The sequence below is a fragment of the Haliotis asinina genome, chromosome 2 (genome assembly GCF_037392515.1).
Source record: "Haliotis asinina isolate JCU_RB_2024 chromosome 2, JCU_Hal_asi_v2, whole genome shotgun sequence".
Lineage (NCBI taxonomy): Eukaryota > Metazoa > Mollusca > Gastropoda > Lepetellida > Haliotidae > Haliotis > Haliotis asinina.
Genome location: NC_090281.1, coordinates 45,672,841 through 45,744,929, shown reverse-complemented (window position 1 = coordinate 45,744,929; position 72,089 = coordinate 45,672,841). Strand labels below are relative to the sequence as shown.

The 72,089-nt window shown below is 39.7% G+C and overlaps 2 protein-coding genes and 1 pseudogene across 2 annotated transcripts in view; 1 reads left to right on the top strand and 2 right to left on the bottom strand.

Annotated features, from left to right (window-relative positions):
- Positions 1-4,651, top strand: part of LOC137272573 (LIM/homeobox protein Awh-like) — an 8,129-nt gene extending 3,478 nt beyond the window's left edge. The window contains exons 2-5 of the mRNA XM_067804962.1: positions 699-880; positions 2,669-2,880; positions 3,791-4,075; positions 4,464-4,651. Of these exons, the coding sequence (XP_067661063.1) occupies positions 699-880; positions 2,669-2,880; positions 3,791-4,075; positions 4,464-4,525 (741 nt within the window). The 3' untranslated portion in view covers positions 4,526-4,651. The remainder of the gene's footprint in view (positions 1-698; positions 881-2,668; positions 2,881-3,790; positions 4,076-4,463) is intronic.
- A 37,380-nt stretch (positions 4,652-42,031) lies between these two features.
- Positions 42,032-55,070, bottom strand: LOC137273076 (mediator of DNA damage checkpoint protein 1-like; annotated as a pseudogene).
- Positions 55,071-57,211: 2,141 nt separating this feature from the next.
- LOC137273798 (neutrophil cytosol factor 2-like) lies at positions 57,212-71,867 on the bottom strand. The gene is made up of 7 exons (XM_067806656.1): positions 71,571-71,867; positions 68,271-68,353; positions 65,991-66,099; positions 65,370-65,507; positions 63,977-64,084; positions 62,103-62,159; positions 57,212-60,843 (listed from the first exon to the last, which is right to left on the bottom strand). Exons 1-7 carry the CDS (start codon positions 71,748-71,750, stop codon positions 60,244-60,246), a joined length of 1,275 nt encoding a protein of 424 aa, XP_067662757.1. The 5' UTR covers positions 71,751-71,867; the 3' UTR covers positions 57,212-60,243.
- Between the last annotated feature and the right edge of the window lie 222 nt (positions 71,868-72,089).

Below are 72,089 nucleotides of genomic sequence, written 5' to 3'. Positions count from 1 at the left end.
AGGCTTGCGGGACGGTACTGGAAATCTCCCACCCTCTACCCCACCCAGGGGTTCTCATAACATGAGCTTTCGCGGCGGATTCCCTATTGTGAAAACGAGAAAGGTATTCTGCTTGATGTAAACACAGGATTGAGATAGTCAGTTTAAACATTTTCATCGTCAGGTAAAAATGGCATACATTTCTTCATTTTCTGTATGAATTTCGAAAACATGTTTTCTTTTTAAATTGAATTATGGATCAACTATGAAAAATATATGACTGCGTTATATTTGCTTAATTTTATTTTTCAGCATGGCGTTTCTATTTCAAATGGTCAAATTAAATTCTTTTGAAAGAAAGACTTCGTTTTGTTTCCAATTTTGAACACCAGTATATAAGAAACATTTTTAGAGGACTATGTATATTTCAATGACACGTTCTTCAATTTTTAATTTCATTTTAATACGCTCTTGAATCTAGAATTATAGTCTAACCTGACAACCATATTTCATAATAATATCACATGCATTTCATATTTAGCTAGCGTTTCCAGAGAAATGCACTTTGAAGCGACATTTATCTAACAACCTTACACGTGCATCAGCAAAGTGTAAGTTAGATATACATGCTTTCTCTGATGTTAAAGGTAAAATACAATATGATTTATTGACTGTGAAAAACGTATTTTTAATTCTTAATTCTTCATTTTTTCTTGCAGACGGAAGGGGATATCTGCTTTGGCTGTGGTGACGTAATAGCTGATAGGTATCTGTTGCGCGTGAGCGGGAGGTCATGGCACGTGCAGTGTCTCAGGTGTTGTGTGTGTCAGACACAGCTGGAAAGACAATCGACATGTTTTATCAAAGAGGATAACATCTACTGTCGAGTTGATTACACAAGGTAAATATATCTTATCTTATACCCTATACTTCCTTAAAGTTACTCTAACGTGTGACAAATAATGGTAAAATAGGGAAACACAGCTTGCATCTTGTCACTGACATATTCGTAATGTATGTATGTGTTCTGCACATAACGGAATGCAAAGACTACCGAATTAATTCGTACGTGTGTAGAATATTCATGTATACCGTGAATATATGGTTGTTTAGGTTTCGGTAATTCTTCACCTAGTGGATTTTCCCATGTTAAAATAACTTTTTTACAGGAAGTGTTTTTAAACATTTTATTTCTTGTTATTTTCTTTCCTTCATGAAATAAAACTGACAATTAAAAAAAGAAGATTTGTTAAAGCATGATAAAATGTGAAGTTTAGCATTACGTTTTTAAAATCTCTCAGAGATTGTCACGCTGCGTTGTAATAATCTGTTGGGATGTAAATATATATTTTTAAAAAATACGTTGTAAGATTTTATTATCTAGGGATTTGTCCCGAAATTCTATTTCGACGAGGAAGTGTTTTGGAGATACACGATGTATTTTAGGGTGGCGGGAGCATTGACTGAATGTGATGTAGGTTTACGAAATTCTTTACGACTATCCAGAAATGCACGTGCATGTGAGAAGCGACCCCTAGTGGCAGGTCAAGCATTATCTAATCGTACAGAAAATCGTGCAGTCAGCACAGATTGTAGTTATGAATTTCATTTATTCCTCAAATTAGACGCAATTGACTTTGTTAGCATGTCGATCGCCCGAAGCGGGTTCTATGAATACCGAAACCGGACGATCGATCGAGAACTAATTGCGCGGGAAAATTAGCAAGGTTACAGACGACATTTTTGATCGGGGAAGATCTTGAAGAAAATTGGAGGAACGTTCTTTGATATTTCGTCTTCCTTTTCAATTAGGGGTTCAAATATCGCATCACGTGGTAGGAATAGGATTACGCTCTTTTATTGCCCCTTAAAAGGTGAACGAGGGTGTGAGCGTACCCTCAAAAGAACTCCTCACTGAGACCAAAGTCCTCAACGGCTTGTTCCACTATTGTTGCATTTTTTGCATTAATTCGCCTGGAGTTTTGAGGGCTTTTGGGTAATGTTACAAATTTGTCTGTCAAAGGTGTTGTCAAATTGTCATTTTCTTTCATTCGTTACTAATAGTCTATAAATAAATGGGTTAGCTAGATCCCAACGAGGAGCCTCCATGAAATTCGAAGTGACGTTCCTTCAGACCTCTGACAGGGAGGTCAAGTCTTCACTAAATTGTTATGTAGTCGCAATACAAAGACGACGATTCAATAAAGAACACACAACAGTGTTATTCTAGCACTGAGGGACACTAATTTGGCCGTAATTCCACGTGAATAACAAACGCTCTCGCTGCCTGCAAATGCTAATAGTTAATGTCGAGGGTGAAGTTTTATTGACTTGTCCGATCATTTGGCCGAGTAACGTCATTGTAGGTTTGTGGCAGCAAATTGTGATGAATCCCATTTATAGTCCACGTGGACGTGAAGCATATGAAGTTTTTTCCAGCATTTATAAAAAAACACGTCCAAGTAAAAACAATAAATGATAATGGTGATTTTAAAATATTTCAATCACCATGTCTTGTATACTTCATTTAGATATTAGAATGAAATTAATATTATAATCAAATAATCCTGTCCTGTATATTAAAATACTTGAATCTGCCTGTCTGATTATTTATAAAATATTAAGGACAAAATAAGTTAAAAATTGACATCTACGTACAAAACCATTGCAAAATCGTTTTGTTTTTCAGAGAGTTCGGCGCCAAGTGTGCTAAATGTCTGCGACATATACAACCCAATGACTGGGTGCGGAGAGCTCGTTCCCATGTGTATCACCTGGCGTGTTTTGCCTGTGACAGCTGTAAACGTCAATTGTCTACTGGGGAGGAGTTCGCTCTTCAGGACAGCCGAGTCCTCTGTAAGACTCACTATGTGGAGATGCTTGAAGGAGGTCCGTCTAAAGGTGAGACAAATTATTACAATAGCACAGGTTTGATTGTTTCATGTCACAGCCAGCAATGTTCCAGTTATATGACATAAGTCGATTATATAAATACTCGGGTCTGGACCAGACAATCTAGTGATCAACCGCTTAAGCGATACGATGGCATGTGTCAACCAAGTCAGCGAGCCTGTCCACCCGATCCCGTTAGTCGCTTCTTGGCATGGGTTACTGTAAAGTAATTTCAACCCGGATCTTCAGGGACAACTGAATACTGCCACAGTTGACGATCTGAAGAAAAGTCAGTGCTGGAGAACGGGCGAATTACTCGCCCAAACCATATGCCAGGATTCTTGATGGTTGATTCGAATCATACAGTCGTCCTGTACACGAGTGTCACGAAAATGATAACTAATTCAGCGACCAAATAATTGTCTATTTTGAGTATGCGAATCATCTGGTGGGACACGCCACACGCTACTGATACCGCCGTAGTTTGAAGTGGCGTTAAATTCTAAATTCAAGTCATTTTTGTGGTATGAGCCTTCTTCAAACGGATGCAATGTGTGAAACCGTGTTCCGGTATCCCACATGATATTGCTGGAATATTGCAACGAGCAGCGTAAAACCTGACTCAATCAATTCCTTCTAAAATTGTTATTAGACGTTTTGGTTCGAACAGGCGGTTTCAATTTGTAGAAGATTTTTTTAAACAAAACATCCTGACAGCAACCGTAGCAGCCAGAAAGGCTTTAAAAGACGCCTTCAGCTGGGCGTACTTGGTACATTTTCACAAAAATGAGCACGTGGTTGAAAAAAATGGTGACTACGCGTTAAATTTCAACTCTTTCGTATTTTAATGCATAATTTTGCAGATTTTATATTTTCGCTATATTTTCTCAGATTTTACATTTTCGCCATATCTTCACAGATTCAGACAGCAGTCAGAAAACAAAGACGAAGCGAGTGCGGACCACATTTACTGAAGAACAGGTCCAAGTCCTTCAGGCCAATTTCCAACTGGACAGCAACCCAGATGGTCAAGATCTCGAAAGAATCGCACAAATCACTGGACTAAGTAAGCGTGTGACGCAAGTGTGGTTTCAAAATTCCAGAGCGAGGCAGAAGAAGTATCAACAGCAACAACAGAAGGGAGACAACTCTTCCGGAAGTATCAGCCCACGTGACACGCTGACGATCATAACGGGCCAGCATAGTAAGTATTTTTGACATTAGGATGTGTTTTTCACTAACTTTCTAGTTATTGATTATAATGTCTAACATAGGAAAGTAGATACCAATACGCCATTGTCTTTCAAAGTGGTTAGATGGTTGCAGATCATAAATGGAAACAAACCTGTGACGCTCAAGGCCACGACTTTGAAATCTCGAAAATATATCTCTCGACCAAACTCCCCCACCTTCCTTCCCTTTTGTTCTTCATGAAGACTTCGAAACTTCCGAGCTTCGACACAACCTCAAACTGACTTAAGAATAGTGAGAGAAGATACCACTTCGAGACTCTTTCGACACATTGGTGTTTGATTTTACCTGTCTTCAAATCATCTATACATCGACTAAATGTTTTTCTTCGCTTCGTACAGGTCCACAGTGGTCTAGCGGCGAAGAGTGTGGATCCAGCAGCGGTCTGTCCTTCATGGAGTGATGTCAACCTGACCTAAAATGACTTATGGGTATACGTGCAATATGTAGATCTACCTACACAAAGTGCTGCCATGGCAACGGGAGGGATGTGCTGAGTTCTAAGTGCTCTGTGATCAGAAAGAGACATGGACCTGGTTCTAGGTTAAACAGAAGTTGAAATTTGGACAACAAATGTATGCACGTGCTTTGCCCTCGAGGTCACCATGACCTTTCCTGACCTGCTGAAGGACGACCAACAGGACCTTTTCCTGCCATGTTAAACAAATTGAAACATCGCATGGAAATATTCAAAATAGGAGTTTCATGGAATTTTGAACATGTCTGTTATTTCTGGTGCTTGTTAATTATCTCATTGCTGTATTTGTTGATGTTAGTTATTGTGTCCAATGTACATTTGTACATAACTGCCATTTGTATATAAGATAGATATTTATTACTACTCCTGCAAGACCGTAGCTCGTCGTGATCGATTGCGTTACAATACCGTCGCTCTGGTTCGATTATAAATCGATCAGTTGAGATGTCGGGTTCGTATTTACTGAGTTCTGTTTGCCAAGTCGCTTTGTGAACATGAGACTTAAAGTTACAAGAATTACACGTCATTCATTATCAAATATAACTGTTTGTGTGGTGTTTTCTGTTATCTCGGAAGGTATCATTGGGTAGCTTAGTGGGTAAAGGTTTCTCTCGCAAAACTGGAGGCCATATTTCGGTTTGCCACGGGAAGCTTATTATTTGTTTACAAAACCATGATGGGGAATTGCTGGGGTATTGATAAAGCGGAGTAAATTAACACTCACTTACTTAATGTTTTTTCAAATAATATCATACAATAATATAAATGAATGATTTCGCAAAATCTCAGTTAAAGATAGATTGAATGATAGAAGCAGGTGCTGCTTTTACTAATATTCCCTGAATATCACGTCTGATTGTAAATGGTCAGATCTGGTTTAGACAAATCAGTGGGTGATATTCTGAGTACCGTCGTGTAATGTCGAGGTCCAATGACAGGCAATCAGTCACCGAGCCGTACCATCTGGTCTACGGGTCGCCTCTTCTGACAAGCTTCCCTTGGACACATTATACTGACCCAGAACCTTAACGGTGTTGATACAATTTTCAGTATGGATTTACGCCGCTTTTAGCACTATTCTACCAATATCGCGGAGGAGGAAATGGGCTACACCAGCTTTAGAGGTAACAGAACCCGAGGGAACGCTTTAACCATTAGTCCATCTCAGCGCCAGTGTTACATGTGTGAATGCACGAGTATATAGAGCACACCAATAGATACAACAGTTCTAGTGTATTATGAAGCAAAAGGTTTATTCTTTTAGTAAAATTAGAATAACAACTGCCCAGTACATTGTTAACATGCCTCCTAGACCAACAGGATATATCTAGGGAGGAGTCCAAACGGTCTAGAAAGACAAGAGAAATTTGGGTTTCCTTATTTCTGAAAAAGAGAATTGTTGTGGTCTCTGTTTGGATTTTATTTATTTGTTTTTAATTATACATTTTGCTACAGAATCCCTGTGTTTCTGAAGCTAAATGACACTACAACTTCAGGATTTACAAGCTGAACTCACTAAGATCGATATATCAAACTTTTAGCATCACGTCCCCTAAGAGCATCTCATTCTACTCCATGCCATTCTGTACTCCTAACGAGGGACGTAGCAATAACATATTCATATAGTTGGAAAAAATACATCATCTCTGATATTCTAAAAATGAATATTCCGTCAAATTGTTTTAGGAATATGAAGCACTGACATATAAAGAAGCAGTATGAATGGGTTTTGCACATATTGAAAGTGTGCACATCGTTATGAATCTAGTCACAAATTACAAGAGGCTTCAGAGAATGTGAAGGACAATAACGCAAAGTAGGATTTGGGATTTAAAAGGAAAATACCCTGCAGTTGCTGAAAACGCACTATTTTAGTAATGATACACAAGAAATTGACACTGTGATACGTTTAAACATGATGTTATAGTTCGCCCTAAAACATGGCATCTTGAACAGCCAGACGTATTTTGTTTCCTAAGGGTTAAACAATTGTCAAAAGTGAAGATAATTATTTCTCCATTTTTATAAGTTTCGTAATGGAACAATGCTGATTTCCGTCACGTTTACATGGCATTTTGTCTTCTTACCCAAAACATTCAAAACTGTTGAATCGGTTTGGTCGATAAAAACGGCTACAAGGAAGTGAATGGAATTAGGAAAATAATACAAAGAAAAGGTAAACATGCAAGTACAAAAAATTACTGGTAGTCCGAATCTCGTTTTTTTCCGAAAAAACTCTGTTTTCCGCACGAGCACGTCAACGTGATTTTTAATATCTATCAGCTTGTGATCAAACAAGGAAACGACTGTTATGAATTATTTACCTGATTATATAATCATATGCTGACATTCATGTAACAAAAACAACAAATGATAATATGGTTATCCTCCGACTGTATCCATAGAAACGCTTTCTCAAATGATCCATATATACTTGTTCAGGAGCAATTGTCCAATGATATCGGTATATGGTTATTGCTATTGGTACACGCTGAGTAACGCTGGGAACATTCACTTGCATGTTATCAACAACAAATATGGGATACGACCTGATATTGTTGAGATGTTCATGATATCGATCACATGTTCACAGTTTCATGTACATGGACACTCGATAAGACCCGTTGTTAACTATAATTGATGAAGACTGGGGATGCGAACCCCACCGCCCAATAATGAGACACATGAGAGAGAGAGAGAGAGAGAGAGAGAGAGAGAGAGAGAGAGAGAGAGAGAGAGAGAGAGAGAGAGAGAGAGAGAGAGAGAGAGAGAGAGAGAGAGAGAGAGAGAGAGAGAGAGAGAGAGAGAGAGAGATATTAGGCTCTACTTTCTTATAATTATCTCTGGAAATAAGAGACTGACTAGGAGTTCCTTTATTTGATTTCTTGCGGCTCAATGAAACATTTTTAACTTTAATGGCAAGTTTGTGTCTGCTCCTGTTAACACGTATACAGGCAACCGCTCATATTGTAAGTTTCTTGCTCTTTTTCACCAATATACTAACAAATTACAAATAATTACAAACAATTTCGATCCACTGTTAAAGAATTTCAAATGAATAATGATCAAGAAATGATTAGCATTCAAATGTGGCGGGGTGAAGTTGGATTTCACGTCGTGGTCAGGATTATTCCTGTTTAAATAGCGCATGGCTGAATGTCTGGCTGCTTGCCGTCCGAAATGTCTGTTTTGTATATAAGTCGAACTGACCAACCGTTGTTTTATCTCCTTAATGTTGAGCTAGTTTTGGTGCTTGTTATTCTGTCTATCTTAAACAACGTCGGGTGGAGTTGAGTTTAAATTTCAAAACGTGTTCGAAAATCCCGTCAGTGGGACAAAGTGATTTTTGGTTCTGAGGTGAGGAAATATGTCGGCAAGCTGTGAACAGAAGCATCTTCAGTCCTGCCTCCGAAGCCGCGAGATCGATCGATATCTTGTGCAGGTTGGGTTGACATCAGAAACCTAAGAGGCTTGAAGCATGAATATATATCTCTGAAAAATATGTGGTAATTCAACATGTGTTTAAACAGACTGACCGACAAGTTTTTAACATGCCATAATATTGCTTGTTGAAAGTGTTTGGGCAAAATTTTAATTTTTATCAAATCTATGACAAAGCAAAGATTAGAGAATCACTTTCTTTCCAATACATATGTCTGATCCTTTATGATGTATGTGGAATAAATATCTTTGCCTCGAACAAAGTAAACTTAAACTGCGTTCATTCTAAAAAAAAATAATGATTTTTTTAATACGCATTTCTCCCGTGAAGATCCGGGTTAGAATTGACCTTCAGCAACCCATGCTTGTAAAATGGGATCGGATGGCCAGGTTCGCTGACGTGGTTGACACATGTCATCGTATAACAAGATCAATGTTCGTGCTGTTGATCACTGGATTGTCTGGTCCAGACCCGATTATTTACAGACCTCCGCCATATAACTTGAATGTTGCTGCACTTGACATGAGACAAACAAACAAACAAATTTTTCTCACCTTTAAATGAACCTCATTTAAGCATCTCCACATGGGTCTTATACACTCACTCAGTACATATTCACGGAGATAGCTTGAGTGACAGTGTACCTGTGTATTTTAAATAATGACGCGCTGTCTAGACCATTGCTCCTAGACCTAGACATGTCACTTTTGTGAAACTGTGAATAACACAGAAACAAGTCTATTGCTTTCTGTAGGACAGGGTCCTACTGCACATGGAAATAGGGCAAACTGATTTCCTCACTGATGTTTGTTACGCCGTTCTCGTGTATAGTTAAATAAACAACTGACCTGCCTGAGCGGTGTTTGTACATCGGAGAAATGGACATCGACATTTATCGTACCTCACACACAAATGTCGTTTTCTGATAGGCTGAGCGCTCCTCCATAATTTTCGATGTACCCCGCTTACATGCGAGTAAAATTTCTATGTACCCTGCTGGGCATGTCGAACTCATTTGGTACTTCATGGAAGTAATTCTATATCTCGAATAACACTGAATTACGTATGACGTATAGAAATTATCGATGTTTCGCGGATGCAAATTGATGGAAGGGAGATAACTCTAAATCATTTTTTTCCTGTCAGCTGCAAAATCCAGCGATGGCTAAACAAGTTCAATACACGTGCTTCAAACAATTCAAAATTAACATAGAGGTGTTCGGTAAGCTGAGTACGTTGTTCACTGGTCCCTCGGGGTCCATGGGTTGATTCACTTACTCACACAATCAGTGAAATGTAATTTGGTAAACACACACAGAGAGACATACACAGACACACACAGAGAGACATACACAGACACACACGCACACACACAGACACACAGAGACACAGACAGACAGACAGACAGACAGACAGACACACACACACACACACACACACACACACACACACACCTCTTTCATCAACTTGGAGATATCAACTACAGCAAATGACTTGCCATGGGCCGGTCGTGCACGGATCACGTGTACAAAAAACAATCATGTTCGGTTAGTGCACCTAATGAATCTATACCAGACTAACAAAGTAAAAGCCAGGGCGATTCCTAGGTCGAGACCAATTGGTAACAGAAGCGGATACGCGACCTGTGGGGTAGCTCAGTAACTGACGTCTACACACCCATCTTTGCTTCTCAACTCTTGCAGGAACACCTTGCCTTGTGGGGACCGGAGCTGAGGTTCTGGAGACAATACGGTGTAATATACTGTTCGCTGGTTTCAACTGGACAGCAAAATCCTGCGGGCGTCCACCAAACCGCTGCGCTGATCACGTCGTCCGTTTGGTATGGAAGTCTAATGGTGTGGGGGTGGTATGACAGCTGACGAGATAACAGAACACATCAATGGCACGGCGACATCGTTGGAGATAATCTTTTTCCCCTTTGTTTCTTGAGTGCACACGTCATGCTGCACTTCACAGCTTAACCACCCGGACACTCCTCGCCCTGTCTGGTCTTTGCATTGCAGTCTGTTGTAGACGTCTCATCAGTTTCAATCTAAGTTTATGCTCCAATATATAGAATCAGGACAATTCATCCTAATAGTGTCAACTGGAGTTCCCCTTCAACAGTTTTCAACTGAAGTTCACCCCAATAGTATTAAATGAAGTTCATCTTCCCATAATTATCAACTAAGGTTCCCGCCAACAATTTTCAACTAAAGCTCACCCTAAAAGTATCAATAGTTTTCAACTCAGGTTTCCCTCCAATACATTTCAACTAATGCTGACCGATCTGTAATTAGATTTAAGGTCACCCTCCAAAATTTTTCAACAAAAGTTCAACGTTATGACTATGTAAAAAGCCTGCGAGGGGAGAGAGTTGTTTGGGTTTGTTGTTGTTGTTGTTGTTTTTGTTTTGTTTTGTTTTTTTGCTCGTTGAAATATTCAGCTTCAACTTCAACGATGTTACTATTATTCGAAGTTGTATTTGAAAAATATTTTCATTCCGAAGTTACTGAAATTGAAACGGCGTGACAAGTTGGACTAACAACCTTATGATACCCCGTTGTCCTATCCTTCAGACCCAAGTTACTCCTGATCAGCATTCCTAAACGCTGACAGCAATACTGTGTGGAAAGCGGTTACAGTTTTAGAAATACACGTTCACGGGACTCTTGAGTTGTGGCCCTTTTAAATGGCGCATTCAAGCACGGTGATGGATATAAGGGATTTTAGAGGCGCATTTTTCAGATTGCAATTAAACTTGCATCCCAGGAAGTGATCAAGCGATAAAAATTACAGTCTTCGCATCAGTTTCTATTATGGGGTTCGATCACGGTTTTTAAAGTGCTATTGATTTTAGAGAATATAATCAAAATTTGTATTTATCTCCATCCAGTTTTTACATGTACATCTTCTACAAGTGTAAACGAATTGCAGAATGTGTTGAACAGGGCGTATGCAATCGCGACAATTAATATTTTGCACATGAAAATGGCATAATCGTTGACTTTCTGACTTGTTTAGACCATAACATCGTCTGTATTATTTACACGCTTTCTTACTTCGGAGGTGTGGTTACCTAGTAGTTAAAGCGTTCGTTCATCACGCTGAATGGGTTCGATTCCCTAACTGGGTGCAATGTGTGAAACCTATTTCTGGTGGCTCCCGGACATCTCTGGAATATTGTTAAAAAAGCGGCGTAAAATCTAACCTATGTTTTTCTGATGGAAGGGAAAACAGTTCTCAAATGTGTACTGTGACAGAATGTATTATCGTGGGACTTCAGGTGCCTTCACCTTGTATCAAATGCTGTAAATATGGATAGTTTCTTGTTGGAGACAATTAGAAATAGGATGTACTATTTGTTCAGTTAGAATTTTATTTGTTTGAGTGGCATTTTAGAAGTTGAGGTGTGCAAATAGGACAAATTGTATGGATAACAACTTCTTCGGTGCAGATTCTTGTACCCTCTTGTTTCAAGTGGGGCGTTCCCAGTTATATATATACCAATATATGTTTTGTTTCATGTCATTCATTCACCTGATGAAAGATTAAGATATACACCGAAACGTTGTGTTCCTCATAACAGAGAACATGACATTTATATAATTCTGTTGTTTTTTATGTACATCACTTCTAAATGCCACTCAAAGACCTTTTAGTAACACGGTGTGTTGTAAATAAATAAAATTCTAATAGGACAAATTGTATGGATAACAACTTCTTTATTGCGTGATAGCGACGTTTCGGTGCAGATTCTTGTACCGTTGTCAAGCATGAAAGAGGGAGACAGGTTGTCTGATAAATATCGAGAAGTTCATTTTCCCCGTGCGTTTCACGCATGAACTGTTATAGCACACTCCATTTCGGAACAGGTACAATCCCAACGAATTGAATCAACACAATATACTGATCAAATATGTTTAGGACCACCGGTCCATTTCACGAAGCAAATGACATTTTCCAGGTTTTTTTTAACAAAATTGTTGAATATCTAAAATGATTGTCAATGCCCCAATCATCTATTTGTCTTCGTCTTAACTAAAGGTTAGCGTGGAATATCAGTATCTTACGCCTGAAATTCCAGTCTTATCATTCGAAGGAATATGCGGTGTTGATTTCATGTCACGGTTAGCATGTATTGCACGTGCATAATCGTCAAGCTACCTGTAGCTGTACTCGCCCAACTCGTTGTACCGCCTCTCTTGTCACAAATGCGTTTAATGCGCAGAATCATCTAATATGTGTCTAGCAGTGTGTCGAAACGTCGCCTATACACAATAAAGAACCAGTATATCCGTTAAAATAAAGAAAAGAACAGCCCTCTTCCTTGATCTATCCAACTTCTAGAATCCCATTCAAAGAAAAGAAGTTCTTATGTTCACAAAAAAATAAAAACATAAATAAATAAAATGAAAAACATTACAAGCGTGTCTCGGTTGTTTCAAAGTTTTATAATGACATAAAACAAGGACCTTGAGTTCTCTTTGCATTTAAATATGATATAATCCAGCACTGCTATGTTCGTATCATGGAACTGCATCTGTATTGCCAAATGATATAAAAAATATACATGTTACAGTTACAAGTCCCTGGCAGAAATAATAAAGTGTGAAGTTGATATCAGAAATGATATACACCTAGATTTATTTAACTATCTCTTGCTACGCTGCTCTTCAGATGCATCTTCCAAGACGTATGAGCAAGTGTATGCAACGAGTAGGCGAACGATTGCTCACAGTATGAGAAAACGATGTTCACCAGTGTTAAATTAAATCCGAGATGGGTTTTGTTTACATTTTAAACGAGTAGTCCTTTCACACCTGACTAATTTACTAGATTTCACAGAGGTTCTTGGTTTATCAATTGTCATTTTATTTTTTACTGATGAGGAATACAAGGATTCGTGTAAAGAAGATGGTTTTGAATTATAACGGACATACGTGTTACGTGATTTTTATGTAAACACAGTGAGTGGAAGTTCACTTTGACGTTCGTGTAGTTTCCTAAACATTCTCAGCGATTGCCTGTTCATAGATATAGAAAACGAATTTCAAACAGAATATATGGTTTCGACATCAAAGTGAAGTTGAAGAGGGACTCGCATCGTACGATTTATGTGCAGTGTATCAAACGTAGAATGCCTTCTCATTCAGCGACGACAAGCTAGATGAAGTGTGTAGATACGTTTGAGTTCGGGTGAAAGTCGGTACCAGTGGTCGGCAAGAAGACCGACTCAAGTTGAAATTCATGATTGGTTTAGTTACGTTCTCTTTTTTGTACAATGTAACATTGTGGAACCAACCACAGAGCCAGCTGACGCCCAGGCAACATGTGGATTAAAACAGTAGTCTGAGCATCCAGACACAAGAGCCACACCTATACCTGCACCACGTGAATGGGTCTAATAAGGTGTAACGTTTATCATTTGGGCACCAGTGACGTCATTTTCAAGGGACGTAAGCCATGATACGATCATTGTGGACTATTAGAACTTGTAGAAACTTTGAATCGATAAAACGCTAAAAATAAATAAATAAATAAATTAGTTACCTCTGATACTTGTTTTGTTTTGGCCATAAAACTACTTGATAAGCATTTCTTACGATGAAAAAGTCGAAGACGAAACGGTCAATTTTCGTGCAAACGTGTCCTTTAGAAAGGGATGGGTGATGTATCAGTGGTAGGTGTTTTGAAGTGATTGACTTTCAAAAATAAACTATAGTGTTTGGATTGTCAGTTTGTTTGTTTCAGTCTTAGTTTTTTATTTGCATACGAGGCTTTGGTTACAGTAGTTAACATGTGTGAGCCGGGGACTGTATTCTCACTGTCAGAATTTGGTCAACAGGCTAGATCAATATAAGACAGGAGAATTATAGCTTTTATAACTGAGCAAGTTTCAGTTCATTTCCTTCAAGAGTTTCACAAGTCAACAATGCCAAAATTACCTTTTCAGAGAAACTAAGGGTGTTGTGAGAGGGTTTAGGTCTGAAGACAAATATTCTTTATATCGGAAAAACATGCAATAGACCTCACTTCCAACCAAACACTTCAATACACTTTCAACGAATGACTGTTAAGTCATGGTCATTGTTCTTGTTTTTTTCAGCACTGTAGATATGTTGGACAAACTTGAATTGACGATGGGCTGGGGTTCTGTGGGTATATTTATGAAATCAATCTTTATATGCATTGCTGGTGTAAGGGTGATGTGGAGGATGTCAAAGGCAAACAGAAGTCAGACAGAGCCTAAAAGTACAAGTTAACGTGACCATCACATGAGCTGAAAACATAAATGAAAGCTGATGTCAAGATTAAATCAAACAAGACACCAAACAAGAAAAATAGCACACAAAAAATTTATTGCGCAGTTAATATTATATAACGATAACAATAATAAAAGCAAACTGTGTGTCTGTACAAGCATGTACAGGTTACGGACTGCTTACAGTGACTGGCAGATAAGGTTTGACTAGACAATTCTGTGATCAAAAGCGGGAGTATCAATCTACACATCTGGGATACAATGACATGTGTCAACCAAGTCAGCAAACCTGACCACCGATCCAGTTAATATTTGAAAAAAAAATAACATTCATCAAAATCCATTGCCATAAAGTGTACGAAAGTAAAGCATCATCAGGTGGTTTGCTTCCAAGGTTGTAATTTTTTCAAGCTTTCACTTCAGCACTTCTAACAGACCCAAACATGATTAAATATATGTGTATTATCTAAATTGGCTACATGTTGCATGCACAGTATCCTGAAGTTCAAAACTGAAAGAACTGAATTTGAAACTGTAATGGTTAGCAATGTCTGATACCTTCTGATGCTATTCATAAATTATATGTGATTAATGTATCATAACAAAAGCAAAACAGATCAACTAATGGGGGATAGAAATATTGTATTCACATACTTGAACATTAAAGTTTGATATGTGACACACATACAGAAACTATTTCGTACATTATATAGAATTTATACATGAAACAAAATATATCAAAGGCAAAAGAAGACTTGCCTTCCCCATCACCTTCAAAGCCATCATCATCTGTAGCAGCAGTAACCCCACTATCAACATCTTCAATTCCACAGCATTATCATCAGCCAGCAGTTGGGATAATTGTCATCGGTAAGAAAGGTACTTTAAAAAATAATAATTTCGGGCAGTGCTTTATTCTTAAGAAACAAACAAAAAGAACAAAAACCAACTCACATTTAGGAATTCAGATACAAAATGAATTTTAAAAATTTACAGCAAAAAAATGTCTATCTGTATCCACACACACCATCTGGCTATGTAATTTTTTCTGTATAATTATTCACCATTTCACCATTGCTAGATGTAATATATTAAGTTGTAAAATAGGGAGATGCAAATTTGGCTACTTGAATCACCCACACCTATCGAACTGTAAAGTACATGTATTGCATTCTAGTCAATGATACTGGGCTATTTTATTTCAAATGGCACACATTTCATTTTCAATGCACTGGAGTCACACTATGAATCCCCCCTTTTTTGACAAAACAATAAATGAATTATCCCCACATCCTAACAATGTCTTGATAGTGGTTTTGAGTAGTAAAACTTGGAACTATGTCCTCACAAAAAACTGCAATGAGTAGTATATACAATGACAGTTCTGGACCACTTTCAAGAAAGTCATTTCTTGAAAGTGGTCCAGAACTGTCATTGTATATACTACTAAATGCATTAAAAATGGTTAAAGCTCTCCCGAAGTAGTTTTATGTTTGTTGGTTGTTTAACCCTCATTCAGCAATATTGAAGCTATAAGACAATCTGTAAATAATTGAGAAATTCGCCAGACAATCCAGTAGTTGACATAACAAGCATTGATCTAAAGAACTGGGAATTTTTTGGGATGACAAACATACCGAGTCAGCGAAGGAGGCCAACCCATCCCTTAAGTTGCCTCTTACATCAAACATGGGTTGTTAAAGACTAGGGATGGTGAGGCAGCCTAGTGGTTAAGGTGTTTGCTCCTCACACGAAGACCAGGTACGAAACCCCACTTGGGCACACTGTGTTAAGATGTGATATTGCTGGAATACTCCGAAAAGTAACATAAAACTAAACTTACTAACTTGCAGTTGTAGATAGCATCTTCGTGGGTGTACAAAGTGGCTTTTGTCTGGAGATTTATAAATATGCTACATAATGTATGAGCAATAATTATACACAATGTAATGCCAAGAAAAGCAGCCAGGATACGTTATACTGACCTTTGTGATTGGTCCATTATTTCCAGCAGGAATTGATTATGATCACTTAATAAGTGAGAGACATGTTGCCAACTCCAGATCTCAGTGTCTGCTTTAAACACCCTAGATGTCCAAAAGGAAGTCTAAAGTAGAAAAGAAGCAGGAAAGAGAGGGCTGATCTCCGTCATGGGATATCGTAGATGGAATTAGTGGTCACTTTTGTGTTTACTGGCAAAGGTTTAATTCACGATAGTTATAAAGACGAATTTAATAATGTTCCAAAACATCAAACCAGTCATTATATAATCAAACAGAAATCCAGATGTTCCTTTTCCCTGATTGGTAAGTTCTGGATGTTCCAAGCAAGGTAGTTGGTTACTACAACTGCCACAATTTGAATGCACACAGTTGGTGAGTAGTATTTTAGCCTGTGGCCTGATTTCAGAATTTGTTTATTTGACATGTGTAGTTATGGCTGTAAGGAGAATGGTGTATGATGATTTGTATGAGTAGAGTCAAGATGAGAACAAATTCAATTGATGGAATGGTTGGAAGCGTTTGGTTTGATTGGAGATTTCAGTGGAGAGTGTGAGAAGTGTCACAGTATTGTGGCAGCATACGAAAACGAAAGGATTCGAGTTGGAGCGAGTGTTATGCATGGACTTGTTCTAATATGCAGCGCAATTGTAAATTTGTTGCAAAGTGTGATTCTTGATTTTGTAAGTTAGAAAGCTGAAATTATGAACTTGACATTTTATTGGGTTATCAAGTGAGAGAAAATTCTGTGAAAGTGCATTTGCGTCTGGTCTCAGATCATACTTCAGTTAACTGGTACAATTATTCCAGAGATGTGTATTTGTTTGTGATAGAAGAGGAGAATGAGACGATAGGTGGGCCAGGAATTGAGGTGGAGATTGGTGAGAATAAGTTTGGTAAGCGCAAGCTTCACGGAGGAGGGCGAGTGGATGGTTTATGGGCGTTTAAGGTATCGAGAAGGAAGGTAGCAGAATGTTTTTGGAAGTTGACGTGAATACCCTTTGAGTGTGTTGAGGAAGTGTGTGTGACCGGAATCAGTCTTTCATTCTGATTGTTGGGACTGAATGTGACAGTGAATCATTGTAAGGAATTTGTGAATATGAAAATGTTGTGCGTACTAATAATATTGAGAGTACACAAAAAGTGGTGGAAGCGTCCTTGCCCCAGGTATGGAACTACGAAAGGATTGTATGGCAGTTACTTTGTACAGTGCATTGTGAGGAAGCAATGTTGTCAGGGTGATCCTCTTGTAACATTTCTTTTTTTTATCCACCGTGTCTTTTACCCCATAAAAAAACCTGCATGATTATATTAAAACCATTCTTGCAAATAATGAAATCAGGTAAACTTTCCTTTTTGTTTATATTATAAATGAAAATGGAAAAAGATTGATACATCGATGCATCTAAGGCCTAAAATATATCATTGTTGAATTATTAAATACTAATAATCATAGAATTTCAAGGGCTAAAACAAAACAGTACATTACTGGTTTATTTTTGTCAGTGACTTCTTAAAGAATCAAAACTGCAATTGACAACTCCCCAAAATAATACGAATTCTAAAAACAGTGTTGAAGGGGAACAAAGGGCTAGAAAAGATTATCGATTAGTATCCAAGTTCTATTGAATGGGCCAACACAGAGATATCTTGCCAATCCCTTGCGTAAACTAATAAAAGTGCAGTCAACCCTATAGCTTACTGAACTTCAAAGCAAGCAAAAGTATCAACTACCAAAAGGAACAGTCAAAACCTTTGAGGGTTTCAACTGGCAAAGAAAAGATTGGACACAAATCTCACAACATTGCTTACAAAACTTCAAGACTACACCAAGAAAATGAGTCACTTGATCCATTTTTCAGCCTAGAAAGGCAAAAATGCTTACTGCTAAGAAAATGAGTCACATCATCATCAAATTATTCAGCTTACCCAACATCAAGACAATCAGCACGTCTTTGTGCCAAGAAAATGAGTCACAACATCATCAAAAACTAGAGCTTATCCAACTTCAACAAAATCAGTAGTTTCCTGCAAAGAAAATGAATCACTTATCCAACTATAAGAAAATGAGCAGTTTCACTGCCATAATGAGTGACATCATCATCAAATTGCCCACCTTACCCAGCTTCAACAAAATCAGCAGTTTTACTGCCAAGAAAATAGTCACATCATCATCAAAAACTAGAGCTTATCCAACTTCAACAAAATCAGTAGTTTCCTGCAAAGAAAATGAATCACTTATCCAACTATAAGAAAATGAGCAGTTTCACTGCCATAATGAGTGACATCATCATCAAATTGCCCACCTTACCCAGCTTCAACAAAATCAGCAGTTTTACTGCCAAGAAAATAGTCACATCATCATCATCAAAAACTAGAGCTTATCCAACTTCAACAAAATCAGCAGTTTCCTGCAAAGAAAATGAATCACTTATCCAACTATAAGAAAATGAGCAGTTTCACTGCCATAAGGATTGACATCATCATCAAATTATTCAGCTTACCCAACATCAAGAAAATCAGTAGTTTCACTGCTAAGAAAATGAGTCACATCATCATCAAATTATTCAGCTTACCCAACGTCAAGACAATCAGCACATCTTTGTGCCAAGAAAATGAGTCACAACATCATCAAATTGCTCACCTTACCCAGCGTCAAGAAAATCAGAAATTTTACTGACAAGAAAATGAGTCACATCATCATCAAATACTATAGCCTATCCAACTTCAACAAAATCAGTAGTTTCCTGCAAAGAAAATGAATCACTTATCCAACTATAAGAAAATGAGCAGTTTCACTGCCATAATGAGTGACATCATCATCAAATTGCTCACCTTACCCAGCTTCAACAAAATCAGCAGTTTTACTGCCAAGAAAATAGTCACATCATCATCAAAAACCAGAGCTTATCCAACTTCAACAAAATCAGTAGTTTCCTGCAAAGAAAATGAGTCACTTATCCAACTATAAGAAAATGAGCAGTTTCACTGCCATAATGAGTGACATCATCATCAAATTATTCAGCTTATCCAACATCAAGAAAATCAGTAGTTTCACTGCTAAGAAAATGAGTCACATCATCATCAAATTATTCAGCTTACCCAACATCAAGACAATCAGCACGTCTTTGTGCCAAGAAAAAAAAAGACGTGCCAAGAAAATGAGTCACAACATCATCAAATTGCTCACCTTACCCAGTGTCAAGAAAATCAGAAATTTTACTGTCAAGAAAATGAGTCACATCATCATCAAAAACTAGAGCTTATCCAACTTCAACAAAATCAGTAGTTTCCTGCAAAGAAAATGAGTCACTTATCCAACTATAAGAAAATGAGCAGTTTCACTGCCATAAGGAGTGACATCATCATCAAATTGCCCACCTTACCCAGCTTCAACAAAATCAGCAGTTTTACTGCCAAGAAAATAGTCACATTATCATCATCAAAAACTAGAGCTTATCCAACTTCAACAAAATCAGTAGTTTCCTGCAAAGAAAATGAGTCACTTATCCAACTATAAGAAAATGAGCAGTTTCACTGCCATCAGTGACATCATCGTCAAATTATTCAGCTTACCCAACATCAAGAAAATCAGTAGTTTCACTACTAATTAAGAAAATGAGTCACAACATCATCAAATTGCTCACCTTACCCAGTGTCAAGAAAATCAGAAATTTTACTGCCAAGAAAATGAGTCACATCATCATAAAAAACTAGAGCTTATCCAACTTCAACAAAATGAGTCACTTATCCAACTATAAGAAAATGAGCAGTTTCACTGCCATCAGTGACATCATCATCAAATTATTCAGCTTACCCAACATCAAGAAAATCAGTAGTTTCACTGCTAAGAAAATGAGTCACATCATCATCAAATTATTCAGCTTACCCAACATCAAGACAATCAGCACGTCTTTGTGCCAAGAAAATGAGTCACAACATCACCAAATTGCTCACCTTACCCAGTGTCAAGAAAATCAGAAATTTTACTGACAAGAAAATGAGTCACATCATCATCAAAAACCAGAGCTTATCCAACTTCAACAAAATCAGTAGTTTCCTGCAAAGAAAATGAATCACTTATCCAACTATAAGAAAATGAGCAGTTTCACTGCCATAAGGAGTGACATCATCATCAAATTATTCAGCTTACCCAACATCAAGAAAATCAGTAGTTTCACTACTAATTAAGAAAATGAGTCACATCATCATCAAATTATTCAGCTTACCCAACATCAAGACAATCAGCACGTCTTTGTGCCAAGAAAAAAAAGACGTGCCAAGAAAATGAGTCACAACATTATCAAATTGCTCACCTTACCCAGTGTCAAGAAAATCAGAAATTTTACTGTCAAGAAAATGAGTCACATCATCATCAAAAACTAGAGCTTATCCAACTTCAACAAAATCAGTAGTTTCCTGCAAAGAAAATGAGTCACTTATCCAACTATAAGAAAATGAGCAGTTTCACTGCCATAAGGAGTGACATCATCATCAAATTATTCAGCTTACCCAACATCAAGAAAATCAGTAGTTTCACTACTAATTAAGAAAATGAGTCACATCATCATCAAATTATACAGCTTACCCAACATAAAGAAATTCAGCACGTCTTTGTGCCAAGGAAATGAGTCACAACATCATCAAATTGCTCACCTTACCCAGCGTCAAGAAAATCAGATATTTTACTGCCAAGAAAATGAGTCACATCATCATCAAAAACTAGAGCTTATCCAACTTCAACAAAATCAGTAGTTTCCTGCAAAGAAAATGAATCACTTATCCAACTATAAGAAAATGAGCAGTTTCACTGCCATAAGGAGTGACATCATCATCAAATTATTCAGCTTACCCAACATCAAGAAAATCAGTAGTTTCACTACTAATTAAGAAAATGAGTCACATCATCATCAAATTATACAGCTTACCCAACATAAAGAAATTCAGCACGTCTTTGTGCCAAGAAAATGAGTCACAACATCATCAAATTGCTCACCTTACCCAGCGTCAAGAAAATCAGATATTTTACTGCCAAGAAAATGAGTCACATCATCATCAAAAACTAGAGCTTATCCAACTTCAACAAAATCAGTAGTTTCCTGCAAAGAAAATGAATCACTTATCCAACTATAAGAAAATGAGCAGTTTCACTGCCATAAGGAGTGACATCATCATCAAATTGCCCACCTTACCCAGCTTCAACAAAATCAGCAGTTTTACTGCCAAGAAAATAGTCACATCATCATCAAAAACTAGAGCTTATCCAACTTCAACAAAATCAGTAGTTTCCTGCAAAGAAAATGAATCACTTATCCAACTATAAGAAAATGAGCAGTTTCACTGCCATAAGGAGTGACATCACCATCAAATTATTCAGCTTACCCAACATCAAGACAATCAGCACGTCTTTGTGCCAAGAAAATGAGTCACAACATCATCAAATTGCTCACCTTACCCAGTGTCAAGAAAATCAGAAATTTTACTGTCAAGAAAATGAGTCACATCATCATCAAAAACTAGAGCTTATCCAACTTCAACACTTCAACACTAGCACACCAGATTGAGGAAACACAAGCCATCATAACACACTCATCTGTTGAACAGAAGGTGGAATCAATCACCAAGTGTATTGTTGATGTGGCAGAAGAAACTTATCCTTCAACCAAACTTCACAAGAGACCACCTGCACCTTGGTGGAATGAAAGTATAAGCAAGGACAGAAAGGCTAGAAGAAGAGCCAGAAGAACTTGGAAACGCACCCGCAACTTGAGGGACAAAATAGCATACAAATGTCTAGAAGCCAAAGTAAAGAGGGATATCAAGATCGCCAAAACCACTAGTTGGAGAAATTTCATCTCAACTCTTACAAGAGACACTCCTTCCCATACTATCTGGAGGAAAATAAAAGCAATCAACGGCAACACCAACTCAAGTCAACCAGCCCTATTCCATGATGGTGTAATGATCACTGACACGAAAGAAAAGGCGCAGTTATTTGGAAATCACTATGCCAACAAGTGTTCCTCCATTGACACGGATTTCAACAAAAGTACCTTTTCTGATAGTGAACAACATATTGCTGACAACCTAGATTTGCTGTATTCTTCTGAGGCTGAGGAGGACCAACCTTTCACGAGACATGAAATGGACCTTGCCATAAAAGAACTGACACTAAAAGCTGCTGGTCCTGATAAAATTCACAACCAGATGCTGATGGACCTACCACCAAATGCAAAAGACATCATACTCAATCTGTTTAATGAGATTTGGGACTCTGGCACTTATCCATCAGCATGGAAGACTAGCCAAGTAATTCCTCTTCTAAAACCAAACAAAGATAAACTAGCCATTAAATCATACCGTCCTATTGCCCTCACCTCCTGCCTAGGTAAACTCATGGAAAAGATGATCACCAGACGATTAACATGGAAATTGGAGACAGAAAAGATCTTTCACAAATCTCAGTGTGGCTTCCGCCCAAAATCAGGTACCATAGATGCACTCATGCAGCTAACTGAACAATGTCATCAAGGATTAAGCAGGAATGAATACACGGTTATAATCCTGATCGATCTAGAAGGTGCATTTGATAAGGTGTGGTGGGATGGAGTCACCTTAAAGGCAGCTGAACTGGGAATAAGTGGCAGACTTCTTAAATTCATCAGAAGCTTCCTCAGCGAAAGACACATCCAAACCAAAGTAGGTAATGAGTATTCAGACTTAATCAGCATCAACACTGGAACACCCCAGGGTTCAATAATCAGCCCAATCCTTTTTAACATCATGATGCAGGATCTACCATCTGTAGTTTCAAAGCCACTGGGACAAGTCACATATGCTGATGATGGCTCCATATATATCACTCACAAAGATCTCAACCACATTGTGACGCATGCCAATGAATGTATGGAAGCAATAAACAATTGGGCAACCAAGTGGAAATTAAAGATATCCCAAGATAAGACAGAATACACAGTCATCACCAGAAAACGAAAACATGTATTGCCACTTGACAAACTTGGTATACAAATCTCTGGTCGGTCAATAGGCTACAACAAAAATCCGAAAATACTAGGGCTAACACTCGACCCTAAACTCACATGGAATGCCCATATTGACCGGTTACATCATGACTGTCTAAAGAGGCTGAACCTCATGAAGGTCATTTCATCAAAAGCTTGGGGGGCCGATTTTACCACCCTAAGAACATTCTATCTGACATATATCAGGAGTAAGATGTCATATGCCATGGAAATCTGGTCATCATGCTGCCCAACGAGAATGAAAAGACTTTCAACCTTACAAAATTGTGCTCTCCGTCTCATAGTTGGTGCTCTGAAAACCACGCCAGTTGGGTCACTTGAGATAGAAGCAAACATCCCTCCACTTCAGATCCATTCGGAATCAGTTATCCTGAACAGAAGGATTAAAAATCACTTCCTTCCAAAAGATTCTCCAGGGCATCTCAAGAAAAACAAAGCAAAGAACTCCTTCTATGCAAGATCCAGCAGGCTACTCAAGGAAAGAAACATCTATCTCCCTTCTAGGTCAGACCCCAACTTCTCTCCAACAGCAATCATGAATGATATACCACCATGGCAATGGAAACCTCCAACCATAGTAACATCAATTCCAGAACAAGCCAATAAGTCAGAAAACCCAGTCAAGTTGAAGATGCTAGCCTTGGAGTTAATCCAGACTAAATATTCAGAATACAGAAAGATCTACACTGACGGCTCCCTGGATCCAAACAATGGAAAAGCTGGGGCAGGCATATATCTCCAAGACGATGAGAGTAGTGTCATCATTCCACTCACCCCCTGCTCAATCCTCAGTGCAGAACTTACAGCAATAGAAAGAGCCTTGCTGGAAATTAAAGATCTTTCCAACTCCGGTCCTTACACCATCCTGACGGACTCTTTATCATCCCTGCACACTCTGTTGTCATACAAACCTACTGAGTACTACCATCAAACCAAAGCCATCAACAGTCTGCTACAAACCCTGAAAACTGTCATCTGCCTACAATGGATCCCAAGCCATGTAGGGATTATTGGGAACGAAAAGGCTGACGAACTTGCCAAGCAAGCATCTGAGTGTGGCCCTCTGCTAAAACCTATGTCATCTCTACCTAGTTTGAAATGCAGAGTGAAGGAAACCTCTAGTGATAAATGGTCAAATATCTGGCTCAATAACAGCAAAGGTCGAAAGTACTTTGAACTGCAGGAAAAACCCAACAGAATTTTCTACAAAAATATCAAAAGAACGGATCAAGTTACCATCTCTAGAATCCGACTGAACCACTTTCCCTGTCAGAGCTATCTAGCCAAATATCATCTGGCAACTGACCCCATTTGCACATTTTGTAATCAAGAAGAGGAAGATCTTGAGCACATCTTATTCAGATGCCCCGAATATGATGAAATCAGGTCAACAGCCAACAACAATCTTAAAGAAGCCCTTGAAAACAGAAATAATGAATGGGCTCAATTCATCAATATAATCAAGAGGAGAAACGAGAGGGTACATGCAAGGGCCACGACGCCAGAGGCATGCTCCACTACCTAACCTAACCTAACTTCAACAAAATCAGTAGTTTCCTGTTCTTAATGAATCACCTATACAACTATAAGAAAATGAGCAGTTTCACTGCCATCAGTGACATCATCATCAAATTATTCAGCTTACCCAACATCAAGAAAATCAGTAGTTTCACTGCTAAGAAAATAAGTCACATCATCATCAAATTGTTCAGCTTATCCAACTTCAAGAAAATCAGCAGTTTCACTGCCAAGGAAATGAGTCACATCATCATAAAAAACTACAGCTTATCTAACTTCAACAAAATCAGTGGTTTTACTTGAAAGAGAACGAGTCACTTCATCATCAAATTCCACAGCTTATCCAACTCTGAGAAAACCAGCAGTTTCACTGCCATAATGAGTGACATCATCATCAAATTATTCAGCTTACCCAACTTCAACATAATCAGCAGTTTTACTGCAAAGAAAATGAGTCACATCATCTTGAAAATCCACAGCTTGTCCACCCATAAGAAAATCAGCAGTTCTTACTGCCAAGAAATGAGTCACATCACCATCAAATTGTTCGGTTTAACCATCTTCAAGACAATCAAGGGATGTAACAGTCAAGAAGAAATGGCAAATCATCATCCCACTATTCAGCTTATGCAACTGCTAGACAACCAAGTGATGAAACAGCCAATAAAATCTGTCCCATCATCATCCAGCTATTTGCATTGAACATCAGGACAACCAAGTGATGCAACAGTCAAAAAGAAATGTCATATTATCATCCCACTGTTCAGCTTACATAAACTGACTTAGCATATTAGTATACTCTGAGAGACAAACCCGTTGCTCACCATTTTAATCTCCCAAATCACCGCAAGAGTGACTTACGATAGATACACTATCATCACTCAACTCAAGGCACACCCTGAGCGGGAGACCACCACTGACCTCCGATGCTCCACAGAACTTAAGTGGATTTTCGAGCTCCACACATTCAGTCTGCAAGCTCTCAACGATAAAATTGTTGGTTGAAATTCACCCCGTTTTTCATACCTATCTTTGTCTCTTTCTGAGAATTATAACCACAATTTCGTGGACTAATCTGGGGCGACCTTACACTCATTTTAGTTAAATGTCAGCTTCCATACCAAGCCAGGTATCCACATTGTGACGTCACGCCACGCCACCCTGACACCGGCCACACTGGCCTTTGTGACGTCATACTTATCACTCCCCTACACTAGACACAACGGTCAGGCAAAACAATCCACCCCGCAATATGGCCAACAAACGCCACTAAGTTTAAGCGTAAAGATGCCTTACTTAGACACCAGAGAACTAACCATGGTGACACTGCCTTCCTATGTATGATCTGCAACAGATCATACCTAACCGTCAGGAAGACTGCCGGAAGCACATCTATACTAAACACCTGTCTGTTCAACCCAAAGCATTCATTAAATGTACTACGTGGCAAAAACGGAACAACCCGCCCATTTCCACTGTAGAAGACTTCTTCTTAGTGGCGGACAGCCTAATTGACTTTGCCACAGTTACCATTCCCCTTGAATGTGATGCCAATGACCCACCATTGGACCCACGCATCATTAAAGTGAACATGGAAAACATCCTCCTACCGACTGGACCCCACCTCCCAACACTCTACCCTACCAGATAACTACCTACATTTATGGACACAAACCTTGCCCATTTATGTTATATCGAGGAAATGTGCCAAGCCCACCGTTATCAAACTGGTCAACTGCTACTCATCCATCGTTTCTAATCACAGAACCCTGGCAAGTTCTCCAATCTATCCCACAGGATGCCGTCTCCCATTGAACCAAACACAGTTCACCGGAATCCCGATACCAACCTGGCTATCAGGAAAAACTTGGGACGAAATCCTTCAAGAATACAGATGCCTAGTTAACCCGAATGCACAGCACCAGGACCTGCTATCTACGTCTATGTTTTTAACTCTCACCACCCCAGCAAACCAAACTGACATTACTCTTAATGAGTAAATGCGCATTTATTCAGCCTGCAAAGCTGCAGATTGTAATCTGAATTCACTCTCATTTGGGTTATCATTTATATTCTATCTGAATATAAGTCTATATACTCTCAAATTCACTGTATGTTGTTATGCCCGGCCCCACATTCAAATCAGAATGTTGGGGCCCCAGGTCCCTCACTAGCCAGTGAGGGACATCGAAATACAAATTCTATATCCTTTTTTATAAATTTGTATACACACTTGGTCTTGTTACAAGACCTTATACTTCCAATGTTTATTCTAACATTTGTGCCTATAACTCCATACATTCAGCTGCCACATTGTCAACCACAATGTTTAGCTTGAGGTTACCGCTATAGCGTCACCGTTTTCCCCCTTTTTAATGCCCACTTTAGGTCCTGCCGGCATGCCACCGGCTACCACCGGCACTCTACTGATAGCCACCGCCAAACACCAGGCACACCACCGGTAACACTGGTCTCCACCGGAATCACTGTTGAACCACAGACTGCCACCCACACTTCACCAGCAGTAAGGGATGTTTACACTGTTCCCTGACAAAAACAACAGACCCACCTCGAAACTAGTCACCTTAGTGCTAGCATCACAGCCCCTCCTCGCCCACTCCGGTCTCTTTCTCTTCTCCTGTTGACTTAGCATATGTTCATGTTGGTTGCAACTGGTGGGGCACGATACATTTGCCTTTTTACTACCACCTTGAATCATCATAATTTCAGAGTGATTTATAAACACATCACCTGTCATCACATCGCATGGTGACAATGAGTGGATTAACTGATCCAGACTTGACGCAGCCCCACTATGACGTGATAACCTATGATGTCATCTGCCAAGTCTAACGATTCCATTGACAGTTGGAACAAATCTTCAAGATGTCAAAACTTACATGTCCAATGTGCTCTGTTAAGTTCACAAGAAAAGATACCCTCACTCGGCATATCAGCACAATGCATGGCAATAGCCAGCATGAGTGCTGAGTTTGCACCAAAACACACAAACACCATGACGATTGGCTGAAACACTTTTGGCACAATCACTAAAAAGATACCACGGACAATCCTAATAACTTTGTGGACTGCATTCAGGTTACGGACATGGTGAAGTCCTCACAAGTCACCCATAACAATTGACCCACCAGTTCCACAGCGGACAAGGTAATTCACTTTGCACCAAATAATCAGTGGCAACACGGATCGCCAGTGGCACCAGTGCAACTCCGCCAGCAGTTGAACCACTGCCAATATGCACAAATGGTTAATGACATCATAAACATCGACTGCCATCACCTGCTTACTGTGATGTCATTATTTATTGGTAACCACTGCCCACCGGTGCATACAGAATATATAAAGCGCTGCACAGCCACTGCAGAACGGTCTGATGAGTGCATATCAAACGAAACCGGCCACCCCCACTGCTACTCATATACAGTGCCTATCCAACTCCGATGGGGCCGTCTGTTTTACTTTCTTCCCCATCGGACTGAAACGTCACCCCCCACCTGGACCAAGTCGCCGACAGGGAAACATTATCATAAACCTTTGGCAACAGGAATAACCTAAAACAAGCCATCTCCCTGCTCACCCGCAGTCTGAATCACAGTAACAGCTCAATCTGTGATACAATCAGCACCCTGAATATAAACAATAATTCAGATGCAAACAATACCTCAGAAACTTACCAACAGAGTTAATCTTCCTGATTATCAATTAACTAAGCTGGAATTAAGCCTCTTATCTAAAGGCTTAACATTTAGCCTTAGTCTCACATGCTCCAACAAAAGCCATTCACTGACCTTACAGCATTTTAGAAAATTGAAACTCACTCACTACTTCAGTGATGTAGAAGAGACCACCACCATCTTACCCCTAGATAAAATGTTTGGACAAAAAAGCAACTGTAACCTGCCATATAGTAATGATCAGAGTCTGGAATCATTCTTCAAAGCGGTCACCAGTGATTTCTTCAGACTGAAGGACACATCACAAACATCACAACCTCACCCATGATGATATGACTGCACTCTCTGCCTTCAAAAATAATAATGAAATCATTATTAAAAAAGCAGAAAAGGATTCAGCAGTAGTAATTCAGTCACTGAAAAAATTAGCAGTTTCATTGACGAACATATCAAAGAGTTCGTTCCCCAATATCTTAGCTACATTAGAGACACGACTCACTTTATTCAAAAGTTGGAGTCCTACACATGCGACAATAATAAAGACACTCAATTAATTACGGATGTCACCTCCTTTTACACCAACATCCCCAATGGGGAAGGTATGAGAGCAGTTGCCAAAGCGATTAGGAGACACAAACTTAACCAGTTAATTAAGCCAACCAGTCTCCTCAACCTCCTTAAACTGGTCCTACTGAGGAACAATTTCGTGTTCAACAGCACCAACTACCTACAAGTAGGCCACACCGCTATGATGACTAAACTTGCTCCATCATATGCAAATATTTTCATGGGTGAACTAGAAGAATCACTTCTTGCCATTTATCCAGATCAACCGGACTTGTATGTCAGATTCATTGACGACATCTTTTTGATCTGGACACTAGGCACAGACAGACTCGAGAAATTTCTCAACTATCTTAGCTCTGCACACCCTACCATCAAATTTACCCGGAATTCTCGCGTCGAAAGGCAGCATTTCCAGACACCTGGGTTTCAAATGAAAACAAACTCCAAACCCTGGAGTTTTCTCTCTACTGTAAACCCACAGATGCACACTCCTATTAGTGGATAAACATCATGTGTTTGCCAATTTCCAGGTATTTGAAGCACGGAGGTTTAAAATGAAACATTCCCGTGCTTCAAATACTCAATAACACCTGGAAATTGGCCCACACATGATGTTTATCGACATTGTAAATACAAAAGTAAACCAAAGGGTTTAACTGTCTGCACTCGTTTACATCGAGTACGGGTACAGCAGTGAAGTGTCATCAGCAGGCCGTTTCAGCTGGTTCCCATGGCAGCGTCTGGAGTTGCTCATTTTTGACGTCATTCTGACTTTACATCACAATATGATTTGAATGACGTCACCACTGTTGATGACTCAACAAAACAATTGTTTGCGAGGTCAATAGGCAGTGAATAGTCTTGCAGTTTCCGGGACTCTAATACCATTTGATCATGTTTTTCAACCTATCAGATTACAGAACACAGTGACTTTTGGTTTACAATTTGCTGTACACCTCATGTCAAAACCAAAGGCCCTTATAGCAAGTTCCTCCGCCTGAGGAGAATCTGTTCCGAGGCGGAATATGAGAAATACAGCCTCAATTTCATCAGGTATTACCTAAAACGTGGGTACACCCAATCCATTATACAGCAAAACAAACTAAAGTCAGACTTCAAATCTAGGAGAGACCTTCTCCAATACAGGACTAAAGCACCAGTCTCAAATGTGAAACAAGTGCTGGTTTGCAACTTTATTATATTTTTAAGAGTGAAATACTGTAAATACTGATGAAAATAAAAATGATATTTTCACTGAGTAGAATAACATGTTATTTCTCTGAGTAGAATATCACTTTTGCTTGGAATAGTGCGTGTTGGGCTAGAGGCCGTTGCATCCCGTGCGAACAATATGACATCAGACAAAAGTGACATGCTTCAATAAACATGATGAACATACCTAGGTGGATAACTGCCTGAATTCCACATGCTACGTTCACTGTTCGTTACTTCAAAGTTGTTATTTTGATGCTTTTGTCGGACTGATTCCTCGCTTCGTGTTCAATCATAGTTTGTGTATACTAATACGCGCACTGATTGCATCTCCAGACAAATACTGATGTGTATTTTTTGTTAAAGTTATACATTTACTGTTTATGTGACTTTGTTTTTCACAAAATATGACTACAAAAAGGGGAAACATGACATTAATTATTCTATCATAATTGCTTTTCAGCAAACTATTTGGTGTAGGTACACATTTCTCAAGGACTAGACTGTAGTTAGGTTGCGTAACAAAATGCAGACTTACTTGATGTCTCGATCATTTACAAACTATGATGAAGGTATAATAAATAGAATGTTTTGTTAATGTTGTCAAATAACATGTACATTTCATCGAGTGGTCTGACAAAGCTGATATGTTCATGAGTGGCTGCGTGAACATATCAGCTTTATCAGACCACTCGATGAAATATATATGTTATTTGACAACATTAACAAAATATCCTCTATATAACCCCATAAACCTAGAGCTCAAACGCACTATCCAGGAACACTGGCACCTACTCAGTGGTTCAGAAATCTGCAACCAGATTTTCCCTTCACCACCTATTACTGCCTTCCGACGCAACAAAACTCTGAAAGACATTCTCGTCAGAGCCGCCATCACCCACCCGATTCCACTCCCCCAGCAGGTCGCGGGCAGATAGTCAAATTTATTGACGATCCATGTAATAATCATTCCTGCAAAGTATGCAGAAATATCAACTCCTCACGGTACTTCTACAGTACCCACATGGGCTGCAAATACCCGACCCGTGAACACCATCAAAGCCGCAATGTAGTGTACCTGCTAACTTGCAAACAATATGTAGGTGAAACTAAAAGGGCTTTCAGAATCAGGCTTTCTGAACACTTTGCAGATATTACACAAAAGAGAGACAAACCTGTCACTCATCATTTTAATCTCCCCAATCACCAAGAGAGTGATCTACGGTACACAATCATCACTCAGGTCAAGGCAGACCCTGAGCGGGAGACCACCACCAAACTCCTCCACTCCATGGAACTTTAGTGGATTTTTGAGCTCCACATATTCAGACAACAAGGTCTCAAACATAAAATTGTTGGTTGAAATTCACCCAGTTTTTCATACCAGTTTTGTCTTTTTCTGAGAATTCCTAACCACAATTTAGTGGACAAATCTCAGGCGACTGTAAAAACTCATTCACAGTAATATCAGGTTCACTACCAGTCAGGTATCTATATTGTGACGTCACCACACGTCACTCTAACACCGCCAACACCGGCCCGTTTATGACATCATAGTCACTGACATCATACCCTTACTTATTTATACTAGACACACCGGTCACTTCAACAGTAACCACCGTCTACTATGGCAGAACAACACTATACATGCACCATCTGCGACGCAAGCTTGTCCCATTACTCACACACACCTGGGCTAATCATGGTAACAGGGCTTTTGAGTGCACAATATGCAGGAAGTCGTACCACCGCCCTGACGACTGTCAAAAACATCTTTCCACCAAACATAAGTTCACAAGTGAACAAAACACGTTCATCAGACCTACCTCACGACGCAGACTTAGCTACAACACAAAGCCTGTCTCAAACACGGACAATAACTTCCATTGCTCTAGGATACAACACCGTACCTGGCAACCCCTATGCCAACCCGGCAATAAGAAATACCCTGGATGATATCCTCACCGAGTATAGATGTTTAATGAATCCACTGGCATAGCATCAGGACCTCTTATCCACCGCGATGCTTCTAAATGAGACTCACCACCCTACCTGACAACTAAGATGCCAGCTGTGACTGAGTGATTCTATGCCTATATTCACCTTCATGTCGTGCTTCCCGGTTCAACTAATATGGACTACACTTGTTATTTCCACTCGGATTATACTATATATACCCCAACCATCATACGTGTTTATAATTTACTGAGGCCCCTACTCAAATCATAGAGTGTCTGGTCCCTCACCAGCAGGTGAAGCACATCACTTATACAAATTCTATATTGTTTCATATATAATTTGTGTTACTACTTGGTGTGTCGACCCAATGTATAAGTATCTCTTAGACATGTCAGCATGGAAATGCGCCACCCTGAGGTGGAACATTCTAGATTCTATACTGATACAATTAGTACCAGAAACCAAGTCACCTACTCCTTCCCAAATGTTAATTCTACATTTACCCTTAGGTAACCCTCCACATATACAGACCCGCACACTGTTCTCAACAATGAGAGGCTTCATACTACCATAAGTGTGTATTAGTTGCCCCTTTAGGAACACATCCCTCCCACTGGATACACTGCCGACACTCATCGGCATACCATGGCTCCATCATCATTCCAATGGCAGCCACTGGCAACCACCGGAATGCTCCGGTAAAACCACCGGCCGCCACCGGTAGCCACAGACAATTCCAGTATCCCATGGCCACACCATCGGTCCCACCACTGGACCCCCGGCCACCACCTCCAGCTCTCTTACAGTATATACACCCAGTCACTGCTAGCTTCTCCGTCTGATGAGTCCTGTCTGGACAAAACTAATCACCCTCATGCTAGCATCACAGCCCCACCTTGCCTACTCTGGTCTCAACCTTTTTCCCTGGCGCGTACAGTCAGTTCCTCAGACTCAAATGCATCTGCTCCTCCACTGAGGAGTATGAAAGAGACAGTCTCAACCTCATAAATTTTTACCTAAAACGGGGATATCCTAAGAGACTAATACAACAGAACAAACACAAGGCCGACGGCAACGACAGGAGCACCCTCCTGACACCCCATAAAACACCGTCCAAGACCAAACAAAAGGCAATGGTCTTTGTATGCGACTTTAACCCTTAAACATAGGGAGCTCAATGGAGCTCAACGCCATTATCATAAAGCGATGACATTTGCTATCAGGATCTGAAATATGCTAAAAAGTGCTCAAAACACCCCACATTGTGGCCTACAGGAGAAACAAAACCCTGAAGGATCACCTAGAACAAGCCACAGATCAGTGGCCAGGTGGCGATCTGTGTGATAAACACAACTGCAAAATCTGCATCGTATTAAATCAATCAGACACTTTCCACTATACAGTGTCTGGTGTCAAATACCACAAACGACAATACAGATGCACCAACAAAAATGTGGTTTATCTGCTTACCTGCCAAAATTGCAAAAAACAATATGTAGGGGAAACTAAATGATGCTTCAAAACGAGGCTGAATGAACACTTTGCCGACATCACTCACAACAGAGACAAATCTGTTGCGATTCATTTCAATTTAGAAAAGCATGGCAAAATCAGATCTCACCTATGAGATCATCACACAACTCAGAGAAGACCCTGAACTTGCCAGCACCACCCAAAAGAGGAGATCCCTCGAACTTAGGTGGATATTCAGACACCACACGTTTGCCCCACAAGGCCTTAACGACAAAATAGTTGGATAAGGTATCCTGTTAGTCTTCTCTACTTTTGATCCAGACTTGATTTGTTTACAAGCAACATGGTACAGCTCTAATACTGCTAAAAGAAATATACAGTAAAGTTCACTTATAACGTACACGCTTACAACGAATTGACGGTTACAACAAATTCAGAAGTCCCGACTGCTTTCCTATAGTATTGTTATGAATTAACTACCGTATACAACGAACACTGAGAGTACGAATTATCTGTTACAACAAACAAATTGACAGGTCCTTCTGTGCAATTTCACGCATTGATTGACTTGTTTACAATGAACAGCTGATCCGAATCCACTTGCGTGTCATCTCACATGTCACCAATTTGCTTGTGAAAAAAAACAGGCTTCCTCACATGGGATCAAGGGGATAATAAAATAAACTTACCTGTGAACTTTTATCATTTATTTAATCTTGTTAATCTTGTTAACATTGTCAAGGCATAAATAGGGATCTGGGAAGTCATTCTTTCAAGTCAGCATGGAAGGCTTGTCACGGAAACAAAAAGCTCTAGATCTCGACACAAAATACCAGATCATCCAAGCTGTTGCAGTCAGCCGAATATGGAAGCAGTCGGAGGAGAATTCGAGTTTCCAATTTTGAAGATGTCGAGAAAGCTCTGTTTGAATGGTCTGTGTGGAGTGAGAATATTCCAGCAAGCGGCCCGATACTTCTTGCAAAAGCTAACGAGTTTCGAGGGATCACTGCATCACTTAAAAGTAACTATAGAAAACAGATGATGACAGATCTGATTAGTGCCTACGACAAGAAGGAGAAATACGAAGCGACATTACTGTCTGCAATCACTAACATCCACCGAGCCTGGTGTCATGTGACCTCTCAATGCATTGTCAACTGCTTTCTAAAGGGAGGGTTCAAGTTACCAGATGAAAATGACATGGATGATTCTGAATTGGATGAATATGACATACCCCTTACAAACTTGTGTGGAATGTGGGGAGAAGTGACTGACATTGCTAATGTACCGGCAGAGGTGACACTCGAACATTTCTTGAATGCAGATGAAAACACTGTGACCACAGAATGACTTACAGATGAAGATATAGTTACGGCAGTGAAGAAAGACAATGAAACAGTTGATAAATGATGAAGATGACAGTGAGACAGTGACAGAACTGGAAGTGAAGACAACAGCGGAGGCAGCAACATGTTTAAAACATGTCAGAGACTTTTTCTTGTCAAGACCAAATGTTCCGTTGTCTGTCTTTGATAATATTAATGATTGTACGCAAACTCTGGAATCTATTCAAATGTCTGCTTGTGTTCAAACTAAAATTACCGATTTTGCTAAAGATGCACAATAAAAGACAAGATTGATGATGAATTGAATGATCCATGACAATCATATGTTTGTTGGTTTTGTCTTATTTTATTTTCTGTGTGAACATGATCTTGTCTGATACCAGTGACGTTGTGACAATTCTTGGTAATTTCTGAATATTCACGAACATTACCAAATTGCTTAGAACGAACTTTGCTTACAACGAACTGAAAACAACAGTCCCTTTGAGTCCGTTATAAATGAATATTACTGTATTCTACTAATAAAGTCAGTCACAATTGTACAATTGACTCTGCTTTTAGAGATAAATAAGACTAGGGAGATACCTTAGCCGACTATCTTATCACTGAGGCCTTCCGGGGTGAACATGTGGAGTCTAAATATCCACTTTAGTTCGAGTGATCTCCTCTTTTGAGTGGTGCTAGCAAGCTCAGGGTCCTCTCTGAGTTGTGCAATGATCTCGTAAGTGAGATCGGATTTGCCATGTTTTTCCGAGATGAAGTGAATTGCAACAGGTTTATCTGTGTGGTGTGTGATGACAGCATAGTGTTCATTCAGTCTCGTTTTGAAACATCTTTTGGTTTTCCCTACATATTGTTTGTTGCATTTTTTGCAGGTGAGTAGGTAGACCACATTTTTGTTAGTGCATTTATACTGTCGTTTACGGTATTTGACACCAGATACTGTACTGTAAAAAGTGTCTGATTACGATGCAGATTTTGCAGTTTTGTTAGTTGCATGGGTCGTCAAGGAATGTGACTACCCGGCCACTGACTTGTGGCGTGTTCTTGGGGTATTCTAGTGAAGCGCTAGAATCCTTCAGGGTTTTGTTCCTCCTGTAGGCCCAAATGTGGGGAGTGTTTAACACTTTTTGGCATATTTCTGATCCGGATAGCAGATGCCATCGCTTCCAGATAATGGCATTGAGCTCCATGTTCATTGGGTTGAAATTGCAAACAACACGTTTGCCCCGCAAAGCCTCAATGATAACATCGTCGGCTAAGGTATCCCCCTAGTCTTATTTATCTTTGTATCTGTTCTGATACCTAAGCCACTATTTAGTAGACACACATGGCACCCACAGTCACTATGACGTGGCCCCTCCATGACGTCATCCGCCGAGTCTAAAACGTTTCCAGCAACGATTGGAAGCAATCTAACGATGTCTACCTTCAGCTGCCATCTGTGTGAAGGAACATTTTCCAGAAAAGACAGTCTCATGAGGCATCTGAGGTCTAAACATGGCAACAACCGATTTGAATGCCACATCTGTAGTAAGGTCTACAAACGCAAAGACGATTGGCTGAAACATTTTCGCCAAAAGCATCAACAATACACGTCGGATAACACCAACACCTTCGTGGATCTAACCATGGTCACAACCACTCACAACAGAGGAACTACTGCAGTGAAAAGGGCCCCGACCACTGCACAGCCAGCCGCCGTCAGCAGTACACCCACCATAGTAGTACCTAGAGTAACCCACTTTACGCCAAACCGTCACTGGCAACTTGAGCCATTTGACTCCATCTACTATGGGCCCATACCCCGTTCCACCCTTCACCAACTGGGAGGATCCACAGCTCACCATAGAGGATCTAGTCACGGAGCCATGGCCAGTGTACCGAGCACAATGCCGGGAGGATCTTTGGAGTCACCCACGCAGGAAGAACGCCCACCCACAACCAAACTAGGAAGTACTACCACCAGCCTCAATTGCCAAAAAACTCACATCCAAGCCGTCTATGTAATAACACAAGCTGGCAAAACAAACTGTGGCATTGGTAACAATGATTACCAATCATTCCAAGCTGTCCACTTTGGCCTGACCAGACATTTCTCGTCCACAGTATGTATATCACTCTGACTTAAATAAACATAAGTCACCATACATGATTAAACTCTGTCATTTTAACCGCATTTGTGTGATTTCGGCTCCTCCTTATACTTTAAGGAGGGGCCCCCGAGTCTATCAAACCGGTAGGCCTCCACTCGTTTACTTCCCACAAACAACGAAACAAAGCACCACTGTAATACTTTATTACAATACCATATTAACATACAAAATATACACCCTTTTTCGATGTATATATCGGCCAGTCTTTATAACAATATTAATACACGTGCCGAGCATCATCGAGTATACTTACACATTCAAGCCACCTGCTTTCCATAACTCCGCCTTCAAAAACATAGGGCTACCAAATAACAGCGACACCGGCAGAACCCTGCCGGCAGTTGAACCACTGCCAAACACACACAATGGTTGCTGACGTCATAACGTCAATCATCAACACTTGCCCACTGTGACATCACACAACAGCCACACACACAGAGTATATAAAGGGCTGCACAGCTAATGCAGAATGGTGTGATGAGTTCACTTAGAACAAAACCGGTCACCCCCCTGTTACTAAAACAAGTGCCTATCCCACTCCGACAGGGCCCACCGTCAGTTTGACTGCTTTTAGCAGACATTTCTTATGGATTGGAAAGGGTTTTGTGGCTTTTGTTTGCTAAAACCTTCCCAGAAGACTTATAGTGAATTTACACTAATCACAAATTACTCCAGTACTGAGGTATCACCACTGGCTAATGGATACATTTTAAGATCCTAACTCTCACTTATTAGTGAATCAGTTGTCTATGTGATCTAGTGAAAGACAATGTCCCTAACAGTGATCAAATGCTAGTAAAGGTCCCCAACATCAACATAAGGACATCTGGTGGAAGATCAATTGCACATAATACTGCTTTTGAATGGAATGCTCTCCCATTTGATCTGAAATCAACTCCAACTCTATCTTTTTTCAAGAAGCATCTTAAGACCTACCAGTTCAATAGAAATTGATTGTAACCATGCGATATTTATGAACTCAGTTAGCGCTTTGAGCACACTTTGGTGTGGAGTTTAGTGCAATATAAGAATCCATATTACCGGGTATCATTACAAATATTGAATTATGCACTGTCATATTTCCATAATAAGACAGATGCAAATGTACACACTTGGTTTCACTGTCCATTCAAGGATTATTAAAGGTCATTGTGGAATATAATGCATTCAAGAAGCACATGCCTGAATGACATAATTCAAACAATGGTGGTTCTGCATATGTAGCGAAATGAATAAAGTTTTATGACAGCATGACAAAACACTTTTGCTGGGTTGGTGGCTCAGTGAAGCTGGAATGTTGATAGTATTCAATCATTCAAAAAGGCAGAACAGGAGACAATTTCTGATGAAAAGAGAGCATTCTACATTCTGTGTCTGTCACATACTACTCACATACTGAGTGAGTGAGTGAGTGAGTGAGTGAGTGAGCTTTCAAATTCCACTCTGACTATAAATAATCTAGACTGGCCTACACAATCCAGTGATCAACAGCATGAGCATCAATCTACGCCATTGGGATATGATAACGTGTCAACCGAGTCTGACCACACAATCCTGTTAGTCACCTCTTACATCAAGCATTGGTTACTGAAGATCAATTCTTACCTGGCTCTTCACAAGTAATACCAGTTGAGAACTAGATGAAGGAAAATAAACATTGATGAATGACACTTGTACAAATTTGAGCTTCTTGATTTTTTCATTCAGGTTGTAGACAAAAAGCTAACAAGCAAATAACTGCCTTTGAAAATTCAAGCTTTACCCAATGTAAAACATCCCAAGGATTGAACTGTTAAAAATCATCATCATTACATCATCAGGCTTACTCACCCACTAAACTACCAAGTGATCAAGGGTTTTTATCTTCTATTGTCAACACAAACACGATAGTATGTTAATGGAAACTCTGGTGGAGGTCCTGATATTTGGTGCTGGTGCTAAACAGACAATAGCCTGATCGTGTATGGTGGATACAGATTCTGGTATACACATGGTTATGTAAGCGTGAAAAAAAATCAAAACAAAAAACCTAGTGATGTTTCTGACTTTCTGTTTAGATCAAGGCACATCATACTTACCTGTCCCCACAGTCTTACTGATGTTGTCTGTAGTGTGAAACTGAAGAAAAGGACAGAACGCTGGCATGTAAAAATGGCACCTGACAGGGACAAGTATAATAACTTATTTATGCAATCCACCAGACCTTGATAATTCAGTGTCAGCATTGTGACCATTGACAAACATGTTCGGTTATAAAAATATATTTAGAGTTGTTATAATTCTGTGATACTACAGTCTAAGTGAAGCTATTCTCAGTACTTTGGTTACACTCCACCACTGAGTCTAACAAGACCTTATGGGAGGTCGCGTCAGGTGACCTTTGAGATTGACCAATCAGAGCACAGCTTACCAAATTGCGAAAGTGCATATTCGCACATCCCTTATGAACTCTTTATCTTGAAAAGGTTCATACCCGAACGATTCCGAATGCTATTTAGTGTACGATCGCTTCCGGGTGATGTACACGGTGTACGTACTGCCATGACAACGGTGAGTAAACAGTCGCTGAAAATAGTGTTTTTGACACAAGGATGTTATCTTGCGGAAATATTAGCTAATGGTAACCATGTCAACAGAAACCCCAAAGTGGACATACTGCAGGTCAAATAACTGTGTTATATGCGGATTTTTGTTTGTGGAGAGATCTGTGTCAAGTGACCTGAATATTTTGAAAGTCCCTCTGATCCCTAAATAGTAGCCGTTGTCTGATTGGTTAAATCTATTTAACCATCTCTCATTTGATTGGACTGTGATTGGTTGCTCAAAGGTTACCTGACGCGACCTTCTACTAGGTTTTGTTAGACTCAGTGGTGGAGTGTAACGAAATAAACTGAGACGAAGTTTACTTAGACTGGTGATACTACCTCTTATTTCAAAACATAGTACCCGCCACACAACTGAGCTATTGCTGAGAGTGGCATTTTCCTATTATCATCTGATGTTGCAAAACATTTCTCAATAGCTTTTACACGAAAGTTTACCACAGCTAAGATTATGGTACAATGTTGAAGTAAATGGTTGGAATTTGTACAATTTTCAATTATCTGTTACCTGAGGGTGTCAGGGTGTTTTACCCTTCTCCCTAGGCAATCTGTATTTCCTCCTCTCTTTGTCTGGGGATGATGTAGCTAGACCGTAAACTCAAGTATAAGTCCAATTTGGCGTTCAAGTCCTTTTATTTTTGGTATTGTTTTTTCACAAACAAAGGTCCTCAAATATTTCCTAGTGGCTGGTCTAAGCACAACATTAGTTTACAACGTCCTGGAAGAACTTGTTGGTTTCTTGCACAGCTTCTGATACTCTAAGTTCATCTGAGCCATTCTCTCAATATACAGAGAGAACCTCTCAAGTCAACGGTGGGGCCCAGAATCGCGCACCACTCACCGGACAACTAACAAAATAGAAGTCATGACAATTTAGGCTCCTCCCCCCGAAATAATGTCCTACGTCACACAAAAATGACTCATACCCAATCTTAATAATTAGTTACTTTCATTAGTCCCTTTCCGAGACTTTATTGGTACCATCAAATTCTTCCAGTATAAAATATTGTTGTTAATCAACTTTCAGCCATTCATCAACCAAACATTGACATCTGACAAAACATCAAATAAGATTTCAGACTGGTAGGCGCCAGAAGATACTTAAACAAATTATTTCTGATCCTCTACGTGTTCCCTTTATTGACAAACTGACCTCCAGTACCTGAATGTCCATCTGCCTAATCATGTAAAATTACAAAGTCCTAGTTTATGTTACTTCAGAGAAATTGCCATTTCCCCTAAGAAAAGTGAATCCATAAAATTTGATTACTTGGTCAATGCACTTTCCCAGTACATTGACCCTTCCTAACTTGACTTCAATTTTTTCTTATATTTTTATCAAATGTTTTATAAACTTTTTAACTCAAAATGTCCTGGTTATATATCAGTGGCCTTTTGCTTCACAGGCTGTTATAAATAGTACAGTATAATATATAGTGAATACTTACATGTTGATGTGGGGTAAGCTGAGTAATCAGACGATGATGGCTTGAAAGGAAGATTTGTGTTTCCATTTTCAAAAGAGGAAGAGGGAGATACTTCAGCTTGTGGTTTTAAACCAGCTTTCAACATGTTCCATGCTGGTCTAGGAGAGAGATCTACGCTCTCAGAGCTTGAACTAGAGGTGTGCATACTCTCTAACCTGCAGGTGCTAGGTGGTCCTGGGGTCATTCTCTTGGATCTGACATAGTGTGACAGTCCAACGTTTGTGTTATTTCCAGTGAGCATTTCAGGTGTGCATTTTGGTCCACTGGGTGACTGCCATTTGTGAGACTGACTCTGCTCATGGCCTGTCTGTTTTCTTGCTGTAGGTGATTTATCCTTGGAGGTGGATGTTGAAGGCAATGGAGCCACGATGCTGAATGACATACATCTGTCTGCTGCTTTCCCTAATGGTGGACATGGTGCATGTGATCCAAAACCTGATCTGTTGCCAGACCGATGATCCTGTATCGTTGATGAACCAAGACCAAATCTAGGATCCAGGACCATCACAGATTCCACTGATGTCTCCTCTGGTTTGACTGATGCAGACATCTTACCAAAGGACATAAACTGATGCTCTTTTCGACGTCGTAGCCCTGATGTGGTGCAACCAGACCTCTGTGAATCCATTGTCTGATTTGGAAATTCAATATTCTTGTCCAACACCTTATTGTGTGGCATCCTTGAGTGTGGAAACCTTGCATGAGGCCTTGCTCCTGTTTCTGGTGCCTTTGAGTCAGGTGGAGAAGGATGTAAGGATGACCTTGGGTTTGGTGTTGGTGGACAAACAGATTCCATCCTCCTGCTAGATCCAACAGTATTTTCTGGATCAGGTACTCTTGATTTCCATGGATCAAGTGTCTTAACGGACCTAATTTTAACATCTGACTTTCCGTTGATTCTCAAAGAACGAATGTTCTGCTCCTCTTGAAAAACGGCTGAACCTGCAGATGCGAATGCTCCACGTGAGGACATGATTTTGGGGGAAAGTGATTCTGATACATCACAAGAAATCTCTTGCTCTTTGAACATAGTAGGTATAGGTGCAAGAGGGGATTTTGCTCCATATGACCCATTGATGACTTCTTTCACAAATTTGGTGTCCTTGTGAGAATCATCAATCAGAACTTTTGAAGGACTATCCAGATCTGACATGCGCTTCACAGGGGGTAGTGGCTTCTTTTTCTTAAATGCATCAAAAGGTTCTGAATCATCTCCATCAGTGCTCTTGCTCATACCGAGGACTTTACGAAGCTCAGGATCAGTAGAACTGCCTGAATTTGATGTGAGGGAATCCACAAGAGAATCAGAGTTGTTAACAAAAACTGAGGGCAAATCAGTTTCCGCAGAAGCTCGTCTCAAGCTAATAACACCATCTGTGAATGAAAAGGTAATTACACCTAGCAACATTTTTCAATGTAATGTAAAACACACACACTTCTAGCAGACTAACAGTTTAGACTGCTTTGTGTACTCGTCATTGCAGTCAATGGTGTCTTATGACCATCAGCAATATCATAGAAATATCAGTTCATTATAATCAAGCCTTTGCAATAAAAAAAGGGGATGACACTATGAGCAACAGGTCTGTGCCAAAACAATTTTTACCATTTTGTGTGAAGGTATAGACCTTTAGTAGCTGTTCTTGTCAGACAGAAAATTGGAAATTTTAACCATAAATTGTATATTTATATACTTATCCTATCTCACATTATGCAGCTCTCTTTTTCACTCTTCGACCAAGTATATTTATATACTTATCCTATCTCACATTATGCAGCTCTCTTTTTCACTCTTCGACCATGTGTGGAAACATGCTATGAGCCAAGTTGAATCAAATTTTACTGGCCTCTGACCACCTGACCTCGGCCCCGACCTTGACATCGGCACCTGACAATCATCTCTGTGCTTGTGCTGCATGCTCCATGCTCATCACGATCTGTGCTTGTCATTCATGTCTCGGAGCTACCCTGTATTTCTATGATAAGGGGCAGGTTGGATGGGCATCCATCACGTGAGATAGGGTAAGTATATAACATACTATTTATGGTTAAAATTTACAAATTTTTAAACTTATCCCATCTCATGTTATCCCACAGTTGGACGGAGGGCTGCAGATTACCCTGACAACTCTGCAAACTTGAGTATGCAAACACACAGAGGGCAGGAGAAGCACCAACTTCCAATATACCACACTTGTGATGGGTTGGCTTACACAGCGTTCCCGAATTAATGTGGATTTCAGCCACAACATTTGATAAACAAAAGGACGCATTTTGGCATTTTGGCCCCATGATTTATCAGGCACTCGGGTCTCATGAGGCTTCATCGTCAACGGTGGAGGGAGGTTCGCAAATATGCACGCATATGAGCGTAGACCTCGAGTAGTACAGGAGACTTCCGAAGGACAAATATTCTGTGTCCTCTGAACCCCAAATCATAGACAGCGGCAAGATCATAAAGGTACCGTCAGGCTGACCTGGTAATTAGTTCTTGGAGAGAAAATCCCACCTCAAACCAAGGAACACCTTGGCATGTGCAGACCTTTCAAATCGTACCCAAGAAACATCAAGGGCATGTAATTCAGAGATACAAGCAGCACTGGCCAAAGCTAATAAAAAGAAGGTCTCAAAGTCTTTCTCTTCCAAAGGTTCAGAATTTGCCAACGTTACGTGAGCAAGGATGACGTAAAGATCCCAAGCAGGAGGTGGAATTTCTGAGACTGGTCAACCAGCTTGTAAGACTTCAGAGACTGGAGCTCAGTGACAGTAGATATCTTCACACCCAACGCCAACGCAATAACCATATTAAGGGCAGCCAAGTAAGCAGATAACATAAAACCTTTCAGCTTCTAGGAAATTCTAAGCTGTTGAAGGTATTCTGCTACCATCTGTGGTAAAACCGTAGAGGGAGATGCCCTTCGTCCTACAATACATTCAAAAATTCATCCATAAGTCATCATAAAGTGACCTAGTGGAGGTGCAATGCGCCACAGTGATGGCAGTAGCCACACGCTTAGAATATACTCTAGCTGTCAATGACCGATAAAGATGAGCCAAACATGAAGATACAGCATGAGCGGAGACCAATGCAGTGTGGATGCACCAGTAGATCTTGCTGATTGGGAAGCAGAACAGGAGTAGGTTCGACAAACGTCTGAAGATCTACGAACCAACTCCTGGCAGGCCAGAAGGGCGCGACCAAACGCAGTGTCATCCTCTGGGCCAAGCACAGCTTGAATAGTATGTGTGGAAGAAAGGCCACTGGTGGAAACGCGTAGACATTGAGATCCTCCACGGAAATAGCTAGAACATCCCAACCTCAAGCCAATGGGTCCTGCAGTGGATACACAAAGTGAGGCAGCTGATGATTGAATCTGGTGGCAAACAGATTCGTCAATGGAAGGCAAAAGGTCCGGTATACCTCTGGATGGAGCTTCCACTCCGTTGGAAAAGGATGGCTCAATGGCAAGTCCGCAATGACTTTCTTCCCTCTTCACACTGGAATATGGTTGGCTCAAACCATTATCTTGAGAGAGTCCACTAAGCTGAAGAACCGTAGTGTCCATTCCAGAAGTTGAAGAGATTGATGTGCCACACCACTGCCGCGTTGCCTGACCGAATCATGATGGAGGCCGCTCACACAAGGTCTTGCCAATGAATGACAGAAAGAATCACTGCCCTGACCTCTAGAATTTTGATGTGACAAACATGATCTGCCGGAGACCACTGCCCGGACACTTGCTGATTGAGTAGGTGAGCTCCACTTCCATGTAGAGATGCATCTACGTACAGGTAGTGAGATGGGATAAACAACTCTAAACAAACTCCTCCGCAAACGTCCATCAACTATAGGAGATAAGGATGTAGGTCCATGGAAAGAGTGATCACACAATCTGATATGAAGAGCTAGAAATAGTTGCAATGACCAAAGTTGTAGCTGACCCCAAAAGGTCAACACCTGACCTCACAACAGAAGACCCAAGAGTCTTTGCAACTGACGAACTGTCCTGGGTTGAGACATAGCCAACAGAATCAGACATTGCATCTTGCAGAAACAATCTCCCTGGACAAACAGTTTGTTGACCTCTGTGTCGAACACCGCACCAATGAACTGAAGACAGCGAGTAGGGATCACTTCCGATTTCTGCCGACTGACCAGCCAACCTAATTGGTGAAGTGGCCTCATCATGAACATCCATGTGATACAAAAGGAAAGACAAATCAGTTTGAGCTTGAATGCAGTCATCGATGTAAGCGTCGAACACCATCTCCCTGCAATGAAGAAAGCTGACAATTGGCTTCAAGACACCAACCGGAAATGAGGGAGCAGCTGAAGAAACATCTTGTTGAAAACCTTCATGTTGAAAATAAGTCTCAATTTGTCAGAGTCTTTCTTTGGAACCAAAAAGATTGGAGAGTAGAAACCTGGTTTAGTCGGAGTTGGCCCAGTGACTCGATCATCAGTTTCTGAAGCAATGTCTCTATTGTGGATAGTAGAACAACCAATTGCTATGTGGGATACGTTCTGTGATGCAGGAGGAGTGTTACAGGAGGTTTGGCGACAACAGGAAGTTGAAATCCCTTTAACATGGTGGCAAGAACATAAGGGCCGTCCAAAAGAGTCCAGTTTGATGCATAAGTCCTAAGTCTTCCGCCTACTGGAGAAATCTGAATAGGCACAACAGGGGCAGAAGGACCAAGTCATGCTGGAATATCACACTGTCACTGTCACTAGAGGCGACTAACAGGATTGGATGGTCAGACTCGCTGACTTGGTTGACACGTCATTGGACAAATTGCACAGATCGATGCTCATGTTGTTAATCACTGGATTGTCTGGTCCAGACTCGATTATTTACAGACCGCTGCCATACAGCTGGAACATTGCTGAGTGTGTTGTAAAATTAAGCTTACTCACTCACTGAAAATTTTAATGGGCCATTCTAAAATGCAAAATGGCCCACAGCCCCTTCCTTTCCCTATATCTGTATTTCAGCAATTCTACTGAAACTTGTAGGTGAGCGTCTTGCACCACTCGAGTGGCCACTTCCCGAATAGCCCCATTGGACAGAGATCTACCTGACCAAATATGACAAAAGAAGTTGATGCAAAATATCTCCTCCCATGAGAATAAATGGAGAGGACCTGTACGTAGCATTGCCGTGATGTAGAAGACAAAAATGTGCTAACTGGTCTAGAATAGTCTGGAACTGTTCTTATATCATCACAATAGTAGCCCGAATATGTGCCTGCTGATGTGAAAATGCATGTATGACTGCCATAGCAGCAGCTTCAGATGCCATCAAAATCATATGAAGATGGGCCATAACCTTCCTCATGACACCATCCAAATGTAGAAGTTCACGATCTTCAATCAGAAATGGTGAGTAGGCTCTCTGCTTGGACCCCAAAAGCACAACACCATCATCCAGCGGAGGAGACACAATCATTGTTGAAAAGAGATGTACATGCATCAATGCTATTCATGAAGCGTGGAGTGACCAACCCATCCTTCACCCTCCTCAAGTTATCAAGGGCCGCATCAAAAGGCGCCGCTAGTTGAGTGATGCAGGGATGTGGCGAGAAGGTGATGGAGGCAAAATCACATATCAAAGATCTACAATTCCGCAAAGTCCTCTGTTGTAGTCGAAGATTGTCGGCAATCCATACCAACAACTGATGCCTGTCAATCGCATTGATGCTAATATCTGAAGCCAAAGTTCCATCTGAAGACGGAGACGGCATAGAAGAGCAACAAACACTCTCCAAATTCTGAATTGGAACGGCCGACAAAGCAGATGCGGAACTGAAGTCGGGTGAATCTGTGACGTAACGTAGAAGCAACCACTTGCACAAACGTATCAAAGTTCAAAGTTTGAGAAGTTAAAGCTTCAGATACCAAGAAACAAGCAAAATAGGTCTGGTCGTCGCAGAAACCATCATAACTGGTAAGCTAACACAAGCTAACCCAAGATTATGTAAAGAAATGGCAGACCTCACAAGGGTGACGCTGTCACTGATGATGCCAACACTTGAGAAGTAGTGATAGTGAAGTGAAAGTACCAGAATACCAGGAGCCAAAGTTGTACAGGGAGGCAGTAGAGGCAGTAGAAAGCAACGCATAACACCATAGTCCATGCACTATGAGAGTGCACCGAACCAAACGCACCGTGAGCAATCGTCACCCCAGACACACTGTGAATGACCAGTGATGTAAAGGATACATGGGAGGATCTCGTGCTGATAAAGAGGTGAAGCGTTGAACCAGGTATGCTGAAAGGGAGCGCCGAACCAATTGTACTACGAGGAAGCGCCGAACCACCAGGCATGTTATGAATGATGAATCAGTGTGTGAGGAAGCTTCAAATCCATGATGATACAGAGAACTATGATGCAGAGAACGGTGAATGCTGTAAGTGCTGAACTGGAAGCAAGTGGAGCTCTGAATGCAAGTGCCGCACTGATTGAATGCGCCAAACCAAGGTTGATTGCTGTGCTACCTGAAAGCGCCAAACCAGGAGCAAGCGGAGCTCTAACTGCAAGCATCACATGGGGAACCAGTGGTGATCTGACATCATGCACTTGCCAAATCGTAAACAAAGCAGGTACACCCAGATAGAAAAAGGTTGTCCTCGACTCAACAGGTCCATGAGAAGAGGATGAGAGAATGAGAGAACGCCAAACTGAAATCATTCATCTCTCCTTGGAGAAGCGCCACACTAGACTCTGACAACGCATGAGAGGTAAAAGTGGACTCAACCACCAAAGTAGAATGCGGCAAACACACCTCTTGGTAAGTTTTACAGGCACATCACACCAAGCAGCACATAAGGACCCTACTACAGAATGAATGTGGGGAAGCTGCAATCCAGTCACCACCAAAGTAGAATGAGATGGGACATCAAACGACAACAAAACTTCCACTCAAGGTGGAGGCGAACCTTCCTCTACGTGACAGAACTAGAGGCACAAGGCCTAAACAAATGCCAAAGGAACTCACTAAGATAAATGTCGGAGGCTTCCACCAAAATTCTTCATTAGGAGACTTAGACGGCGATCGACGTGCCTCAAACTTCTTCCGACTCTCCGTCTTGGTCGTTCGATGTATCCGACCTCCTACAATCTCTGTCTGCTAAACTCTGTCTAGCAACTCGATGATACTCAATGAGGCGTCGTCATCCACGTTCATACAAAAACTACAGCAATGCAACCACTTGCAGTGTCCCAAACAATCCACTCAGTGTGTGGGTCAGCCACAGAAACATTGCTGTTGCAATTGCTGCAATGTTTCCATTTCTTCGAAATGATCTACCCATTTTCTTGAGAGAATAATCAAACTTATCAGAGAAAACATGTCCACATACCGTTGCGACAAGAAAGAGAATACCAAGCATGGATCATCATGTGATCATGAGAACATGCAACATGTGCACAGAGATGACTGACTGGTGCCGATATCAAGGTGGGGGCAGAGGTCGGGTCAGAAGCGAGCAAAGCCAGCAAGTTTTGATTCAACTTAGCTCATAGTACATTTCCACATATGCTCGAAGCGTAAGAAGAGAGCTACATCATGTGAAACAGGATAAGTACACACATGAGCATTAATTAAGCACCACCAAAAATAATTGTCAGTTGTAACAAAAAAGGATCAACACACAGAAGTCAACCAGTGTATCTAAATACACATGCAGTTAGCATGAAATTCACATGCTGACTCAAATGCATGCTTTCCATGCTAAAGTTCTGTCATGGTACAAGCGACTGAGGGGTATTAAAAGCTGAATGAAGTATTCTCATTGCTTTTAATCTACGTATCAATAAGTGAACAGTGCTGAAATTGTACTTTTTTGGACATGCCGAAACGTAGGCTTTCTGAAAATACGAGATGGCACATTACTGGTATGCATGAAGCTGGTTTGTCCTGTCACAATATTGGGTCCAGACTGAATATCAATCAAACTGTCATCTCCTATGACTGTAAGCTGAATCTTATCACCATTCAAGGGACACTCAATGGTCTGAGATGCCAACAGGATGTACTAGAAGCTGTTGTTGTCCCACATTTTGATAACCACCCCCTTGCCAGTCGGCCAGTATTTATGGACGATAATGATAGGCCCCATCATTCCAGAGCTGTTATCACATACTTGCAGAACAACGCAGTTGACGGATTACCGTGGCCTCATCTCGATCGAATTTAGCATTCATGGGACCATCTGGTGCGTTAAGTTCAAGTAAGGGATCCACCTGTTCAAATCTACAGGAACATTCTCTTCATGAGGAATGGCAGACGATTCCAATGATGCGCATTCGGCGTTTGATTTCAAGCATGAGGAGGGTTGCAGCAGTTAACGTGTTTTGAGAACTTTGTGTACACTGGACCATAGACATTGTCTATGTGACCATAGTTTCGGACATAACTATTGATAACGTGTTTAGTACCCCCATATGACCGTCAATAAATTACAGCCAAAAGTAGCAGCAGTGTTGGTAGTTGATGGACTGACATTTTAGATGGTTCAGTTAATGAAATTATAACCATGTGTTTGGTTTCCATATTATGAATCACTGACCAGTGTGTTGTGTCAAACACAAACTTATGGCATGAAAATGGGTGGTGCTTAATTAATGCTCATGTGTATATTCAGAACATTTTTGTTGTCAATACATTTTGGACACTTTACTCTTACCTAACTTGTATTTCACAGCTTTTGGTTTCTCCAATCCAAGAAGTCTGTACAGTTCTGCATCTGACGACAGTTCACTGCTGGAGGTGTCTTGTGTAGACATCTCTACTGGTTTTCTCACAGCCTTCTTCATAGGTGGAGGACTTGGGAACAGTTCACGTTTTAACCCAGTACGGCGACTCTCACGTGCCAGGGCAAGAACTCTATTCACACGACGTGGTGTTGAACTTCTTTCTGTGATGGGTACATCAGTTGTTATTATTATTTAATCCATGTTAGGAATGACAGTCAAAGGATTGTTGTCCCTGCCCTAATGTTCAATATAAAGACAAGAATGGGCTTCTGCACAAAAAATGCCTTGTTAGTCCAAAAAGTAGAGCTAAAAGCTGTTAGGTACAGACTGTCCCTTCTATGGGCATAGAAAAACGTGCTGGTACTCAATGTGTACTCCAACCTCACACTTTATACAAAGATGCTGCACAAGCAGAAGAATCAAAAGACGACTTTGCGTCTATACATAGACAGACAAGCTTGAGACAGGGCTTTATTGCCCTTTGTTCTTGCAACTGTACAAAATAATAACCCTTATATCTGTTTCTGGCACTCTTTATAATATGACTGAAATGTATAATACAACAGTCTGGTGGAAAGGTTAAGGAGCCTTCATAGTTAGTAGGGGGTGATGATGATATTTATGAAGAAGCATGTACTATGTGAATGACTCCCCCAAAAATATATGTACAAAGTATGTGCCACCCCACCCCTCCCTCACATGTCATGTACAAAATCAGTGTCTCACCCCCTCACCCTTATCCTTCACATAAATTTTAAGGAAAATACTGTCAGATAGGTTTTCAAGAAGTAACTAAAGGATAATCTCATCAGATGACACACCATCAGACAATTAACCTCTTAAACTTAACACTTTGCTGAACAATACTAACAAAGTTCTTACCTGGCAAACAAATGTTTCACAAGCATCAACCACTTCAAAAGGGAATGATGTCTTGCAATCAGACAATTTCAGATCATAGTATGTGCCAAAATGTTTTAAGACTACTCAACTGCATAATTTTAGAAAGAATTTACTGTTTCGATGTGGACTGTTAACAGCCGAACTTACTAGATCAAAAAGAACAGTACCAGTCAGCAGTTCAGTATACTGTCTCAAGTTGCACCCTGAGAACATGACAACCAAACTTACATTTCACTTAGCTTGTGAGACCCAGCTAACTTCACAACTTGAAAACATAGACATTCACTCACTCAGTGAAATGCTTGACTGTACATGGTTTGAGGCTGCCTGTAAAATATCTACGTCTAGAGCAGACAATCAAGTGACAGATGAATGCCTCCATTGTTTAAATTTATTGATATGAAACCTAGTCACTAAGGCTGACCATCCAGTCTGTGGTCAACTTTCAGTTTATGTTATCCACTGTGGAGTCATTCTGCCTTAGGAACACCTCTGGGTATACATGTTGAGATGAACTGGAAACAAATAAATAGGTAAACACTTACCTGTTTCAGTCCTGATGTCAGGTTGTAACCAGTACTTATTGCGAGTATTTGCCTCTGATGAGCTGTCACTGGCTGATGATGCAGGACGGTCCTGGTCAGTTAGGTCAGACGACCTTGAGGCAGAAGGGTGAGGCTCTGGTGCAGCTGAGATATCAAAACTTGAATCAGGTGACCTCCTCTCAACCTCACTGACAGGTGGTAATCCTGAAGAATAATAATGGTAACAACTGGTTAAAATAAAATAGAAGTTAATATTGTTTCAAGGCAGCAATTGGTAAATGATGAAGTCAGTATTTTTTTCAAGGATGAACAGGCACCATGGTCCATTTCTCTAACAACAAGGGTGTGGTGGGGTAGCCTTGTGGATAAAGCGTTCATTCATCATGCTGAAGGCCTCGGTTCGATTCCCTACATGGCCACAATGTGTGAAGCCCATTTCTGGTGTCCCCGGCTTAATATTGCTGGAATATTGCGAAAAGCAACGTAAAAGTACTAAAACTAAAGGCACTCATATGATATTAGGTGACTGAGTTGAAAGTGATGACAGGTATATCTCTGCCATATCTTAACTAAACAAGAATAATATACCAACATTTGTATTTGAAGCATGGGCAGAAATATATAACCATCAAAGTAGACCGTCTTTAGGAACCATCCTTCCAGTAGGGCTCAATTCAAGGAATTGAAACTTACTTGCCACCAGCACCTTGGGTAATGACCTTGTAGCACCAGAAAAAATAGGTTGCTTTGCACCTAATGCTCAGTATCAAGTTATGCTTGTTTCGTTATCGGTGATTCATCACATCATGATTCAACAAAATTATTCTGATAATATCATTTTATCTTACTTCAAAACATTTCATGACTTGAACACTTCCAGTATACTAAGTTAATATAAAAATGAGGTTGCATTTTGCACTTTCAGGCTGTACCAGCCACATGTTCTACATGCTTAAATTTAGTCCTGAAATGTCTCTGTTCAAGTAACAGTAATGATTGATTTTAACTGTAATTTCATCTGACAAAGTCTAGAAATTACCTGGGCCAAGCTGAGACTGTGCATGTTTGCTGGGAGTCTCAATGTTGTCCAAATGTTTTGATGCAGATGTCAAGTTTGTGTCCTGTCCTTCATTAGCAATTTCAGAGCTTGACTCTCCAAGCTCAGGCAACAAAAGACGGTGGTCTTTTGGTTGATCTTCATTGTCTATGGCTGTGGAGTAAATCAAGGAAGGTATTTAAACGTTTGATTTTAAGTTAAAAATGAATGTCACTCTAGAACAATCATTCAATGAAGGAGCCCATGAAGATCTGGGTAAGAATTGGTCTTCACCAACTTGTGCATGTTGTAAGAGGCCAGCAATGGAATCGGGTGGCCAGGACGGAGTCTCTTAAAACCAGCAGAGGCTGTAACAGATCACTTTTCAAAAGACATTGCTTCATCTCAGTACCTTAATGTCTTGAGGAAATCCTGTTTGTGACCTCAGCCAACTGACTGACTAGGGCAGGGGCAAGTGGAATGATTTTATGATGCTTCATACGTTTGGCAAGGATAATATGCAAACCCATTAACAGGAGTTTCTTTCTTGTGAATATAATTCTTATGGATACACTGTATGCCCTACGGGCTTGGCTAAGCATAAATGTCAACGCTAAAATCCTGACCGAAAACATAGTGGTACAATGACGTACATCCAATGAGTCAGGTCACACACGCAAACAATCCAATCACCATTTCAGACAAGCATGAGGTACTTAAATGACTTGATTGTCTTTGTATAAAACCTTGTGAAATGGCACCATTTTCTTCTTAGGACCAAGGCTGAAAGAAAATTACATGAATGGATATACAATATGTGTAGCACTTACCAATCCGATCTAAAGCAGAAACATCTAGTCCAGAAAATGATATGTTTGGAGATCTGGGACAGGCTGACTGATCCTCTGAGTTGCCTGATTTAACTTCAGTTACCTCCCTTGTTTGGAGATCATTGGGTGGGTTGGTTGGTTGTGCTGTGTGGTAAATAGAAGTCGTAGAATTCAAAACAACAACTACACACCACTTCTCATACAAAAGTAAAAGTACTCATACAAAAGTAAGTAACTACTCATAAGTTGAGAAAGAGTTTAGGGACAGGTACTTACGTAGCTTATGATATTATGACAACCAGACAAAACAGAAAAAAGCACTGATCTTATCTGCAATAACCATTCAGGTGAAGCCCCATCATACAAGAATACAAGGTTACAAGACCTACTTACCAATCTATTTAGCTGCCTCTCTAAATAACAAATGAGTGGACTTACCATCAAAGTCATTAAGAGGAGAAACTGCTCCTGGAAAAGATGAAGAACAATATGAATGAGCAAATGCATGGAGTAATGAGCATTTTAATGTGGTATAGTTTCATACTCGTGGTATCCATGTGTTTATGATGTTTTTCTCATTTTCAACCACCACCTCAAAGAGAAAATTCAGATGGAGTGAAAAAACTGAGAAAAATACAAAGGTAAATTTACTGTTTTTATGAGGGCAAAAATGTTCACAGTGGCTGGTAAATTGTGACAACAGAACTTCTTTCATTATTTCATATCTGATGGAGATTGGGAACAGGAAATAGGCAAGGACGCCATCAGCAATATTCAACCTGTATCATAATGTGATACATCATCAATTTCATTAAATAAAATGGATAATCATTTATTAATCACTAGCAGACAATATATATGTTGTTCGTCTAAAAATGTTATTTTGCTAAATTTCCCAGATCCTTGCTCCTTCAAACAGTGTTGTCGAGATGTTGTTTGAGATACAGACATGCAGAAGAGTCTGCTCTCATAACCAGAATCACTTCAAACTACAAAGTTTAGAGCTCATGTCCTATTGAAATCTGGTGATTCAGGCAGTCAGCTAAATTACTGAAATAAAGAAAAACCAGCAGACATTTTCGTTTTCCAGAACGATTTGGAAGAGGGGAACATTTGAATGGAAGTTCATCTTTGAATGAATATTCGAATTCATATCGTTCAACAGACTAAACAGCCTACAAGCAGGGAAATATTTATATCAATGGAAACAGGTTTGTGTTTTTCAAAGTCCTGAACTGTTGTTCAAACTGTCCAGTGAAAAATTGATTACACCGGGCCACGGGCCCATTACTATTGCGTTATGTACTATTCAGCTGCATTTTTATGACCATATCACCTTATCTTAATCGTAATCTTTTTCTTAACAGAATACCTGTATTTAATCAGTGAGACTCCACAAGAGTTGTAGCTGTTGTACAGTATCCCTGATTTAATACAGTAGACTACAACAAATGTTGCTTTTCTGTCTCGAGAAGTTGAGTAATGACTGCCAAGCAGTCATCACCATCAACTCATAAAAACTATCATATTTATCTCCATGTCATGAAATTATAAATCGTTTTGACACCGTTAAATACCTACCGGTGCAGCACACTGGTAGACAACGGTTTCTACGTTTCTTCTTCGGCATGTTAGCGACTGGTAAAGATTCTAGCAATCATTTCTGAAATGTACGTCTGCTTCTTGGCAGCGTTGATCCACAGTAACGACTTGACCTTACACAGTGAGAGGTCATAGCATTATAAACGAATGAGAACATCGTGTTTCGATCACGTGATATGAGAGGTTCCCACTTTTGAGACTTGCCTCCCTTTTAATGTCACAGGTCAATGTCATTTACGAATTTTTATACTCAAAGCTTATAAGATTCAATCTTATCACGAGAATCGCACATTATTCAGTCAAATGGTACAGATTTTTTATCCATGTACATTCTGTTCTCGGTTTTGCACCAATTTGGTCGGTGCCAAAGAAAATGGCTGCTCCTACGAAAAAAAATATCTAGAAAATTTTGTCATTGTAATCGTTCAACGTTTCCCTCTATGATATATATTCAAAAATACATGCGGAGTGTACTTTCACTGTCTGAATACAAAAACAAATGAATACATTTTTGTTGCATTTTTTGAGGGCCAAAGTCTATTTCTCTTGGGGGCGGTGGTGTATCCTTGAGCTTTGCCAGAGTTCGCTCGTCACCCCGCAGCCTATTTCTGGGGTCAGCCGCCATGATATTGGTTGGGTGTTGCTAAACCCAAACTCACTCCCCCACAGTTTCTTCTGGCCTGTAACGACCATGTTCAACATTGAACGGAATTATTTCTAATGAACTTATCTAATTTACAATATTCAATCTTTGAAGACAAGTATTTGCAAACATGTACGTGTGACGATAGTTGTTTATCGAGAGTGCTCTCCCCTTGCGATGTATGGCGGCTACCACAATACACGTACGTCGTGTCAAAGTCAACAGCGTTCATGTCTTTCTTGATTATCTCAGACAGATAACTACACAGAATCTTGACTGTATGAGTGACCATGGTTAACGCTTCGGTTCTTTATTAGTTCGGAGCTGCAGTCATAAGCCCATGAAAAACGTGAAGTAATACAGATCTTAGACTTTCAGGAAACCGACAATTTTGTGAGTGTATGCTGCTGGCAAACATATGGCAATATCAGGGATCGAGAACTGATTTATGAACTAATCATTAATCAAACTAATTATAGACCCAGGATTTGATTTTCACCTGTGATCGCTTCATATGCATTTTCCCTTTTACACCGTATGGAATTGTTTTCGGCGGACTGGACGGTGGAGTAGCCACTTCCTCAATCTCTCTCGTCACGTCGAAAGCCACGTGGGTGCAAGGTGTGAAGCTTATTTCTGGTGTCCTTCGCTGGGTATTGCTGGAATGTTGCTAAAAGCGATGTAAAAGTAAACTCACTTATAATCTAAGAATATTAGTTTCGTGAATCAAATTATGTTGAATCTGGAATGCATTTACCAACAGGGATCTGTTTCGCCTCGTTCTAACTGCGCCGAATCTAGAATCGCACGTCGAATATTTTAGGATTTGGTTGGTTTGTAGTCCAGCATATAACTAGACGACTTCGCACTAAACCAAGGTGTGGTAGGCCTTGGCTGGAATACGAGTTTATTCATATGAACTAGATTGGTTTGATGTTTAACGCGGCACACATCACAATTCTACCTATATAGTGGCTGTTTCTAAGCAATCGACACTGAACTAGACAATCCAGTGATCAACAGCATGAACATCGATTTACACAATTGAGATACGATGACATGTGTCAACGAGCCAGGGGCCCGTTTTACAAATCTCTCGTAAGCCTAAGATCTCTCTCGTAACTTTTCTCGTAGCATTTGCAACTCCTATGTTACAGTATGCCAGGTACAAGAGCTAAGAGAAAAGTTCCGAGATCTTAGGCTTGCGAGAGTTTTGTGAAACAGGCCCCTGACCACCCGATCTCATTAGCTGCCTCTTCCGATAAGCCTGGTTTACTGAAGATCAGTTCTAACCCAGACCTTCCCCGGTAAGGTCCTTTTCCACATTTTCTTTTTACTTGTTACTTTACTAGGAAAACCAAAGCACGAGTGTATGATTTGTTGGACATTGTTTTTGGCGGTACTACTTTATATAGCAAGGTACAGCTATGACTAATCTAGGATTTCACGCCATGACCTACAGATCTTGACAAAAAGGAAGGGAGGCAACCTGCAAAAGAGCCATTTAAAGAAACAAACAAAGCGTGTACACGTGTGTGATTATGTTTTAATAAATTAACTATATAAATGTAGCTTCAGTGAGATGGATAAATGTCAACAATGGAATGGTGTTTGGCATACTTCTATTGTATCAGTACGTGGAATAACATGGGTAATAATAATAAATATCATGTGACCAGCACAATAAGTTAGGTTAAATATAGACATATAACAATTTTTTTCCAAAACCAGTTCAGAAATATTCAGGGAGTGCGTAAGGGCAGGTGAAAATAACAAAAAGAATATAATTTTTTCCACATCCAACCTGGTATACAAAATCGAACACAGCATCAGAATGATCAAATATATCCTTCCTTCATAATCTGCATCCTCTCAAACGTTTTCTAATTTGTTTTATATAAGGAAAAATGCTTTACCTTGCTTTTAGAAATATTGCAGTATCATTGCATGGGAGGCACTGAGGGAGTATCAAACTTTGGTCTTCAGCTTAACAAGTAAATGCTTTAACCACTGGGCTATTCCACCACCCTGTTTTTGAACATATGCAACAATCATAAAACATTTTCAGTGTACCTTACAGAACCATTTAGGGACTATTCACAATATATGGCCTCATGTACAAAATGTGAATGATCCCCGCTAAAAGTTTAACACAAAATTAGTGACCCCCCTGCATGTCATGTAGAAAATGAATGACCCCTCCAATCCCCTTTCCATATTTTTTAAGAATAATTGTTTAAACATTGTTATGTATAAAATTCCCTACCCCTTCCCATATGCGTACAGAACTGATGACCCCTACAACCTCCCCAGAACAAAATGGGTGACTCCCCCTCACCTCTCTCCCCCAAACACACTTATACACACATCTGCCCTTAGTTGTTAGCACTGCAATACTATTTTGCTATATAAAGCTGCAATATTTCAATGGAAACAAGGAGGCATGTAAGATGGTGAGAGTGATCAATATATGCAACAACTGGGGTATGATGTCCTGCTAATAATTAGGTTACAAAGCCTGACTTCCCATTCCATTATTAAACTGTGAGTGAGTAAATGTTGCTGGAAGCCATATCAGCAATTTTGCAGCTATTTGCAGCAACTTTAACTTGAGTTGTGTTTGTGTGTTTCCGTTGATCACCAATGATTCAGTAGGTGTCATGAAATGAACATCTGTGGTAACAAGGAAAATACATTCCCCCTTCGTTACTATGTAAGGTTCTGAGGAGGCGTGGGATGGGGTAGGGGGGCTTAAGTTTGCACAGTTCACTTTCACCGAGAGTTCCAGTGGACATTTAATACATTTTAACAACAAAAGGGGGCATGACTGACCACAAAACTATTTAAAAAAAAACATTAGACACTAACAACTATGTGTAAAAATGAAACATGATTAAAACTAAAAAAAAGTTCAGCAACAACAGAAAAAATTTCCTTTATGATAAAAGACATACTTGGGTTCAACGCATGGTCTCTGAAACCTGTCCCTGAAATATACGTTTGCTTGTTGTATCATGCTGCACAAACCATTTTCAAGCCTATATGATATGAGTCAGTACCTGACAATCTAATGATTGGCATCATGAGCAACTGAGACACAACGATAGAGTCCATCTGATCCTGTTTGTCACCTGCTATGACAGCATGGATTACTGATGACTGATTCCAACCAGGACGTTCACGGCCTGACAAGACATGACTGATCCATAAGACTATTACCACAGAGACAGAACTAACACTGACCTTAACATACAAACCTCAGGCATGACAATTGAATACTACTGAAAGGGACACAACTCTAAAACAAAGGGACATAACTCTACAACAATGGGACATAACTCTAAAACAAAGGGACACAACCCTGCACAGCAAGGCAACAACCTGTTGACATACAAATATAGCAGTGGTTACAAAACAGGTTTTAAAAGTATCATTGAGTGATTAGTACTGAGTATTACAATCAAGAGTGACTCAAGACTAGGTTCTTGTCTACATGTATGCGGGACTGTTGTCAATTTGAGCAAACAAGAAAAACATTAAATCACAACAGAAAATAAAAAATTGCAGCCTCTGAGACCACTGACTCATTCCTGCAACAGTTAATATTCATAACGATCCATTACATTTGAATAAACACAATAACATTACAGAAAATGGGGTTTTAATATTACGGTTAATGTTTAGTATTGTTAGTTTGTTTCTTGATGAAAGTGAAAAACACCAATATTCCAGCTTTATGGTGGCAGTCTGTAATTAATCAATTCAGGACTAGACAATCGAGTGACAGACAGCACAAGCATTGATCAGTCATGTGTCAACCAAATCAGAATTCTGTGGAGATTGTATATACAGGAATGTGGACTAACTGCAGCATGAAACAGTTTGTTAATAATGACATGTGTCAACAAAGGCAGTGAGTCTGACAACTCAATCCCATTAGTGGCCTCTTATGACAAGCATGCATCACTGAAAACCAATCCAAAACTGGATCTTCATGGGCTGGCACCTTCAGGATATACAGAATGGAATACTGTAATGTGGGGTTCTATGGTATGGCTCAAAGTGGAATAGTGCTGTGAGGCCTTTCTTTGAAGAATTTTTTTATATTACTGCTTGTTGGGTTGACAATAAAATAAACAAAGACACTTCCTATTAATGTTCTTGCTTAAAAAAGTAGCATAAATATGTTGCTCCTTGTGTGTCATTTCTCCGCATTTCTACAGTCTAATTTCAAATTCACACATTTGGGGTGACACCTTAACAATGAATTCAGTGGAATAAAAATATGGTTTAAAACTGAATTCAGCAGAATACAACATGGCTGAAAATTGAATTCAATGGAACATAACGTAGCTTAGAACTGAACTCATTGCTGAGGGCAGAACTTGTAAAACTATATCCTACTCAGGAAAACCCTGAACTGATTCATTCAGCGCAATAACATCACAGTTAGTTTCTGACTAGCTATTTATCAACTGACTCATGCTTATGACTATGAGTAAAACCAAAAGATCTACAGTTATGATTGCTGAAACAAGAATGTAATTGATTGACACAGCTACACTCTCCGCTTTAGTACTGGTGGTGGTGGCCGTGGCGGTTTGTCTCTCTTCACTGAAACCGTTTCATTTTTCAAAACTGGTGGAGCACATCTTGGAGGAATTGGCCTTGACCTTTCATCTGAACTTGACCTTATGTGGCCATTCAGTCCTGAACTTGTTTTCAGATATTTACTGTTGAAGTCCTTGTTAGCATCAGGTGGCAGTGCAGGGGGAGGTCGAGAAGGAGGTGGAGGGATTGATTCCTTCATGGCCTTATCACTGTTAACACTATGATGGTCACTTGTAGAGGGTGGATTTGGAGGAGGTCGGGTTGGAGGTGGAGGTGTGGATTCCTTCATGGCCTTGATATTGTCAACACTATGATAGTCACTTTTACAGGATGGATTTGGAACACGTCGGGTTGGAGGTGGTGGGGTCAAGGACAGCTTCATGGCCTTGATATCTTTGACACTTATATGGTTACTGTTTCTTGATGGGTTTGGAGCAGCTCGGGTCGGAGGTGGAGGGGTCAAAGACCCCTTCATGGCCTTGATATTGTCGACACTGAGATGGTCACTTTTTCTGGATGGATTTGGAGATGCTGGGTTGGAATGGCACTGTATGAAAAAAATGAACAAGACCGAAATTAATATTTGCATTTTTCAATACATAAACTCAGCTAAGTACAGGATATACTGAATTTGGAAACTGAGAGACTGAAGTCCCCTTGAGGCCTCTCCCATTGTGTTTGAACTCAGTACCCTTACCAATAACATGTTCATTTATCTTTCATATTTGATTTCAAACACAAATATATTTTCGATCAATATGAAAAACATTTGAACAGCAGTGATGGATTGTAGAGATGATGGTAAATGTACACGCCATGGATGGGTCTGAGATTTTATGCCAGTGTTGACAACTTGCCAGATTCGACAGATGCCAGTTTTGACAGCTTCCACTGTATTTGTGATTTATACATTTTGTAATAAAAACACTTACTTCACAAAGCCAATGATGCAGTCCATGTCTGTATAGGGATATCTTTTAACCTTTGTGTTAATAAAATCGGTCACTTCAAAGTGATAAATAGCCCAGCACCAACCAGTCACATTATTTCAGCATGTGAAAATGCTTAAGTTGGAGTCAAAATTATGTTCTGGCTGCGTGGAGATAATTTAAATAGGTATTCTAATATTGAAATGAAATATGATGATGGCCATCGAAAATCGGAACTAAGGTGTCAGATTGATTTTCTATGAATTGAACTGATTTGTTGCAGCCCTAACCTGAACCTTTACTTTGTGAAAAATGATGTTTTGGAGTATATTCTTTAACCATCATAGGGTGATTTGCTAAACTTGCCAAATTTGTCGCTCAGAAATCAAACATTTCAAAACCAATATTGGACTATCAGTGAAATATGTTTGGACTGAAATGATCTAGGTAGCCTAAAAAACTTAAAATCCCCTTCATATTTTAACACTCAGACAAAATGTAGAGACACAACACACATTGTGTCATCAGCAGTGTTGTATCAGCAGGAGAGGGTTACCTGCCCTTAGTTAAAAATCTGGCAAGAGTTATGAATAAGAAATTCAAGAATGAATAATACTTGGTGAAAATACAGTTGGATGATGATGATGATGATGATGATGATGATGATGATTTTACAGATTTGACAGGTGTTTTCAACTAGATGCATACTGCACAAATGAGAAATATTTTGATAATTTATAATTCTGGTTCCTCCATTACAAGCTAAACCCTAAACACAACTCTAAAATGGTTTCATAGGAATTACTTATGACAGAGGTATGAAATCTGGTTTGATTTCAGTGGGAAGTACTTATCAATGTAAATGATGTTTTCTCACCTTCCTGGCACCTTCAAATCCAACAAACTTGTCATGTGGGGAAATCGATGACACCACCTGTCAATCATGCAAAACACAAGGAGAGTGAGTAACATTTCAAGCCACTTCTGAACATTTTTCAAAACATAATACTGCAGATAACACTGAAATTTGGCATCATTTACAGGCCCCCCTAAGTAATTGAAGGAATTACAGCAAATTTGAAGGAATTGCATCTCAAATGGATACAAACGCAGCCCACTCGCGAAACAATTGCAGCGATATCGGTAGTTTAGCGGTAATAACAGAAACACATCGGCCCTATCGGAAGCAATGTCGGTAATACTGGAAACACGCTCGGCCATCTTCGGAGATTTTTCGGTCGCGAGCGGAAACTCATGCAGCAAAACATGGCGTTGTTGGAAGAAACACCTGTCTCGGTGAATTGTGTTTTTCGTTCCTACTATTACGTTTTTATACCTATCCATTTTTGACAACCCGTGTTGAATGCGTTTAGGTATGAGGTGTTGTCGGGACAATAGCTTATGTTTTTAGGAAAAGATTGCCACTGCAGAACAGTGTCACAAGTCATGCCCCTGGAGATTGTTTACACCTGAACATCGAAGTCGTGCCGATGATTACGAACATCATGAACGTGCACCATGAAGAAGTTTATGAGCCATAATTTTTCTTTCTATGAAGTGCAATTGACAAATTTAAACACATTTTACAAAAAAATGATGTTATATCTAGCGCACGTTCGTAATCATCGGCACGACTTCGATGTTCAGATGTAAACAACCTCCAGGGGCATGACTTGTGACACTCTTCTAGAGTGACTATCTTTTCCTAAAAACATAAGCTATTGCCCCGACAACACCTCATACCCAAACGCATTCAACACGGGTTGTCAAAGATGGATAGGTATAAAAATGTAATAGTGGGAACTAAAAACACAACTCACCGAGACGGGTGTTTCTTCCAACAACGCCATGTTTTGCTGCGTGAGTTTCCGCTCGCGACCGAAAAATCTCCGAAGATGGCCGAGCGTGTTTCCAGTATTACCAACATTGCTTCCGATAGGGCCGATGTGTTTCCATTTTTACCGCTAAACTACCGATATCGCTGCAATTGTTTCGCGAGTGGGCTGCGTTTGTTTCCATTTGAGATGCAATTCCTTCAAATTTGCTGTAATTCCTTCAATTACTTAGGGGGCCCTGATTTAGTGTATACTGATGTCTACAAAGTGACCTCATGAGTTATGTAACCCTAAGAAACCCTTGAGATCGATTCTAATTATACCTATCAAAAAAGCAATTGTAAACAAATCACCAACACATACATAATTATATGTTTGTCTTCTTTACTTTTTCATCAGTGCTTAGTTGTGTAAAACTCCAGAGCATTGACTGGTAAAAAATATTGTTTCATTTCTAGTAATGAAGTAAAGCAAATGAAGAATCTGTTTCAGTTGTTTTAATTTAAGAGTGAGTGAGTTTAGTTTTATGCCACACAATATTCCACCTTTATGGCAGTAGTCTGTAAATAATCAAGTGGACTAGACAATCCAGTAATCAAAGTCATGAGCATAAATCTATGCAAATGGGATACAATGTCATGTGTCAACCATGTCAGCGAGTCTGACCACACGATAAGGATGGTCGCCGCTTTCAACAAGCATGGGTTACTGAAGACCAATTCTAACCCGAATGTTCACAGGGTTTTAAAAGCTTCACACTGAATCAGGGTGCCTGCTGCCTTTGTTAAAATCTGGGTTTGATGAAGAGTTGTTTCAGGCAGATTTATTATGGAATGTTGTTCAGATGCTGGCTAAAAGAAAGAAGATGCTTTAAAAAATTTTGCATGTTCACTCAAATCTGTCAAATCAGTCATACCTTCGCCTGGCCAAGGAAGTCTTTCTTCTGCAGGTTGGCAACGAGTGATTTTGATGGACGGAATACTGACTCCTTTACTGGGAGTTCCAGCATAGACAGATTTGGGGTCTGCAACAGAATATTTTGTCAGTCATGACTTTGTAACATTTTACCTCATTACAAATAAATCGTGGTCGTGTCTTTAGAACTCCAGATAATTTCTTTTCCCATGAAGTATTTACTCACATACACAGTATTTGGTCAATGAGATTTTGTTAAGACATATTTATCAAATTATGGAAATAATAATTTTGTGTATATATATATATATATATATTGTTGCTGCTGCTGCTGCTGCTACTGCTCCTGCTGCTACTACTACTACTACACCCTCAATATCTATAGGGTGTATGTTCCAATAAATTTTCAATATACCCTGGATGCATCTATGGCTCCGCTACATGATTTTATTACCTCCCTTTGTTAGCTCCTCATTCTCCCAGTAGCTAATCAACTCTGCTGCTGTTACAACCGAGCTTGACAATGACAACACAAGATAGCGAATGCAAAGGTTTGTTCACAGTGTGACTCAGATTTGGGGGAGATCATTGAAAGAGTCATGTCCAAAACTTTCAAAAAATATTTAGAAGAACTCTTTATACTCTTTCAGAGTTCACCTGCATGATTTGCGTTGTGAAGTTCGATCAGTTAGATAATTTAAAAAGCAAAAGTAAGCTGTGATTGGTATGCTCAACTTCCCTGATTGCATAAAAGGCTAGCCTTGGGAGGTAATAAAATCATTGTGCAGAGCTGTAGATGCAACCAGGGCACAGTGGAGATATTTCAGAACATGTACCCCGGGGATATCGAGGATGCTACTACTGCTGCTATGACTACTGCTGCTCCTACTACAACTTCTACTGTTACTAGTATTGCTAATGTTACTACTACTACTGCTATGACTGCTTCTGCTACTACAATGACATCCACTGCTACTCCTGCGACTTTTGCTACTACTACTGCTATGACTACTGCTACTAGAACGACTTCCAGTGCTACTACTACTGCTACTGTTAAGACTGCTGCTACTGCTACCAACGCTGCTGTGACTGCTACTACTGCTGCTACTACTACTCTTCCTTATGCTACTATCCCATTCTCTAACTCTGATGCGACTACTGCTGCTTCCCAATTCTCAATATCCGATACTTCTGCTGCTGCCACTACTACTACTCCTACTGCTTCTTCTACTACTGCTACTGCTATTGCTATTACTGCTATGACTGCTACTACTGCTGCTACTACTACTACTTTTACTACTTCTAGTACTACTACCAGTACAACTACTTCTGCTCCTATTGCTACCATTTAGTTTTGTAATGATCAGTTTGCATGTATTTCTGGCAACACCAACCGGCAAGGAGGACAAGGCAGCAATGATGGTTCTTTCATGTTGAGGATCCTTCACAAGTCGAGACGCTTTCTGAACACATTCACATGCTCCCTGTGAGTCAGACTGGCTCTGTAACGTCACAGCCAGGTTCATCAGCACCTATCACACAGGAACAGTTACACGTTGTAAAGGAGTGGGACAGGAACGGTGCAAAAACATGTATAAATGTTTCCATATTTATCAGAAGTGAAGAAAATGAGCTCCACATTTTAAGTATTTTCAGAAGTAAGTCAACAGCTGATTAGATTAAATAGCCACAGGGAATCTATGTGGAAAAGCTTCGATGGAAAAACACTGAAAATTTCACTCAGACGCTACTCAATCCAGGTCAGAATTGCTTCCAACTATTCTGTGCTAGACAAAACAAAACCAATGGTCAATATTATGAGCACCATCTGAACAATCAGGCTACACTGACGCGCAGTCACCCGAGTCGCATCTGAGGACAACAGCCAATCTAGTGGTTTTTCACAACAAGGACCAGGTTGGCCAATTCTATAATGGGTTACAAAGGCAGAATAGTGGATCTGATCACACAGACAAACAAAATAGAAGAGACGTAGAGGTTTGACAAAGGGTCACCTGGCTTGTGTACAGTTTGATGGGGAGCCCTAGCTGCCTGTAGTCAATCAGATTGCTGCCTCTCATTTTGTCCAGTGTACTCCGAAAGTCAGTCTCGGCCTCCCTGTACCTGAAACAACCATTGTCACTTGTGATGACAGATGAGGCAAATGTTTTTCAAGTTCAACTGATTTAGAAATTTCCCCTCTATTAAAAGTAAGGTAAGATGTGAAAAGCAATATTTGTTTATTTTGAGTGTCCTGAAAATTATACATCTAACATTGTCATTTTATCCCTGTTTATTTCTTTGATCATGGATCCAGCTAAGCTAATTTCTTCAAAATTCTCAAAAAAAAAGAAAGAATTAGAAGATAAAGCTACCCCTGTTTTCAATTTTGCAGTCTTTTATCATTGATTTAAGACAGCTAAATGTAATTTCACAACTGAACATGGTTAAGTTGGTTTTGATGAGCTCTCAGTCAGTCAGAATCGAGTATCATAAAATGTTGTGCTAGGATACAAACTAACACATTCCAAGTCATACAATACACACAAAATTATTTTGTGATGACCTATTGTATGAAAACAAACCATTTAAGGACTCATGTGGTTCAATGTGACAATAATACATCACAAACACATTCAGTCGAAAAGCTGTAGTAAAGTTTCTAGCATAATAATGATAATATATCTAGAGTTATGTCCCTTGCCCTTTGTACACTGTACTGATGGTGCCCAGTGCACAGGCTATATTATAAGGCAATGAGTTACAATAGGTTAAAATGAGTCAGGTTTGTTTAATACTGCACATATTCAATACATCAAACATAAAAAAACACTTTCAAAACACAAACAGAATCTGAAATATCCCTTTTTTTTCATTTATGTTCCAAACAATCATGTCAGTTATCACATCTGGTTTAAAATAAACTGAGGGAGATGCTAAAACGTTCTGGGAATAACTTAGACAATGTAAAGTTTGCATGTAATAAGTACAATACTTAAAGTGACTAAATGTCTGGGCTGGGCGAGGTGGCTAAAGTGCCAAGCTAGTGATCAAGCGAGTTCGAGGTGCTGGGATCGAGTCCATCTGTGACCGGGTGTAGAAACCGTGGAGTCAACTTTGTGTGCAGAGTCTTTCCGTGTTGTCACAACCCCTAGTGTACAGTATACAACCCTGTGCACTTAAGAACCCACGAATCTGTTGGTACATGACCACATGGTGACCACATAAATACGTGCAAACACCTAGTTGCAGGTAAAGCAAAGTGGAGTAAACATGGACAAAGTCTTCTGACTGTGTGTCCCAGTCCACAGAGCTGTGAATGGGTACCTCGATAGGATGAGAGAGCCACAAATAACTAAGTATACTTTCCAGGGAGTTGAGACTGATAATACGATGGGCCGTTCAGATATTGAAATATATGTCAGCGCCTTGAGCAAGCACTAGTTGCCTGGATATGTGTGCTAAATAAATATCCCATAACATCACAAACATAACATTGATGAAAAAGGAAAATTTGCTTGTTGAATGGCACACAATGTAATTTGCTAGCTACATGGCAGCGATCTGTAAACAGTCAAGTCTCACTCATTGTATGCAACTGGAACATGATGAAATGTGTCAACCCAGATACCATCATAACAAGTCTGATCTTGCAGGTGCGTCTTGGAATAAGCATGGGTTATGAGGACCACTTCTAACCTGGACCTTCTTGGCCACTGTGCCAGCAGGTGTTGATCAGCGTGTTTCTGCTTTCCCTAAATTTTTCATGTGCTGCAAAACTAGAGGCCCAGTGCACATCAAACTTAGGACAATTGTGAATCAATCGAGCGATCAAACTAATGTTAGACATAATAATCAACTTTACAACTTGCTGAATACCAGGTTCATCCATGGTAATATATACAGAGCAAATGACCAAATCATGGAATCCGAGATTGAGAAACCTGTTCATTCACGACTGTCAAGTACCCCACCACACTTGGGCATTTTACGGGATGCTTTAATTACCCTGCATCGCGGTCGCACCCAATCCAGTTTGTTCCATGGTTATTGATTTAATTAGGGGGAAGCACTTCTCATGTACCCGTTACATCTCTGACTGGTGATGGTCAAAGCCATGCCATTGTTAACATGACAATAACTAAATTCTGAACTTTTAAGCCAACCCCTGTAGACTTGGGGTTTCAAGGTCATCATAGAAAAATTAAAACTGGCAATAGGTCTACCACTTTAAGTTTAATTAAATTAACCGCTTTCAGTGAAATGAACCAACTTTGTTGGTCTACTAAAATCACCTTTTCAGTTTCAAGTATGTGCATCCTCTTTGAAAATGCGCTACCGCCAAATATGGATCTTTGGTGATGGCATCAGAGAACCACTGAAAAACAAGACAGAATGTGTTGTATGTAAGGATAAAAAAACGAATAACAGCAGTGGTAATCAAATATCTAAAAACTAACCTCACATTAGGCTCATAATAATCCAATAATCCATCTATGTCAAATTAAATGTATACGTATGTGTTGGTTACCATCCTGGCTGGCTTGGATATATTCTATTTTATATATTCTGAGGGGAAAAAAAACAAGGGACCATATGAAAGGACAAACATTCTCTATTTTCTACCTTGTAAAAACATAAGGACCACTTTTCCTGTTATGTGATGCCTAATTTTTTGCCCTCAGTATATCTTGTTTTGATAAATAACACCCAAATTCAAGGAAAAACACTCCTTTTGAAAACATTTATGAACAAAGTAGAAAATGGATACAGCTTACAAACATAGAGCGACCAAATTTAAAAGTCTTGTCAATAGTCCTTTATCATATCATTAAAATTATACAAGAATAACGACCTCGTGAGTAGCAAATTAACAACTATAGCGAACGGATTTACTACCACCAAAACCCGATTAACAACTCAGTGTCACCTCAGCCATTTAGAGGTATACAGCAACATTGTTTGATGGTCACAAAACAAACATATCATGTTTAAAAGCTTCACTGGTATACAGGTCTTCAGTTTCATAACCTAATCATATATATGTCTCTACATCTCTGCAATCCAAGATGGCAGTCAAATGTTAGTAACAATCAATGGACATGATGGATATAGCCAACTAAATTTCTCGGTCCCATGGTGTTTGTTTTATCAATGCTCTATTGTAGTAGTTTTTAGAGATGATGAATACAAAAACATTCATCAATGACTAAGCTTTGATTCACCGAATATGGAACATTTTCATTTCAGTTTTGGAATATATGCTGACATTTGTTGAAGAAAAGGTTTTGAATGTCACCCAGTTCTCAATAATCCTGAAAAATCCATTTTTACATGAGGTAACTATGTAATTAGAGTAGCTTCACACTGCCATACAACCTGTCAACCAGATATGTCAAATATACTACTATCATTTCTTCTATCATATTTTGCAATTTTAGTATTTCCCAATCTGCCAAAAGACTGAAGAAATGATCCTGTGTAGACAGTGTGCTGGATTGTAGAGCTGATGATAAATGTACAAGCAACCGATGGGACTGAAATTTTGTGTCGGTGTTTACAACTTTCCGGATTGGACAGATGCTGGTGTTGATAGCTTCCACTGCAGCAATCATAGGAAGTTTGCTGAGTAAAACTAATTATTTCTAGGGAAAATTCGGAAGCGTTATGTCTTAATGATATCATCAATAATTTTATGGTTTACACAAGAGTAAATTCTTCGTTTCTCATCAAACTGATATCCAGGTTATGACCGCTTGTGTGACAATACAAATTAGGACGTTTAAGTTATAGTTATGAGCATAGTATCACAAGTGAGGAAATAGTGTGGGGCGTTTTCAACATAGGAGCTCGACTTTGATATATTTAAAAGTATGACCTAAGTACGGGTGCCGGTCAAATCGCCCCAGCGACAAAACGCCCCAGCAAATTTGGTCAAATCGCCCCAGATATTTGGTCAAATCGCCCCAGGGGGGTAGTCAAAACACCCCAGTTTATTCAAAATGGTTTGATATATGCCATAAATGCATGGTTTTGTCAACTTTCATACTATATTCTTCACATAATATTATGTGTTATATTATTAGTAATATCCCATGCCTAGGTAACACCGTAATATCAATTATTTGGTAAAGAATTACAATCTGTATAAAACTTCCATGTTACAGCCTTCACATAAAACTACGTAGTAATGTTTCTGATAAATATTTAACTAGGAAATTGATAAGAGCAAAAGTAATATTCATGGATAGACAGCACTTATAACACCAATTACTTGCATGTTATCTATGCTTTTGTTAATTACAAGAATTAAATGAAAGGCTTGTATAGAATGTTTTTTTTGGTCGTAAATGTACAGTTTTTGTCAGCAAGTATGGGACTTAATACATATCAAAACAATCTACAGCTGCTCTTGTCAAAAAGTGCGGCCGTAAATGCATAGGTTTTCTCAATAAGTATAGTATAATACTTATGAAAACAATTTGCTGGGTTTTTTTTAATTACTCTTGTCAAAAAGTGAGGTCGTAAATTCATAGGTTTGGTCAACAAGTATGGTATAATACTTATCAAAACAAGAGTCATCAGAAGATGACATATCCCCCCGGCCCCCACATGTTTGAGAGGACAAATAATCTGAGAGTTACTCATTGTGTTTTAGACTAAGTTTGAATTGTTTCCATGGAATTCATGAAAATTATAAATGCCATACATCTGTAACCAGCAAAGTCACAATTTCAAGATCTGTCTCATATATCTGCTGATCTGTTGAAAGATATGAAATGGTTTTCGAGTTCTGCTCCGGAAACAAAGCCCATTCCTCCATTTTGAGACTAAGAAAAACAAATGAAATATAAATACAAAAAAATCTGTAAATAGCAAAAGGCACAACCATAGGCTGAGATAACTACATCTATCAAGTTTGGTCTAAAAATATTGAATGGTTTCTGAGTTATGCTCCGGACGGGACAGGTTCCCCTATACCCTTTACATGCCCCATCTGCAAAGAGACACTGAGGGAAAGCAGTCCCATAGACCACTCATTTCATGGACGAGTGGAAAGCATGATGTTATGATTACACAATGCCAAACAAACAACTATGCATTTACAGCATTTACAATAAATATTTTATACAAACCTTTTACTGTATTCAGATTGTAATTCTTTACCAAATAATTGATATTACGGTGTTACCTAGTCATGGGATATTACTAATAATATAACACATAATATTATGTGAAGAATATAGTATGGAAGTTGACAAAACCATGCATTTATGGCATATATCAAACCATTTTGAATAAACTGGGGCGTTTTGACTACCCCCCTGGGGCGATTTGACCAAACCAGGGGCGATTTGACCAAATATCTGGGGCGATTTGACCAAATTTGCTGGGGCGTTTTGTCGCTGGGGCGATTTGACTGGCACCCCACATATATTAATTATTATATTTGATAAATTTAGGTCATATTTCTACAGATAATTAAGAGAGTCGAGCAACATTGACGGTCTGTTAAATGTCTGCGATACTTACCTTACTTATTATATGCTTATTAAAATCCCCACGTCTAACAACGACTCTGCAGTTGTTCTCACCTTCAAAGCCTGGTCGTACGAGGCTACTGCCCCTGTCAGATACGTCACGCCGATGTTGAAAAGGATTTTAGCTGATGGGTCGGTGATTTGTCGAAATTTTTCAACGGCTTCTTCATACCTTCCACTTTCAAATCGAATTATTGCTTCATTCCACGTCGTTAATATCTCTTTCAGAGACATCTTCGTCGCTCTTCCCTGCCCGTTGACATTTACCAGACATGCTATTGTTGACTCAGGAAGGTGAGAATTCGTCAAACATCAGTTTGGAAAGGGCGTGTGGGAATTCCCAAGGAATACCGGAAGCTAGCTTTAACTATTTGTAAAACAACTATTATCATATTTACAAAAAAAATGACTCTTAATGAATATATAGAATAAAGTACAATATACATACGTAGATTTGAATTATGTAATCATGCAAATATTATACCGAACACTAGCATGTTTAGGTCATTAAAACAGCATGAGTTAGGGTTTCTTTCGAATAACGTTCAATATAGATATTAGTTGTTAACCAAA

What these genes read in the sequence shown, in the direction of transcription:
- LOC137273798 (XM_067806656.1), bottom strand. Translation starts at nt 71,750, where the DNA reads ATGTCTCTGAAAGAGATATTAACGACGTGGAATGAAGCAATAATTCGA. An exon ending in ACATACTTGAAACTGAAAAG is followed by an intron (nt 66,100 to 68,270) that starts GTGATTTTAGTA and finishes TGGTTGTTTCAG; the next exon opens with GTACAGGGAGGCCGAGACTG. An exon ending in ACTTCCTTGGCCAGGCGAAG is followed by an intron (nt 62,160 to 63,976) that starts GTATGACTGATT and finishes CATGATTGACAG; the next exon opens with GTGGTGTCATCGATTTCCCC.